At 37.0% G+C, this 71895-nt stretch overlaps 4 protein-coding genes across 9 annotated transcripts in view; 3 read left to right on the top strand and 1 right to left on the bottom strand.

Annotated features, from left to right (window-relative positions):
* The window catches only part of atp1b3a (ATPase Na+/K+ transporting subunit beta 3a), a 14850-nt gene extending 13314 nt beyond the window's left edge, over window positions 1-1536 (bottom strand). The window contains exon 1 of the mRNA XM_048164274.1: window positions 1195-1536. Within this exon, the coding sequence (XP_048020231.1) occupies window positions 1195-1309 (115 nt within the window). The 5' untranslated portion in view covers window positions 1310-1536. The remainder of the gene's footprint in view (window positions 1-1194) is intronic.
* Window positions 1537-20013: 18477 nt separating this feature from the next.
* On the top strand, window positions 20014-24829 carry LOC125251321. Of its 2 annotated transcripts, none has more exons than XM_048164310.1 (6): window positions 20014-20148; window positions 20317-20487; window positions 21141-21404; window positions 23240-23332; window positions 23556-23570; window positions 24199-24829. In XM_048164310.1, exons 1-6 carry the CDS (start codon window positions 20091-20093, stop codon window positions 24306-24308), a joined length of 711 nt encoding a protein of 236 aa, XP_048020267.1. In that variant the 5' UTR covers window positions 20014-20090; the 3' UTR covers window positions 24309-24829. The 2 variants fall into 2 exon arrangements, with proteins under 2 accessions (XP_048020267.1, XP_048020268.1); XM_048164311.1 differs by lacking the exon at window positions 24199-24829 and adding an exon at window positions 23959-24134.
* Window positions 24830-25593: 764 nt separating this feature from the next.
* On the top strand, window positions 25594-50174 carry xrn1 (5'-3' exoribonuclease 1). 4 transcript variants are annotated; one of them, XR_007180744.1, is made up of 43 exons: window positions 25601-25834; window positions 26829-27061; window positions 27587-27684; window positions 27946-28055; window positions 28142-28252; window positions 28354-28439; window positions 28516-28603; window positions 28755-28923; window positions 29014-29081; window positions 30716-30850; window positions 32462-32531; window positions 32778-32883; window positions 32996-33085; window positions 33350-33506; window positions 33590-33709; window positions 33803-33972; window positions 35642-35759; window positions 35869-35964; window positions 36103-36203; window positions 36309-36440; window positions 37209-37371; window positions 37740-37853; window positions 37948-38046; window positions 38193-38308; window positions 41084-41230; window positions 41329-41418; window positions 41532-41667; window positions 41758-41814; window positions 41993-42125; window positions 42206-42275; window positions 43518-43713; window positions 44383-44478; window positions 44566-44658; window positions 44902-44991; window positions 45155-45232; window positions 45774-45905; window positions 45992-46118; window positions 46229-46395; window positions 47240-47353; window positions 47550-47649; window positions 47745-47902; window positions 48714-49095; window positions 49783-50174. XR_007180744.1 is itself a non-coding variant. In XM_048162619.1 (42 exons), exons 1-42 carry the CDS (start codon window positions 25760-25762, stop codon window positions 48990-48992), a joined length of 5085 nt encoding a protein of 1694 aa, XP_048018576.1. In that variant the 5' UTR covers window positions 25600-25759; the 3' UTR covers window positions 48993-50174. The 4 variants fall into 4 exon arrangements, 2 of the variants coding, with proteins under 2 accessions (XP_048018576.1, XP_048018575.1); XM_048162619.1 differs by having other exon boundaries at window positions 25600-25834; window positions 44386-44478; window positions 48714-50174; XM_048162618.1 differs by having other exon boundaries at window positions 48714-50174.
* Window positions 50175-53144: 2970 nt separating this feature from the next.
* The window catches only part of gk5 (glycerol kinase 5), a 19201-nt gene continuing 450 nt past the window's right edge, over window positions 53145-71895 (top strand). The window contains exons 1-17 of one of the 2 annotated variants that reach the window (XM_048162416.1): window positions 53145-53748; window positions 53844-53937; window positions 56777-56852; window positions 56938-57031; window positions 59952-60083; window positions 60169-60244; window positions 61736-61797; window positions 62417-62533; window positions 62993-63066; window positions 63155-63215; window positions 63377-63503; window positions 65173-65277; window positions 65542-65636; window positions 65781-65884; window positions 66650-66709; window positions 66792-66925; window positions 71021-71895. The exon at window positions 71021-71895 is cut by the window's right edge and continues 450 nt beyond it. In XM_048162416.1, coding sequence (XP_048018373.1) covers window positions 53620-53748; window positions 53844-53937; window positions 56777-56852; window positions 56938-57031; window positions 59952-60083; window positions 60169-60244; window positions 61736-61797; window positions 62417-62533; window positions 62993-63066; window positions 63155-63215; window positions 63377-63503; window positions 65173-65277; window positions 65542-65636; window positions 65781-65884; window positions 66650-66709; window positions 66792-66925; window positions 71021-71187 — 1707 coding nt within the window. In that variant the 5' untranslated portion in view covers window positions 53145-53619 and the 3' untranslated portion in view covers window positions 71188-71895. The remainder of the gene's footprint in view (window positions 53749-53843; window positions 53938-56776; window positions 56853-56937; window positions 57032-59951; window positions 60084-60168; window positions 60245-61735; window positions 61798-62416; window positions 62534-62992; window positions 63067-63154; window positions 63216-63376; window positions 63504-65172; window positions 65278-65541; window positions 65637-65780; window positions 65885-66649; window positions 66710-66791; window positions 66926-71020) is intronic. The other variant, XM_048162417.1, reaches the window with a different exon arrangement.

Raw genomic sequence — 71895 nt, 5'->3', positions numbered from 1 at the left:
AAAATAATTAGTCATTTATTTCATATATATTCACTTGTAGTAAAATAACGTTACAGTCCCATTCAGCAGTTGATCTTTTTGCCAGTAAAAATCGAAGGTGTCATTCGAACAGAAGGTTCAGTGAGGCGCGAAAACTGGAAGATTCCCCACAGGCCAGCCGACGTCACAGCACTCAGCAACGCCGCTTTGATGTTACCGAGCGCTCTGACGATGCCATTTAGGTCTATCTTCAAAACGAACAAAAATGAATGGGTTTTTGAATCGGGGTCATTATTTTGACAGACTGAAAGCGTTTAATTCCTCTAGGCTTTTAATCATTTAGACGCGCACTGGTATCGTCAAGATAATCAGTTGAATTGACTAGGCATAATAGGCCTTAGGTCAATAAGGACAAGAGAAGGTTAATGACACTATAGCCATTCTCTCGTTAAGCAGTGAACACAGTATATCAATTATGAGAGTTTCTGACGATCCAGTTATTTTTAAGGACAAAATTATTTATTTATATCAGCGCACAAATAAATAAATATATGTATGTAGATTACAACCATACTGCTAAGCTTATTTTGCCACTGAGCCAGTGTCTAATGATGTTTATTAGCGTCAGCAGTCAGCACACGCTCCTTTTTCATTCAGTGAATTGTGACTGCGAAACATGGGCAATGGTGGTTTCGTTCCATTTTAAAACCTAAAAAATTATATCTTAAAAAATACTGACATTACAGAACTGCTGCCGCTTCTAATTTTTGTAACATTTATATTTGTGACATTTTTTCGAACATAATTTTGTAACAAATATTGATTCAACATGTTTAACGTTAGATCATTGTGGGTTTTACCCGTGAGAATCTGCTACGACCTGAAGACGTTGAGCATTGAGCAACATATTTACACTGTAGATAACTCAAAACGCAGATGATGAGATGAGATGAGATGAGAAGACATTAAAATGCCACTGATGTCATCAGTGAACGAGTTGATGACATTAAGATGTCGGAATGCCTGAGATAACGATCGCTTTGGTCATTTTCAGCGCACACTGGTCTTCATTCGTGACCCTAGGGGGTCTTGGTGTTTTAAGCTTGTAGTTCAACAGTTTATTCCTGTCATAAAATCTGCCTTGATTATTTATGTAAACTGCGCATTTCTTCAAGAGCATGAATGACGCCGTTGGTAGGGTTCGTGTCAACTCACCCCAATTTCTTGCAGTTCGACCGAAGAATTGTCCAGTTCTTGGATTGTAGATCACGTCTTTCCAGCTGCTTTCGGGCTCTTTGCCCTCCACTGGTTTTTCGCTCTTTTTAGACATGCTGTAATTTAGGCGCAGCTGATGGGAAAAGACGCTGTGTGTGTGATGCGACCTGTGTGATGAGGCTGAATTCAGTGGGCTGATGCCCTGATGAAGGAGCGAAGAACCTCTGTCCTGTGACGTCTCCAAATGTGCTGCTATGTTCCTGATTCCAAACTGGTACAACAAACCGGACCGACAGCAGCACGTTATGTTGTGGGGGAGGGAACGAAGGGGCAGCTGTTTTGCGCATGCGTAAACATTGCAACCGTGGAATTGCTACAAATTGATTGAGACTTTTTTTACCGATGATCCTGATGATCATGTATTTGTAATGCATGCTATATCGTATCAGATGGTAATATCATGGTACTGAACGATTAGGCTACCATATTCATATACCATGCTTTTACAAGATATTCATACAAATACTCTTGCCTGCCCTTACGAAAATTAACCATGGTTTTCTCATAGTAAAACCATTGTTATTCCTGGTTACCATGGAATAACTACAAGAACCATTTTTTGTAAGGGTTGTGGTCACAGACAGAACTTGGCTTAAGCCAGGAGTAAGCCTTAAAGGTGCAATATGTAAGAATTTTGCAGTAAAATATCCAAAAACCACTAGGCCAGTGTTATATATTTTGTTTACTTGAGTACTTACAATATCCCAAATGTTTCCAACTATTTGTAAATCGTGAGAAAATTGCAATTTTAACTAAGGCTCCGGGACGTGTGAGGAGTCGCCTGTCTATTGCGTCATTAACCCTCGGTCTGCCTCGGTTTCTGGTTTTATTTTGTAGAAACCATGGAAACACCAAAGAAAGATGCTTTAATATATTTACACGTTTTAATAGACAAGGGAACAACTGTTTTGATATATTTATAGACAGAAAAACTAATTATTGTTATATAGCTCCACACGTTTAGTCTTATTGTTTCAATCTAATTTTCTTGATTTTTTGTGAGTACCATGCTTTACCATGCCTCAAAGAAAACACTATTTTGTGAAGTAGCTAACATAGCACAATCAGATGCAGCTTTATTTTTATTTTAACAGTAATACATAATTTTCTCCATCATACACTATGTTTTAAAATGAATTGCATGCCATTTATTAACACAAGCCATCCAGCATTTAATATGATATTCTAAAATCGATCTATCTTAAGGCTGATTTATACTTCTGCGTCGAGTGTACGCCGTAGCAACGGCGTAGGCTGTGCGTAGCACGCGTAGCCTATATGACGTAGCCTGACGTGCACCTCTTCAAAAATGTAACAACACGTCAATTCTACGTGGACCGCAAGTGCTGTGACTGGTCTGCTAGAACCACTTCCTCGGGTCAAAAAACTGGCGCGGAGCACTCGGAGAAGAGCGAGCACTTTCAACTTCCATATGAATGAAAAAACACTCTGTTTCAGAGGACACATGAAGTCAAACTGCAACAAAAGTCATTACTTATTTGCCGCTTCTCTGACAACATACATGACGAGCTGCTTCTTCTTCGGCTTTTGTTTTGATACTAAACATGACCACGGACACTGCCTCCTAGTGGTCTGCATGCACGTCGACGTGGACAACGACGTAGAAGTATAAATGAAAACAGACGCATTGCCTATGGCGCAGAGGCTCCAGCGTAGGTCCGACGCACAAGTATAAATCAGCCTTTACTGCAGTGTGGAACAAGCGTCTTACAGCAGCCGCCGAGCGAGCGCACAGAGTAACGTTATAACATAATTTTCAACGCTCTCAAATGTATCTAATATAATAAACAGAGCTGCGTTACCTCATACTCATGACCAGAAAAGCGGAAGCGTAAAAGTCCCGCTGCTCGTGAGTGTGTTGCGCAGTCACTCCAGCGACCTCGTTCAGCTCTCACAACACTCGGCACTGCTCTGCTTCATATTACAGTAACGTTAAAAATCGCATCAATGAACATGATTTCTTCCCGACTCCAATCCCTATTCTTTTGCACCAGCTGTGAGGTGAAGACCACATGTCCCAAGATTCCACGCTCAAACTTGGCGTCATCAAGCCACGCCTTTGTTTTGAATAGGCCTCTAGCGGACAGAAATCTTACATATTACACCTTTAATTAAATTAGGACATTTATTCCTGGTTTCACAGACAGGGCTTAAGCCTAGTCCCAGACTAAAATGCATGTTTGAGCTGTCTTAAGTGAAACCTGCATTGATATATCTTAAAATATGTCAATGCCATTGTTTTGTCATAAGATGCACACATTTTTTTCTATGGCACGTTTTTAAAAGCTAAATGTCCTAATTTAACTAACTGTGAAACCAGGCCTTTGGCAAGATAGATAATATTTATGAATATGGTTTATTCCTAATAATAAGTGGGAAAGGTTTAAAAACCAGTGTGCTGAAATCTTTTGTACTTGGTTGATAAGATGATATTCACAAACCTGTAGTAAATCGACCAGAACCTGAAGGTAGTAACAACCCCTTAAACACAGGTAAGAGACAATGAGGTTGGCTAAATCTCTAATGAGAATGAAGGGGAAAAAGGGGAACTGTAAAGAAAAGAACTGCAAAATGAGTGCTATTCCCATCACTTCTCATTTTCTTCTGCTTTCTGAGCACAGCTGAGCTGTAATGAGGCTGTTAATTAGTTATGACCTCAGTACACATGACTTATGTAACACAAAAAGAAGAATTTGTTCAATGGGATGAATTATGAATTCAAAGCTAAAATTCATCAGCTAAAAAGTTTAACATCCTACATTTGTTATTTGAGGTTACTTAAATAAAATCAGCCATTTCAGATCATTCATTTGAATAAATGCTGCTTTTCATTTCTTTTTCTTTCAAATACATGTCACATTTGACTTTTCTCCTTATGTGCTCCTGAAATGTTTGTTAATGTTTGAAAAAGTTTTCTCAGAGCCAATCTTGCCTTATCAAATACTGCCTCTTACTGGTCAATAGTTCAAGAAATGATTTGGGCAAACTGCTACTTGAAATGTCTTACTATTAAGTGCTTTACTCTAATTCTCATGGCTCATATTGGAAGGAAATACCTAAAAAGAACTGGCAATTACTAAAAGAAACCCTGTAGAAGATTTTTTTCACATTAATTGTTTAATTTTATTTTAATCACCCACATGCCATAGCATAAAGAGCATTTGGGGGTAAATCCCAACAGTAAATGTACTCCTTGATAAGGTTGACTTTTGGATTTTTACTTTGTTCATATACAATATACAGGTGCTGGTCATATAATTAGAATATCATCAAAAAGTTCATTTATTTCACTAATTCCATTCTAAAAGTGAAACTTGTATATTATATACATTCATTACACACGGACTGATATATTTCAAATGTTTATTTCTTTTAATTTTGATGATTATAACTGACAACTAAGGAAAATCCCAAATTCAGTTTTCTCAGAAAATTAGAATATTGTGAAAAGGTTCAATATTGAAGACACCTGGTGCCACACTCTAATCAGCTAATTAACTCAAAACACCTGCAAAGGCCTTTAAATGGTCTCTCAGTCTAGTTCTGTAGGCTACACAATCATGGGGAAGACTGCTGACTTGACAGTTGTCCACAAGACGACCATTGACACCTTGCACAAGGAGGGCAAGACACAAAAGGTCATTGCAAAAGAGGCTGGCTGTTCACAGAGCTCTGTGTCCAAGCACATTAATAGAGAGGCAAAGGGAAGGAAAAGATGTGGTAGAAAAAAGTGTACAAGCAATAGGGATATCCGCACCCTGGAGAGGATTGTGAAACAAAACCCATTCAAAAATGTGGGGGAGATTCACAAAGAGTGGACTGCAGCTGGAGTCAGTGCTTCAAGAACCACTACGCACAGACCTATGCAAGATATGGGTTTCAGCTGTCGCATTCCTTGTGTCTAGCCACTCTTGAACAACGGACAGCGTCAGAAGCGTCTCGCCTGGGCTAAAGACAAAAAGGACTGGACTGCTGCTGAGTGGTCCAAAGTTATGTTCTCTGATGAAAGTAAATTTTGCATTTCCTTTGGAAATCAGGGTCCCAGAGTCTGGAGGAAGAGAGGAGAGGCACACAATCCATGTTGCTTGAGGTCCAGTGTAAAGTTTCCACAGTCAGTGATGGTTTGGAGTGCCATGTCATCTGCTGGTGTTGGTCCACTGTGTTTTCTGAGGTGCGATATGCCAGACCCAACAATGCAGAAGAGCTGAAGGCCACTATCAGAGCAACCTGGGCTCTCATAACACCTGAGCAGTGCCACAGACTGATCGACTCCATGCCACGCCGCATTGCTGCAGTAATTCAGGCAAAAGGAGCCCAATTAAGTATTGAGTGCTGTACATGCTCATACTTTTCATGTTCATACTTTTCAGTTGGCCAAGATTTCTAAAAATCCTTTCTTTATATTGGTCTTAAGTAATATTCAAATTTTCTGAGATACTGAATTTGGGATTTTCCTTAGTTTTCAGTTATAATCATCAAAATTAAAAGAAATAAACATTTGAAATATATCAGTCTGTGTGTAATGAATGAATATAATATACAATTTTCACTTTTTGAATGGAATTAGTTAAATAAATCAACTTTTTGATGATATTCAAATTATATGACCAGCACCTGTACATATTCATAATGAGAAGCAGTCAAGTAGCAGAAGTAAGCAGTAGCTGTGTATTCTCTTCATGTCTCATTTGTTTTTAGTGCAGTTGTCATTGCTAAATGCTGTTTTATTTACTCTGTTAAGTCGCATTTGTTCTTGTTTCGCATGGTTTTAGTTTCGGTGTGCTAGCATAGCCCTTTTGTTTAGCTAAATAGTAAGGTGTGTCCTACTGAATTCAATAACACATATTAGGTGGGTATGTAATTGGTTAGTACACCATGGCAGTGGTCGCAGCAGCCCCAGTGTGAAGCCCTCATTGTGTTAATACCAAAGAGTGTAAAGAGCAGTGACTCTACCTTCGCAACTTCAGCGATGACAAGGCACTTGAGTGTTGCTTTTTTCTTTCCTTCCTCTTACAGCTTATTCTTATTCTGTTTGTTCGTGTGACCTGCCTCACTATGTGCTTCCAAATTCCTACTATTACCAATACTTGTAAATCGTGTGTCACACGTTGGAGGCAGTGCAATTCTAACAATCTGTATTTTACCTATGTTCTCTACTGCATTACTTTATTTTCCTATTGGTCTTTGGAATCTGCTGTTAACAAAGCAGACTTCATTACATCTATCGCTACTCATTCAGGTCTCCACCTCGTGACCCTGATTGAGACGTGGATCAAATTTCTCCACTAATTTCACTTTGCCTGGCTGGGATGGGTGGTGGCACTGGTCTGCTTAATTCCAGTGAATGGAAATTTAATCCTTTACCATCTCTGTGTGGCAATAGCTCATTTGAATCGCATGCAATTACTATCACCCACTCCGTTAAAATCCATTTTGTAGTTGTTAATCGTTCCCCAGGTCACTAGGTAACTTCATGGAGGAGTTAGATGTGTTACTCTCATCCTTCTCTGAGGATGGTACTCTTCTGATAGAACTTGGAGACTTCAACATCCATAAGAACCTCTGGCTGCTGACTTCCACACTCTGCTTGCCTTGTTTGACCACAAGCGAGTGTCTAATACAGCTACTCACAAATCAGTTAACCAACTGGACCTCATCTACACACGCTACTTCTCCGTCGATAATACACTGGTTACACCACTGCACACCTCAGACCACTTCCTCATCACTCTTAACCTCAACTGACACAACACACACTCCGCCACAGGTTAGCTTTCAGTGTTGCCTATGCTCACTCTGACCCTCCCGCCTGTCCTCTTTGGTCTCATTCTCACTTCCTCCCCTTAATCAGTTCTCATCACTGGATACTAACAGTGCTACTAAGACTCTTTGCTCCACTGTAATATCTTGCTTAAAAATGTCTGCTCCCTTTCATCCAGACCAGCCTGCGCCACCCCCTCTGCCCCCTGGCTATTCAATGTTTGAGCATCTTTCTAGAGTCAGGGCTACAGAGAGGAAGTGGTGCGAATCAAAAGATACAGACCTTAGTTTGTATCACTCACTCCTCTCTTCCTTATCTGCAAATGTCTCCAATGCTAAAACAACATACTACCACAAAAATGAACAAATTCCCTTAATTCTCACACACTTTTCAAAACCTTCTTTTATCTTCTATGCCTTCTCCCATCCCCCCCTCCAAACTCATCCTTACCAATCATCCTACTACCTGTCCGCTTGATATTTTCCCCACACATCTCCTTCAGGCCATTTCTTTTTCCATTGTACCTGCACTCACACACATAATTAACACTTCTCTTCACACTGTCTGCTGCTTTTGACACAGTTAACCACTAAATCCTCCTGTCAACCCTCATGACAAAGGGCATCTCAGGAACTGTACTCCTGTGGTTCAAGTCTTACCGCTTAGGTAGGTCCTTTAGGTAGGTCCTTCAGGGAGGGGTGAGGTGTCTAAGTCGCAACATCATCCATGATTTCTGCCTGGATAAAGGACCACCATTATCAACTCAACTTTGCAAAGATGGCACTGCTTGTGGTCTCAGGCAACCCAACACTTCATCACAACCTTTCCATTCAACTAGGTTCGTCAACAATAATTCCTTCCAGGACAGCCAGGAACCTTGGAATTGTGATTGATGATCATTTAAGCTTCACAGACCATATTGCTACAACAGCCTCATTCTGTAGATTTGCCTTATACAATATAAGAAAGATTAAACCCTTCCGATCAAAGCATTCTATACAACACCTCGTCCAAGTTACACCTGTCCAGACTGGACTATTGTAATGCTCTCTTGGCAGGCCTTCCAGCATGTACTGTCAAGCCTCTGCAACTGATCCAGAATGCGGCAGCAAGAGTGGTCTTTAACAAACCGAAGAGAGAGCACATCACACCTCTCTTCATCAGTTTGCACTGGCTGCCAATAGCCGCTCTCATCAAATTCAAGGCTCTGATGATTACCTACAAAACAGCCACTGGCTCTGCACCACTATACCTAAACTCACAACTTATGCACCCTCCAGAAGCTTGCATTATGCAAGTGAACAGTACCTTGTGGTGCCATCCCAAATAGGCAAAAAATCACCCTCACTAACCTTTTCCTTGTCTGTGCCCTGCTGGTGGAATGACCTGCATAACTGCGGTGCTGTTTACACACCATTTTCAACTAAAAATGGAAAGCTTTTTATGCGTTTTGGCTGTTCATTTACACGACAACAGTGTTTTGGGGGCCTGAAAACGCAAACGTTTTTGAAAACAATACCGTTATCATCTCCGTGTAAGCAACAAAAACGTGGATATGTGAAAACTGTGACAGCATGCATATGCATTACGTTTAGTCTAATGCGCATATGACGTGATTGCTCTGTAAAAAAAAATGTCTTTCAATACAAAGTGACATCGCCAACTACTGGCCTAGCATGCATAATATAGCATTTTTCGTCATTTTCGTTGATCTGTGCGAACAGGAATTTGACAGCGTTGTCATACAAAGAAAAAACGTTTCCCTTTTTGTTGTTGTGTAAACGTACCCTAAATCCGAGCATCTGAGTCTTCAGCCATTTTCAGAAAAATGCTAGACACATTTTTTTTTTTTAATTTTTGTTGACAAATTTTTTGTCAACACTTGACCAACAATTTTTCTATTTCTATTCTGTTTCTCTCTTTATTTAAAAAAAAAGAAAAACTTGCAGTTTGCTAAAATAACTGGGACTTAACACAGCACTTAAATACTTTTGCACTCTTGTTTATGTGATTTGCTTCTATTGTTCTCATTTGTAAGTAAGCATCTGCTAAATGATTAAATGTAAATATCAGGGGTTCTCAACTCTGGCCCTTGGGATTCACTTTCCTGCAGAGTTTAGCTCCAACCCTAATCAAACACACTTGAACAAGCTAATCAATGTCTTCAGGATTAATAAGCAGATGAGTTTGATCAAGGTTCGAGCTAAACTCTGCTGGAAAGTGGACCTTGAGGGCCAGAGTTGAGAACCCCTATATCATTAAAGCACAACACAAATCAATGCATAATTCAAGGGTAAACACTGAAAAGACAGTATGAAAAACTGCTTCTTATTAACACAGTGCCATTTGCCCTATTTTTAAAGACTTTTCTTAGAGTATACTTTCTGGTAACTGCGCCAATAGTGCAGAAACATGACTTTTCATGACTTATTTAAAATGCCCTTCAACCTTCACTTTCCAATACAGATTTACAAATTGAATAATTATTTTTTAACTACGTGGTTTGTGTTAGTCAGACAGGGTGGTAGGTATTTTAATGATTTACAGGCAATTGTGAAGCAGTTGTGTTCTTGTTAAGGCAAATGCTTTTTTTTTGTTCTTTTTTTTTATTTTTATTTTACAAAAAACAGACAAAATGAGCAAATACTGTACCATATTCAGCATATTCAGTTGTTGGAAAATAAAATAAATATTTTAAAATAATGCAATTTAGCATTTCAGAACTCTGAGAGAAAAAAACAGGATTTGCATTTCATTAAAATGAAAGAATTCAACAAGCTAAAATGGTAGACACGTAATACATAAAGGAGAGATGGGAGAGGGAAGTCTTTCGGTAGAGGAGTGGGAAAGAGTATGCGAGTCACAATGGAAAACTACACATTCTCTGTTCTGGAGAGAGTTTGAGTGGAAGGTTGTTGCTAAAAAAGGTATTTTTTTCCACACCTGCTCAGATCAAGCATTACTTACATAGATCAGTCATATAGAGTGTGGGGTTGACAAGGCAAACCATTTCCACATTTTCTGGAGCTGTATTTTCATAAAAACAAAATTGGTATGAGATACATAAATGTCTTAGCCTGACTTCGTCATACTCATATTCTAGGCAGAATGTGAGTCTGATACTGCTCCATTGCACTTGAATTATGGGGCGTGTCTTAACCGAACCAGTAAAAAAAAAAAAACTCTGCACTCAATTGGATAGACCTACAACCAATCAGAGCAACGCAGTAAGTGACGTATGTTGAACTTGTACTTAAACTTTTGCCGAATCCCGTTGGAAGGACGGCAAACACATCTTTCCCATCGACAAATGCCTTGATTGCGGTTCTTTGTTCGTCTTTTAAAATTAATGCGCTGTCGATTTCTTTTATTACAGACGTGATAGCGGAATCTAAACATCTTACTTCTCCAGCTGCAGTCATCGTTGGTGAAAACCAATTCAACCCAAGCGCTCTTTGATTGGATTGAGTATACCCTATACGATCCGATTTTGTTTAACAGAATAAAATAAAGACAGTCACTATTAAGTGACTTAGGGCAGACATTTTGCAAGAATTTTTGTGTTGGTTATGTGTTCTTTAATATTTTTTGTTTGTTTGTTTGTTTGTTTTTTGCTTTATTATTATTTTCATATAGGGAATGTATAGGATTTATCCATGTCAAATGTATAAAAAATATTTGGTTTAATAAGTGATTTAATACTTTAATGTAATTAATAATATAATTTTTGTGATTATTTAAGTGTTTTATATTGATAATGTCTTTTTTTGATAAATTAACAAAAATACAATTAACATAAGAAAAGAAATATGAATTGGAAATGTGTCATGTTTAAAAACTCATGTTGGGGGCTCAACTAGAATATTTTGTGAAAGGGTTAATTTGGTGTGATTAATTATGGAAAAAAAATAACACATTAAAATCCTTAGCGCTTTTAACGCACTGCGCTCTGGCCCAGACCTGTAAGTCATTGCATGGAGTTTAGTTACGATTATGAACACGATGTAGGGTAATGACTGACTGTGTAATGAAGCTTATTAGAATGCAGTTAAAGTGCCACTAAAATTCAAGATATGGTATGTATGGGTTTTGGTCTTATATTTATATCATAGTTTCGCAATATCACACGAGCAAGAGTGCTCCTTTTTCCAGAATGCACGATTACAAATGTGATGTTGATATTACAACAGTAAACAAGAAGTTAAATTGTGTCACATTTTAGACACAATATTGTCAAAATTGTCTGTTTTTGCTAAATTTCACCAATGAAAATAGTTCCAAACAAAGTTGCAGCAGAACTGCTGTGCGTCTCTTAGAGGTGTATGAATTTGCAGTTTTTAACAAATCAAGTGAGTCATTGATTCAATGACTCGGCAAGTGTGTTTGACTTGAAGCGGTGCTGCACAGACCTGTGTCCCTTTTAATAAAGGCTGCATTTTAGTTGCATTTTTTTTATGCCATTTCCTCACTAACTTCCCTCAGTCTCGTTGACTCGGGTGTACGTCATTGCTTATGTTGCATGAGTGCCCACTACTGGCTGAACCCTTGAAATGTGTTTAAATGGAATGCTCTAAGCCTTTGATCTTCTATTATCGTCTATGGAGCTGATTTATTACAGTTTTTTTAGTTATGAATTTGTTTTATGCACCATTCTATAGGCCTGTATGTTAGAATATATGTATATTTATTAATAATATAAAATATGAAAAAATACACAAACAAAAATGATAATACAATAAACTACAAAAAAACCCAAAAAACAGTCAGTTAAGGTATACAAGTATTAAATGTGTTTAAATGTAAAAAATAATGCCAATATCATACACTAGAGTTGTGTGTGGTGGGGGTAAATTAAGTGCAATCTGCTGTGATGTCACAGTCATGGTGCATTGTGGTCTATGGATATGCCTGAAGTGTACATCATGAGACTTGGGCTGCGTTCCAGTTCGGTTTTTAAATGCCCTTCCCTCGCTAACTTCCCTCGGTCTCGTTGACTCGGATGTACGTCAGCTTACGTTGCACGAGTGCCCACTTCTGGCGGAACCTTTGCAATGAGTTGAACTGGAACGTCCTAAGCCCTTGATCACTTGGAATCCGCAATGGAGCTGATTTATTATTTATTTTTTCCCCTTACAAATTTGTTTAATACAGCATTCTATATGCATATATGTGTGTTTTAAATGTCTAAAAAAATAATTAATATATCATAGAATTGTTTGTGGTAAATTAAACGCGATATGCGGTGACGTCATAATCGTGTTACATTGTGGGGCATGGAGCTGCCTGAAGTGTACATGTGAAGTAGACTCGCTCCCTCGGTTAAAATCGAGGGAGTGAGGGTCTGTCCATGGAAACTTCCCTCGTCCACTTCACGAAGTGAAACGCACTTCAAAATGGCGGCAGGGATTCCTCCGAGGGGAAGTGTTTAGGGAAGTTCGCGAGTGCGTGTCTAAAACTGGAGTGGAACGCAGCCTTGCTCTGTTATGATCACCAGTGAGAGTGCCCTATCAGTCACTAGAGGGCACTCCATCCCGGACTCTCATTTCCACCTGTTACATGGACTACAATTCCCATACACACTCACCGGACTCATTATCCAATGTCATTACACCCAGCTGTATTGTATCATGTCATTAGTGTCTGGCTATTTATATTGAGCTGTTTCTGTCTTTGGTTGTGGTTTGTTGTTTAATGTCATCTCTGTGGGTTACGTTTTTGGATTACCCTTTAAAGGTCCCGTTCTTCGTGATCCCATGTTTCAAACTTTAGTTAGTGTGTAATGTTGTTGTTAGAGTATAAATAAAATCTGTAAAATTTTAAAGCTCAAAGTTCAATGCCAAGCGAGATATTTTATTTAACAGAAGTCGCCTACATCGAACGGCCAGTTTGGACTACATCCCTCTACTTCCTTCTTTAATGACGTCACTAAAAAGTTTTTTGACTAACCTCCACCCACAGGAATACACAAGAGTTTCGTTTGAGTGTGTTTGTCGCCATGTCGTTGAAACGCTGTTATTTTCATCCCGCAGTCCAATCACCGGGTCTGATTCCGGCTCAAATTGATAGGGTAAGATTAAAGACATGTTTACAATACCACTGAGTGTGTGCATCTCCACGTTATGGTAAGAGGCGTGACCTTTCCGGGCACGGTGCGCTCAGAGCTGTCGAATCACAACACAGGAACCGCTGCCACAATCAGAACTCGTTACATATTTCTGAAGGAGGGACTTCATAGAACAAGGAAGTCATCAGCCTGTTTTTATGACAGTGGAAACAGCAGTATACAGATAAGTAAATTATGTGAAAAATACTGTGTTTTTTTTTACACGCGAAACATGAACACGTTATATTGCACACTATAAACACAATCAAAGCTTCAAAAAAACATGAAAAACGGGACCTTTAATAAATCTCTGCTGCACTTGGATCTACCTTTTGTCTTCGTGTTTACCGTGACAGAACGAACCACCATAACTACTAGATCCAGCAGCATGAGCGTTCGGATTCGTCCCCCAGCCTCCGTTGGAGAGCGGATGGCGCTATTTCGGGCAGTGGTGGCGCTGTGTCAGGAGGGGAGAGAGGTAGGATGTTTTGCCCAGTTTTTCTGGACAATGGCAAGAGGGCTGCGCTACAATGATGAGGCACAAAAAGGGATATTCAATGGATGCCTTGATGACCCTCTTCTTCAGTGTGAGTTGGAGGGGCTCCAGACCCTGGATTTTTGGGGCTTTGTCAGCTATCTCTCCCACAGAAGTCATTGGGCAACACATGCTCAGCCAGAGTCCGCTCCAGCTCGTGAATCCGTTCCTGAGGTCACTGAGGAGGTGGGCGCTGAATCTTCGCTTCCCACACGGAAGAAGAGGAAGAGGAGGAGGAAGGCTCCGGCCAGCGAGCCCGCTCCGGCCAGCGAGCCCATTTTGGGTGAGCCACCGCCTCACCCTCATAAGCGGAGAAGGAGGAAAAGGGCTTCCTCCGTCCTACAAGGCCTGGAGACCACTCTAGAGGTTGTTCGTGGGTTCTCAAAGCGTCTTGCCCTGCCGGCCCCACCGAAAGCAGCCCGAGCCCGCTGCCGTCCCGGAGCTGCCCGCTCTTCCCGATATGGCCACGGAGCACCCTTGGTCGGCCCTGCTGCCACCGCCCAGGCCTTCTGCCCTGCCCCCGCTGCCCAGGCCATCTGTCCTGCCGCCATCTCCCAGGCTTTCTGCCCTGCCGCCACCGTCCAAGCCTTCTGCCTTGCCGCCTCTGCCCAGGCTACCTGAACCGTTGAGACCCGCCTGGTCTGTTCCTCCAGCACCGCCCTGGCACTCAGCCAGGAATCCAGACCTGCCAGTGCCCGCCTGGTCAGTTCCTCCAGCGCCACCCTGGCATTCAGCCAGGACTCCAGAACCGCTGGAACCATGTCATGATTACGCTGGGGGTAATGTCATGATCACCAGTGAGAGTGCCCTATCAGCCACTAGAGGGCACTCCATCCCGGACTCTCATTTCCACCTGTTACATGGACTACAATTCCCATACACACTCACCAGACTCATTATCCAATGTCATTACACCCAGCTGTATTGTATCATGTCATTAGTGTCTGTCTTTTTATATTGAGCTGTTTCTGGAAATGCCCCTGGACAGTAGGCTACATTGGTAACATTTTTAAAGTAGAAACTAAATTTCAGCAGTACAATATCTTAACTCTATTAAAGGAGAATGGTGGAGGTTAGTGTTGATTGGTTTTTTGTTTTGTTTTTTCCTTTGGCATGTAAACTACAACTTATAAGACCATCTCTCTCTCTTCTACAACTATTCAAATAAGGGTATGGAAGTAAATTAATGCCAAATGTTTTTGAAATAAAAAGCTTGTTGAATTGCTCTAATTGAAAAAAAAAACTGCATTACATTAGCTGTGCTTGCATTTAGTTGCATTGTATTTTTAAGGCTTGCATTTTTATGGGCTGAAATTCAACATGGCCGTATATTTAAGCTGTGAATATTTCAATTACAAATATTTCACGCAGATTTTCATTATTAAAAATTCAATAATTTATATTCACCTTTCAGATTTCACTTCCAAAATATTCATTCTGTTTAAAAATACAACCTATAAAATTCGACTAGCAATTTTCAGTCCATTTTATTTCGCTTTACAAATTCGCTTCCACAGAGAAAATTCAACATTTCATATCCGGGGAACTGCCGGAAAAGCAGTAGAGTGCCGATGCATGATCTTCATCTGCTGTTAGTCGACTTCACCAGTAGGTGCCGCTGGCGGCTGTTTACCAAGACCAAAGCAACGCTAGTTAGTCATTCATTCATTCATAAAAACGGATTTGCAGAAATGGAGCAAGCGGTAAGTGAATGTGTGATGATTATCAGGGCCAGTATGCATGCAGAAAAGCTGGTAAAGACACAAAAGCTTCATTTATGTTTAAAGGTGCCCTCGAATCAAAAATTGAATTTTCCTTAGCATAGTTGAATAACAAGAGTTCAGTACATGGAAAAGACATGCACTGAGTTTCAAACCCCATTGTTTCCTCCTTCTTATATAAACCTCATTTGTTTAAAATACATCCGGAGAACAGGCGAATCTCAACATAACACCGACTGTTACGTAACAGTCGGGGACTCCGCCCCCAATATTTGCATATGCTCATGATCCAGGCCAGGCGGAACCGCCCAGCGGAATCATCGGAAGTTCTGCAAGCAGAGTGAAGAAACAAGCCAAGCGAGGATAACAGCGAAAATGGCAGATCATGGAAATAAATGTTATGTTCCAGGCTGTGAAGGGGATGTGAAAACTTTTCATAGTCTTCCTCCAGAAAAAAACTGTCAAAAGGCATGGCTGATGTTTATCTATAACCGGATACCGGAACAATTTAACTCAAAGTTGTTAGTTTGCTCTGCCCATTTCACCACGGACAGCTTTTCTAACCTGGGACAATATCAAGCAGGCTTCGCTCAGCGTTTGACACTGAAGAAAGGGGTAATTCCAACTATATTCCCGCAAGCAGTAAGTAGTGCTTTTATCCACATCTTGGCTGTAGAAACTATTTCTGATTAAATGTAAAGTTTCTTAGTGAGCTAACAACATTAACGACCATGCAGTGTTGTCTAGATCTAATGCAAGATGCTAGTACAGTAACAAATAGCAAAGTTTACGTAACTACTATTAACGGTGAGGTTAAAATTTATTACTGTCTTTGTTATATAAATCTATAACATAACCGTAGATACATATGCCAATTCTCTTTTGTCGGATATAATTATAATTTGACCTATATTTAACCAACAACACATTACACCGAAGCTAACTATGTTAGTTTATTTGCTTACAGATAGCTACAGATACTCGATCCTTCTAGCTAACTTTCTACACCGTTCAAACTGAAACGATAGTCATTTGACAAGACATTTAGTCACTTTTTTTCAAATATTTTTATTTTTGAGAACTTGTATGACTTGTATGCGTACACCTGTGGAAAAAGATATTTATAGACGATGTAAGTTTTTGTTACTAATAGCTAAATCGTAATCACACTACGGCAGCTGAGTAGTAAACATGACACTGCTTTTTTGGAATGTCTTCTATGCTTTACTTTGGTTGGCTAAATAAATCAAATTTAAAATCATATCGGTAATGTCAATATATTAGAAACAAATTTTCGTTCGTTGTTTAGAGTTGTTATTGCAAAGTGAAGAAGCTATCATTGTAAAACCATACAGCGACACATTATTACAATTTTTTTTTTTTACAATGCTAAAAACAAAGTTGCAAATACTGACGTTATGAGTTATAGTGTAAAGTTAACGCTATATGCTAGTTCCATTGACGTAACAGTTACGTTTTGCAGGTGCATACTGAAAATAAAGACTAACTTACCACTCAGAAACGTCTATGGCCAATCGCAACAAAATTGGTTGTTCCTCTACATCTGCATCTTCGTCAGAAACAGGCTCAAACATATAAGGTTGAATACCAAAACTCTCCATCGTTCACGCCGTACAGTACAGATTTGTTCGCTATCAGTGTGAGCTACTGGAAGGAGCCGAACAGTGAAACAGCCAATCAGAGCGGAGCACCATATTACTATTCATGAGCCTTCCAAATAAGGCAAAAACAGACCTTTTCATTCTAGGGGCTATTTGTGGGGTTATAAATGGAGCTGTAAAACCATATCTGGACAATTTTCGGCCATAAAAAAGCCACATACCCTCTATGTAGATATCAGGGAACAATTTAAAATGTTTTTTCAAATCACTCAAGGGCACCTTTAAAGAGAATGACTTACAGTCACAAAACCAACAGTGTGAGTTCACGTGTGTGTGTGTGTGTGAGAGAGAGAGAGAGAGAGAGAGTAGGACGCATCACTGTTCAACTTGAGACTTAGATGAACACTTTACAGTTGGTTTTGTGACTGTAAGTTATTCTCTTTAAACACTATTAAAATTAGAAACGTGAATACCGATTTCGTAACTTTAGAGTCGGTCCCTAAATTTGCGAATATCAAACGTTCAGCATCAAAAACGAACTTTATGCCAGTATCTGCTTTCTTGGAGCCTATATAGTATAACCTACATCACAAATGAGGTGCGAGTTTGGTCTTTTATATCACTGTACGAGTCCATTAAGCTGTGTTAAGAGTTTTATATGTCCTGATGACAGGGTAATCCCATGACTTACGAGGGAAACCCTAGTATTACAACACAGCGCCGCAATATAAAGTTAAGGAAACTAAACAACAGAGAGAAATATATGTCTACCTCAGATTTAACATTTGATCTGTACACCAGCTTTGGGCAATAACATTATAATCTCGTTCACTGTAGAGAAAGCTGTAGCCTAGACAGGGAAAGTAACCGTAAAGACACTGAATTAAACATAAATGCAGCTTTTGTGTCTTTATCAGCTTTTCTGCATGCATACTGGCCCTGATAATCATCACACATTCACTTAACGCTTGCTCTATTTCTGTAAATATGTTTTTATGAATGAATGAATGACTTACTCTTCCTAAACAGCCGCTAGCGGCACCTGCTGGTGAAGTCGACTAACAGCAGATGGAGATCATGCACTCTGCTTTTCCTGCAGTTCCCCGGATGTGAAATGTTGAATTTTCTGCCGAATTTGAACCACTGAATTTGTGGAAGCGAATGTGTAAAGCGAAATAAAATGGACTGAAAATTGCTAGTCGAATTTTATAGGTTGTATTTTTAAACAGAATTAATATTTTGGAAGTGAAATCTGAAAGGTGAATATAAATTATTGAATTTTTAATGAAAATCTGTGTGAAATATTTTTAATTGAAATATTCACAGCTTAAATATACAAACATGTTGAATTTCAGCCCATAAAAATGCAAGCCTTAAAAATACAATGTATCTGAATGCAAGCACAGCTAATGTAATGCAGATTTTTTTTTTTCAATTAGTGCAATTCAACAAGCTTTTCATTTCAAAAACATTTGGCATTAATTTACTTCCATAATATGACACCTACTCTTAAACCATTAACCAAAAATATGATCTGCTAAGTCAGTGTTCTTTCACTTATTCTCTCTAAACATTTGTAAATGTTGCAACACTTCTTATTTTACTGTCCTCTCTGAATGTCCTCTCAAATTATTCACTTAATTCTTCATTAGTAAATTGCATTGGATTAAAGTGTCTGCAATCTAAATGTAAACGTATCCCACAAAACAAAAACAAACAAAACTAAGAGCTTAAATGTCAAGAAGTATGTGCTGTAAACTTCCACTGTCCAGAACAAGACTGTAAAACCCCGTTCTTATAAACAACCTTTGAGTTCATGGCTTCTCCAGTATTGTTTGAGTCAAAGCAAAGGAGATTTTTAAGGGAGAAATTGTTTCCAAGTGAACATGTGTTTTGGGAAATCTAGAACTTGCCTGTCAAAGGTCTTAACAGCTTCCTTTTTTTTTTTTTTTGCCATGACATAATACCATATCTCAATGACTGCCATTTCCGTACTTTGTTTAACATGCTTTGTCTATCCTTCAGATAGAACCCTAAACCATCTACTCTCTCTTTTCAGCATAAATCCCTGCCTCTACTTTTGTCTTTTTCCTTATATGGTTGTCTTGGTCCCACTTAAATATGTAACTAATGAAAGTTAAAAATGTCTTCATAAAAATAGTGCAGATAAATTATTAGCCAACAAGTTTCAGAAGAATCGACCATTTTAACATTAATACATTGTTTGTTTTAAAATATTGTGCATTGTTTTCTGCTGTTGATGTGTGGGATTTCACCATTTTCAGTGAGATAAAGCTTTTGCTTTAGTTTCCTAGAGAATACGTGTCTGCTCTCTTCTCTTGGTCTTTGTTTACATACCTCGTCCTGATCTTTTCCAGCACCGCCCTGGTCTTGATAAAAAAAGGTTTTCCTTTATGGTCCATTATTCTTCATATAAGTTAAATAGAAAGTGCAATTAAAAATCAAAATGGTCAATATATTATAGGTCTTTTGCAAATTTTGATATCGTATTTTTTTGGGTGAAGGTCCCTTTAAATCTATAGGCTGTAAATACCGAGAATGTTATATAGCCTACTGTGCGTGTTGTGATCTTATTTTGTTACACGATACATAAAAACATAATTTATAACATTGCAATGCTGGATTCTTACTTACATTTGTAAATACAGTAAAAAAAAAAAGATTAAATGATCTAGTTTCCAAACACTTTGTTGTTTTTATTGGTCGTTAAGGATGGGAAAGTGACTACAAGGTATCTCGAGTACAGATTCAGCATTTTTGTTTTTATAGCTGTTAAATGTCAACTTGAGGTCAGTGTTTGTACGTTATAGACTCTTTCACCCTGGTGTGCCAGTCTCCCTCCTCACAGTCCCTTCTCATGATATCAGCCAATGACAAGCAAGTGCTCTCACTGTCTTGTACATGTTTAAGCCAAATGTACACTCCTCCTGACGGCTTTGCAATTTGCATGTCGGCTTTTTAAACACAGCGCAGTGTAAATAAGAATGATAGAAATAGAAACCGAAAGAAACAAACTGATGCCATCACCGCTAGAGCTTTTTATTACGCAGAAATGCTCTTCATCGTAACCTTCGCTTTTCTTTTAGCTTTATCCTGGGCTCTTCCAAAGGGTATGTCTTTTATCCTGTTACCATCCTCATCATTCCCAACCAAGAATAGATGTTCTGTTGCTCATGTTTTTCTCCGTTATGATTTTTTTTGTTTGTTTTTTTGTTTTTGCTGCATTCATTACTGTATTATTTTCAAGAAATAAAGCCTCATATGTGTTTTATTGTTAGATTTTATAATTCAGTTCGAACGCAAAGTGTTGATAAACGGGACGGTCGTGGAGAGGATCCTTCTTCTTAGTCATCCGCATTTAAAGGGACAGTTCGACAAGCAACCTGTTGTCAGACCCATTCAAGATGAAGTCCTGAAAATGATGGTGGAGAATGATCATGCTACAGCAAGTAAATAATATTAATGCAGTGATTCATGTAGATTATCATTGACCGATATTACTTTTAACGTCCAATACGAGACAGAACCGATTTTGAATTGTTCGGTTTTGTACCAGAGTTTTGACACAATAGCTAAATAATCAGTAGACTAAATTGCATCAATAAAAAGCATAAAGTGCATTATGAATATAATAAAATTATTACATCATAGTGTGAATATTAAACTATATTCACTATTGGCTTTAATCTGTTTTGTTTACTTTGAGTTGACCTTCTCAATTAAAGCTTTGTTTGCATAAATTGGCATACTCATGCTCCAATATAATATAGTATATTATATCTCTATATGTATAAAAATGTATTTTCTTTTTTGTTTTGAGTTACCGTTAATGCTAAATGATGTTGCGCGTCTGTTACTTGAAATGTTACAATATACAGTATTTGAGCTTAAATATGCAAAATTATGCAAACAATACATTAAAATGAGTACATGTATACTGAGTGGTGTAATGCTGTTGTTGGTTGTTATTCTGTAGAGGCCCACCAAATGGTGTCATTTATTAGATTAAGTAAAAATATGTGAATTTCAGTGATAAATATTGGTCTGTCACTAATTGTTATGCAGCCATTCTGTGACAATAAAATTCACCTTTATTTTTCAGTTTTTGGCACATATATACGTTTGAGGGAATGCAAGATGAGAGGTTATCAGGTCCTGCAGCTGTCCGACCGGTTTCAGCTCAATGGGAGAGATTGTCTGACTTTAGATCCAGAAAGTGATTCATGGACGGTGTTGATGCCAGAAGCGCATGATCTAAAGCAGTCTTGGACGCTTGAGGCCGAGCACACGAGTATAGAGAAGGTCCACCTGAAAGAAGAATGTGAGGAATTCATGAAGCAGATGAATGACACCCAGGATCAAGAGGGTAAATACTTATTATGAATATTTGTTAGAATAATTGAATGATACAACTAGCCTACATGAAAGTCGTACTGATTAAAGTACCCCTATTATGCTTTTTCGAATATTACCTTTCATGCAGTGTGTAATATAGCTGTTTGTGAATGTAAAATGTCTGCAAAGTTTTCAAGATCATAGTGCATGACAAATAAAATTATTGTCTCCTAAAAGAAAGAATCGATTCTGAACTGCTGAAACGAGTCAGCAATTCCAGTCTCACTTCCTGTTACATACCTACATAACAACGCAACAAATTTGCATAATACCATACTTCGACCCGCCTTCAAACACTGTAGTTGTAGCAGAGACTGGAAGAGTTTGATTTGTGTTGTCGACTTGTAGAGAAGACTCTGATTTTAGTGCTGTGAATCCACTTTCTATGCACTTCAAAAGGATGAGGACTCACGCTCGAATTGATACAGAAAAACAACGCCATTGTACATATCATTGTGTATCAAGCACTGAGAAAGCCTCCGGAGCTGAAATTCAGATATGGTAATCGTTTCGTTTCCGGCACACACTGTAAGCAGTAGACCAATCACAACAGACTGGGCTGTCTGACCAATCAGAGCAGAGTAGTCTTGGAAAGGAGGGGTTTAGAGAGACTCGATCTGAGAAAGAACCTTTTTCAGACTCTTTGAGAAATGAGGTGATGTGCAATGTATATCATTAGAAAATGAAAACATTGAAATTTCTGTCATTATACTCACCCTCATGTCATCTTCAGAACACAAATTAAGATATTTTGATGAAATCTGAGAGGTTTTTTATCCTCCATGGAAAGCAATGAAATTACCACATTCAAGGTAGTGAAAAGTAGTAAAAACATTGTTAAAATAGTCACCATGACTACAAAGGTTCATCCTTAATATTATGAAGCGACGAGAATAAAGACTTTATTCAATAAATTCTTCTCTCCCCTGTCATTCTCATTTACGTTGCAGCGCTTCCAGGTTCCTGCGTCTGCATCATACGCAAGCATCGTGCTACTCACGTGACCAGAGTCGGCCAATACTGAGCCGGCGTTCAGACGTAAACATGGAAGCTCTGTGAATGACAAGGGAGAGGCGAATTTGTTGAATAAAGTCATTATTTTTGTTTTGTTTTGCGCACAAAAAGTTTTCTTGGTGCCGATAGCCTCATGGGCAGCGTGCCAACATGTAGCACCAATGCGCTTCGGGCAGCCTGAGTTGGAGTCCTGGCTCGTGGTCCTTTCCCGATCCCGCCCCCCTCTCTCTCTCCCACTTCGCGTCCTGTCTAATCACTGTCCAATCATAATAAAGGCAAAAATGCCAAAAATAAATCTTAAAAAAAAAAAAAAAAAGTTTTCTCGTTGCTTCATAACATTAAGGTTGAACCGCTGTAGTCACGTTGACTATTTTAACGATGTTTTTACTACTTTTCTGGACCTTGAATGTGGTAATTTCGTTGCTTTCAATGGAGGATAAAAAAACCCTCAGATTTCATCAAAATATCTTAATTTGTGTTCCGAAGATGAACGAAGGTCTCATTGGTTTGGACGCGATATGAGGGGGAGTAATTAATGACAGAAATTTCATTTTTGGGTGAACTAACACTTTAATATTGAAAATGATCCCATGATGGGAACCTCTATATATGGAGCACCTGACAGACCCCTTGAAGGAACAATTTTTTTCTTTTTTCTTTTTTTTTTTTTTCAGTTTTTTACAGTACACTTTTGTGGGTATCTACCTTTTACATTTTATAAATATAATATAATATAGTTTTAGATGATATGATAATTAACTAAGAATATGGAGTTTATTTAATGTTTTTCAGGGCTTGGTGTGTTAAGAGTGATGGCTCCAGTTCTGGCCACTTTTCTCTTCTTTGGATTTGTCTTTATAAGCTACCTTATCTTCAAACGACATGGTAAGCATACTGCTGGAATCATGTGCTGTGTCACATGTCTACCTGTGAATAAACACCACTGCAAACCAGTAAAATCACTACCAATGATTTTAAATGGATAAATAATGAAATGAAATGATCAAAATGAGCATGAAATAATATTTTGTTTGTTTGGTGTCAGTTACATGTAACAAGGATTCATGCTCCTTTCTTTGCCTTGTTTTTCCACTTTTGTTTGATGCAGGTCAACAGCCAGGAGGTGAGATGTTTCACATTGTTTACCAAATGCTTAATTGCTGCAATATAAAGGCTGACAGAAGATTAAATATTGACATTGTTATAGCTGTCCCTGTGGATTGGACGGCACTCAGTGAACTAATGTTCCCAGACACCTTAGTTAATAAGAAGTGAATTTCACTAAATACTAATAGTACAAATTAGCATGAACATGGTTTAGAAAATAGTGAATATTCATTTATTTAATTCAGATTGATTTAAGGTTGTATATTTAGCTTAGCTTGTGAAACTTTTGTCAGATAACACAAATATGTGCTTTATGCGATAACATCTAAATTAATGTTTTATTTGAGAAATCATTTAATATCAACCTTACTTAAGGTTACTCTGACAAAATGTTTTTCTTGTAGGTCTCACAGAAGGTAGATACAATCCATAAGCAATAAACTGACTACACCTAAATAAACCAAAAATAGGAAGTCTTTGAAGTCTAATATCTGAAAAGATATTGCGTACACACATACCTTAAAAGATCAACACAGACAGACAAGCCCAGGTGGATATGCAAGATACATACATACCAGACAGGTGCATCTACATGCTTTTATGCTGTTGTTTATCAGATGTGTAACTTCATGGCTTCCCTGTAGGTGTTTTAGGCTCAATAATCCACTATCCAGCCCATCATTTTGATGTGCCATTGGACGGACAGAGCCACGGGGACATCTCTCAAGTTCCAGTGCTGAAGGGACATTATTAGCAATCACCTAGCCTGCCTGACCACATTATTGAAAAGATAGTCAACTCTTTCTCCTGATTGCACTGATTTGAAAGTTCAGTAATAAATTTGTTCTAATTTATATATCCAGTGTTTGAAAGGAAAGGTCTTTAATTAAAATGATCTTGAAAGCTTAGTTATTCAAGTTATTTTGATGATATTATATGTACATTTTGTTACAAAATGTTCTTAACAACAATGCAACTAATTGATATGCTACCCTTTACTATATAACACAATCTGATTAAATGTCAGGTAGACATATTTACTTTTTTTTAACATTTGTTTAAAATTTTGTGCTTTTTTCATTTTCCCTGAATATGTAAAACAACTGATATCCGATAACCGATTTTGTTGTATCTGACACCAGCTGTAATTTTATTGAAATTCATGCAAAAAGATCAAACCCAGCAAAAAACCAAATCAAACTTATTTATCTCATGATAAATTTACTGTACTTTTTATTTTATGTAATAAAGATGGAATAAGTTTAGTTCATGTAACTAAAGTGTTGTGTGTGTGTGTGTGTGTGTGTGTGTGTGTGTATGTATGTATATCTATCTATATATATATATATATATATATATTATAATGAATATATTACAATATTGATTAGATAATATATTAAAATATATTGTAATTTCTTTTGAGAAATAAGAAAATAGATGTTAAAAAAAAAGTATTTATATATTAGTTAATGCATATAAATAACAGTATTCATGCGAAAAAGCATTACACATGCATTTGGTTTGTATGCCTTTCACCTTTTGACTGTGATTCGCAGCAGACAGAAATAACTACGCCAACTTAATTCATCATGTTAGAACATGCAGAAGGACGAATGGATATCAACTGCATATGTTTAATGATTTGCAGGGGTCTTTAATGCTTCTAGTTCATATAAGTGTCATAGTAAGCACTAAATGATTAGTTACATTTACAGAATGTGCTGGTGAATTACACCTATCATTGGTCAAGAGAGAGACGGAATGTTGTCGTGTCAAATGGCCTCTTTTTTTCTCACATTGCATCACAGCCCTAGTGGTAGATTTTGTTTCTACCGGAAGGGTGTGCTGATCGTAAAGTCCTTGGGTATTTTCTTACAGTTATCAAAATTAGTCATCTCTAGCTGTATAATTTTAATGTACTTGTACATTTTCAGATATATATATATATATATATATATATATTGTGCTAGTTCCATGAGGTTTATCTAATTTAATATTATGTTTCTATTGTTTAATGAGGATAGGAACGGTGTTACAAGATGTTACATCATGCGAGTTTCCACACGGACGTTTTTATTGGCTGGACAGTAACAGCTCATACAGAAACAAAACCGACTAGCAACATCCCTCTATGAAATTCTGCGCACATTTGCTTCTGTATAGGTTTTCTTTTCATTGTTGTTATTTAAAGAGTTACACGAGAAGATGGGAGTGCCTAAATTTTATCGATGGATATCGGAGCGGTATCCATGTCTAAGTGAAGTTGTCAAGGAACATCAGGTGAGCTAGTTTGGCTAAATATAACAGGCCGCATAGAAATCATTTACTGCTCTTTGAACAGAATATCAAACCTTTCCTTTTAACAAACACAAAAACAGTAGTTTTACTGTCCCGCCACCATAAATATGTTATGTATAGAGGAAATTTTATCTTTTTGTTATACTGACATTATTTGTATTATGTACACTATAATGGTTGTGTCTCAAAACCTAATGAGCATTCTAACTAGACAGCATTTTTAAGCATCCTAAGCGCTTTCGAACGATCTACAAATGCTAAATAACCAGCCAGCTGTGAGGACTAGCAGGTGAAGGTGATTCAAGTATCTAACGTTAGTCTGCCACATTTCTGACTGTTAATCGGAACGCGCCCTTAAAAACCCAAATTTGCTCCCTAGTTTGGCAGCTCAAAAGGTTTCGAAACACAACCTGTATTCTGCTAGTTACTAACAGCATTTGTTTGTAATTTAATGCATTAATAATTTGCATTTAATGTGGTTAACTTAATAAAATGATAACTGATTTGGGCACTTGTGACTCTTTGGAGACTGTGTTATTTATACTATACTATATACTATTCAGTGTTATTTATACTATTATAGTATTTATTTATTTAATTAGCATTTTTGTTTTATTTTGTAAGTTTATATATATAGCTTTAACTACTTAGGTTAATTCAACTTAGGTTTTTCATCTACTATTTATATTGTATTTCAATTAACAAAAACAATTTTTAATTTATTTTTTTAGTTTTAGATTAACACTTGTGTTTATACTAAACACTGACATCTATCTATCTATATCTATCTATCTATCTATCTATCTATCTATATATCTACACACACACAGTGATACAAGTCTCAAAAGTTGCTTTTATGTATTTGTCTTTTTCTTTTTTTTTTACTTTACACTTTTACAAAATTACATTATTGTTCATGACATTAGTCATGTTTTGTCAAATTTACACCAGCCTCATGTTCTCTCCCCCATCACAGATCCCAGAGTTTGACAACCTATATTTAGATATGAATGGCATCATCCACCAGTGTTCCCACCCCAATGATGAGGACGTACACTTCCGTATTTCTGAAGAAAAGATATTTGCTGATATTTTTCACTACCTGGAGGTGCTCTTTCGCATAATTAAGCCCAGGAAAGTGTTCTTCATGGCTGTCGATGGAGTCGCACCAAGGGCCAAGATGAACCAGCAGCGTGGGAGAAGATTCAGGTATAGCAAAGACCCATACACAGCATGTTTGTACATTTGAGTTTAGACTGAAATATGGAAGGCTGCTTTTAGGATTTTTTTATTTGACGTTTTCTGACATATATTAATATAAAAGTTTTTTTTGTCAAATTCTTTTAATATGCTTTTTTATTTTTTTTTATTTTGCATTGCTTTTTACATAGATTGATACTACTGTACAACTAACAACCTGTATTACTGCGGAACACCACATAGATTGGCATTCAAAAATTTGAAATCAGTTAAAAAAATCATAAAAAAAGAAATTAATATACATTTTATTCAGCAAGGAGGCATTAAATTGATCATAAGCAGAGCATGTGACACTCCACTCAATATTCCACTCTATGCCAGTGCGCTCACGGTTTCCACAAAAATATTTAAGCAAAACAACAGATTTCAACATTTATAATAATAAGAAATGTTTCTTGAGCACTGAATCGGCATGAAAATGAATATGTGTGAAAATAATAATATGAAAATGTAATAACTTTCTTTGTTTTAAAGGTCAGCGAAAGAAGCCGAGGAGAAAATCAAGAAGGCCTTGGAAAAGGGTGAAGTTTTGCCCACAGAGGCCAGATTTGACTCTAACTGCATCACTCCTGGTTCGTGTGCATCTTTATTGCTCTCATGCTGCTTTATTATAGATATCTTTATGGCTCTCATGCTAGTGATGTTATATACCATTATTTGTCTGAACCTTAAAAGGATAAAATCAAGCAGATTAAGATCTAAATTTTGTGTTTGGTTGGGTTTGAAATCCCAAATTGGATTGCTTGATCTGTTTTTTTGTTATGGGAGGTTCTCTGGTGGACCCTGATCTATAATGTTCTGATAGATGTGTTTCTCTTTCTTGACCACTGTAGGAACGGATTTCATGGCCAGGCTACAGGAACAGCTTAAATATTTTGTTCACAATAAACTGTCCACAGACAAATCATGGCAGGGAGTGAACGTGTATTTGTCTGGTCATGAGGTGAGTTACAAGACTTCAGATCTTTGTGTCGTGTGTGTGTGTGTGTGTGTTTCTGTGAAGATTTTTTGATTACCATTTCATCACAGACCCCTGGTGAAGGAGAGCACAAGATCATGGAGTTCATTCGCTCTGAGAGCTCCAAACCGGGTCATAACCTAAACACAAGACACTGCCTTTATGGTCTGGATGCTGACCTGGTGAGTACACTGGTGTATGATAAAGAGAATTTAGTCATGATCATACTGATTTTGTTTGTATTGATTTTAAGCTGTCTTTTTCCTCCTTTTTTTTTTTGTAGATAATGCTTGGCTTGACTAGCCATGAGCCTCATTTTTCTCTCCTCAGAGAGGAGGTACGCTTCGGAGGCAAAAAGTCACAAAAGAGGTGAGTGTGGCATTTTCATTGTGTCAAGATTAAAAGTTTATTGTGTCCCATTATAATGAGTTTTTCCGGTCTGTAGGATAACAGCTCCTGAGGAGACGACATTTCACCTGCTCCATCTCTCCCTTATGAGGGAATACATTGACTATGAGTTTTCAGAGCTCAGGGTGAGAACTCGTATAGCACAATTCATGTCAAAACAAAGCTAAATGAATATGACAAGTCATACTGCCTCAGTTGCAAGATGTCAAGTGTAATATGCAGTCAAAATGACCTGCGCTGAGTCATTTTATGTATGTATGTATGTATTTCCATCAGAATAAGATCTCGTTTGAGTATGACCTAGAGCGGATCATAGATGACTGGGTTCTGATGGGTTTCCTGGTGGGGAATGACTTCATCCCTCATCTTCCTCACCTGCACATCAATCATGATGCATTGCCGCTGCTCTATCGAACTTACATCAGCGTGCTGCCCAGTCTGGGGGGTGAGTCAGTCCACCAGCCGATCACAGCGCATGTGACTTTGTGATGGTACTGTAATACTGAAATAGTGCTGATCACTGTCGTCTCATCAGGCTACCTGAATGAAAATGGTCATCTCAACCTTGCCCACTTTGAGAAGTACCTCGAGAAGTTGTCAGATGTGAGTGTCTGGTATTTCTTCCATAAAAAGTGTCAGTGCATTTTCAGTAATACACAACCAGTATTATTTTCACAGTGCAAGAAAGACAAGTATGATTACTGTACTGTACTATATGATACTACACTGTATTGTGCTCTTCTGTAATATGCTATAATAGGGCTGGGTGACATATCAAATATTCACAATACACTATTGTTCAGTTGTTTGGTGTGTAATATATGCCATACAAATGCATGTAAGTGAACAACAGGGTTTAATATTTTTCACGTTTGTTCATTTAGTTTTAAACGGTATGAAAAACATGGCTTGCTAATTTTCTGATGGAAATCTGATGGCTCAGTGAGGCCTCCATAGGGAGCAATGTACAATTCCTCTCTCAAGATTCATAAAGGTACTAAAAACATATTTAAATCAGTTCATGTGAGTACAGTGGTTCAATATTAATACTATAAAGCGACGAGATTATTTTTGGAGCGCCAAAAAAAACTAAATAACGACTTATGTAGTGATGGCCGATTTCAAAACATGAAGCATGAAACATGACTTCATGAAGCATCGGAGCACAAATGAATCAGTGTATCGAATCTGCTGTTCCGATGCTTCATGAAGCAGTGTTTTGAAATCGGCCATCACTAAATAAGTCATTATTTTGTTTTTTTTGGCGCACCAAAAATATTCTCGTCGCTTTATAATATTAATATTGAACCACTGAACTCACATGAACCGATTTAAATATATTTTTAGTACATTAATGGATCTTGAGAGAGGAAGTGTCATTGCTCCCTATGAAGGCCTCACGGAGCTATCGGATTTCAACTAAAATATCTTAATTTGTGTTCTGAAGATTAACGAAGGTCTTACAGGTGTGGAACGGCATGAGGGTGAGTAATAAATGACAGAATTTTCATTTTTGGGTTAACTAACCCTTTAATTACTTACACTCATATCGTTCCAAACCTGTAAGACCTTTGTTCATCTTTGGAACACAAATTAAGATATTTTTGATAAAATCCGAGAGGCTTTTTTTTAATCTCCCATAGAAAGCAACGTAATTACCGTTGTTAAAGTAGTCAATGTGACTACAGTGAACGAAACAAAAATAATGTCTTTATTCAACAATTTCCTCTCTACCCTGTCATTCTCCAATGCAGTTTACGTTGAAGACACATTGCAGAGCTTTGTGTTCTACGTCAGAACGCCGACTCTGTATTGGCCGGCTCCTGCGTTAGCATCACACGTATGCATCGTGCTGCTCATGTAAACAGCGTTGGCAAATACAGAACCGGCATTTGGACGTAAACACGGAAGCGTTGCACTGCTTCAACTGTGTAGGAGACTGACAGGGTAGAGAAGAAATTGTTGAATAAAGTCGTTATTTTGTTTTGTTTTTTGCGCACAAAAAGTATTCTTGTCACTTCATAACATTAAGGTTGAACCACTGTAGTCACGTTGACTATTTTAACAGTGCCTTTACTTCTTCTCTGGACCTTGAATGTATTAATTTCATTGCTTTCTATGGGAGATAAAAATTTAGGTCAGTTGAATCACAAGTAGATGAGGCAGACACTTACACTTACATGAAATCCACCCCTTCAGCTCTTACTCCATGTCATCATCCTCTTCTCTGTTCTCAGTTTGATCGCGAGCACTTCAGTGAGGTGTTTGTGGATCTGAAGTGGTTTGAGAGTAAGGTGGGGAACAAATACCTGAATGAAGCAGCTGGGCTGGCAGCCGAGGAGGCTGATGTCAAAGACTTGAAGAAGAGTAAGGTGAATATCAGCAGTATGTAGTCAGATGGATGACACACCCAAACACACTGTATGAGGTGGTTTTTATTCCTCTCGTATGTTCTTGTACACATTTAAAATCATGACAAACAATGAGCCTGTCCTTCTTTTAGAACCATGGTGTTTTAAAGTAAACATGCATGCAGTAGAATAATGTGCTGCTGCCATTGTCTAATTTGAGTCATATGCCACTGTTTCTGCTTTCACCACTTTTGTCTCTTCATGAATGGGGCTTTAATGAATGAGCATCTTTGTCTTGGCTTGTGCAATAGCAGTGCTGACTGCTCTTTTCTTGTTTGTGTAGTTCTCTAGCTGATCCTTCATAATCTTTTTAAAGAAAAAAAATTGGTAACATTTACAAAAAGGTTCTAATTTTTAAGTACATTAGTTACCATAAAAAATACTTACAAAGCATTTAGTAATATTAGTTAATCATAATTTTAACGAGCACTAATAAATATCTGCTCATATTTAATGGAGCTAACATGAACTATCAATGTATCAAGTATTTTTATTACTTTACATTAACTTCATTAACCTTACAATTACATTAATTTCAAAGGTTAATAAATACAATAACAAATGTATTGCTCATTGTAAGTTAATGTTAGTAAATGCTTGTTAATATTATAAATGTTAATGTAATAAATAAAATAACTGTTAAATAATGAGACCCCATTGTAAAATATTACCAAATATATAGGCCTAAATTTATTATTTGTTCATGCATGGCTTACTTTGTCGTTGCTGCAAATCGATGTGCTTTTATTAGATTTTTTTTCTGTGCAGTTTACAAAAAAGAACTAGTGATGCACTGAAATTTTGGCAATGAAAATATTAAAATTAAATTGTTTTTAAATAGTTTTGGAGGGGTAATTGACCAAATCATTGACCGAAACAGTGCAGTTTAACAGTGCTTCTCCATTGACGTGTTTTGTCTGTGTCAGTATCTATTTTGTGCAAAACCTAGATAAGTTACAACAGGTAAACATGTCAGTGACCAGAAATTTTAAAGGGATAGTTCACCCCAAAATGAAAATTCTGTCATTTACTCACCCTCAAGTAGTTCCAAACCTGTATAAATTTTTTCGTTCTGCTGAACACAAAGGAAGATATTTGGACGAATGTCAGTAAAAAAAACTGATCTTACCCCCACATTGACTACTATAGTATATTTTTTTTCTGCTATGGTAGTAAATGGGGGGTGAGACCACCTTTTTTGGGTGAACTATCCCTTTAAATACTGAAACGTAATTTTCTTTGTCTTTGGCTAAATGAAAAATTTAATTTTGGCTTTAGTGTTTTGGTAAAAAATTCATTTTAGTGCTTGACTAAAGATCTTTTTATAGGGGAAAAAAAAAAAAAAATATATATATATATATATATATATATATATATATATATATGCGCACGCACGCATGCATGCATATTGAGTGTTATGAAGCCATATCATAGCACAAACAAAATACAGCTTCCATGTGAAAATTCTCTTTTTGTGTGTTTCACACAAGAAAGTGAGTCATACAGGTTTGAACAATACATTGAACTGAATAATAAGAGTCATTTTTGAGTGTTCCCTTTACTTTTTTTTAGTCTTCAGATGACTCTCTCTGTCTGTCCGCTCTTGATGGAGTCAGAGAATCTCACAGCGCTCAAGGAAGAGGTACACAAACCGAAACCCTAAGTTCATTGGCTAGCACTTCATTTTATAGTCCTGTGTATGGACTTAATATAATACCCTAAACCCAAACTTAAATCTTAAAAAATAATTACCTCATGTTACTCAGTACTTTCTTGTGTAAGTACTCTGCAAGTGCATATACTGTAAAATGAAGTGCAAGCAGACATTTAATTTTTTTTAAAGCATTCAGCTTCTAAATAAGGCTTAATATTTCCCGCAATGCACTAGAAGGCGCAGAGGAGGATGGTGAGGATGATGACATGTTTGAAACAGAGTTTCGACAGTATAAGCGCACCTACTACATGACCAAGATGGATGTTGAAGTCGTCTCAGAGTGAGTGTCCATTCATTTCAAATTTGGAAAGGATGGAAGATGCATGATTTCTCTGTGCATCTGAGAATGAACAGTTCTGAAAAGTCTGATTTTCTCTGTGTTAATCTTGCAGTGAGTTTTTGGCCAATCAGGCTAAGTGTTACGTGGAGGGGATCCAGTGGATCTTGCATTACTACTACCATGGAGTTCAGTCCTGGAGCTGGTGAGCTAAGAGAGAGTGAAAAAAATTTAATTGCTATAGTGTTATAAATGACCCAAACTCAGAGCAGATTTTGATTAAGGTTTGATTAGGGCACATGAATTTAAAAAAAAATATGTGCATGGATAAATCATTAAAATTAACACTGCAATATTCCATAAAAAATAAGAATGGTCAACTTTTATTTCATGGTAACTTTAATTCAGTTGGGTTGGTTTTGATTTGTTGGCTTTAAAGGGAAGTTGTAATCCTCTTGTATCACTACAGGTATTATCCGTACCACTACGCCCCCTTCCTCTCTGATGTGAGAAACATCTCTAGTCTCAAATTGACCTTTGATCTGGCCAAACCCTTCATGCCATTCGAGCAGCTCTTGGGCGTCCTGCCATCAGCCAGCAAAGACCTTCTTCCACAGTGTTACCAGGTGACGCTCGCACTTCACATCCTTGTCACGCTGAATGTTTGTCAGAAACTCACTGTCATTCACTGACTGTCTGTCCTTCACAGCATCTGATGACCTCACTGAGCTCACCCATTGTTGAGTATTACCCACAAGACTTCAAAACAGACCTGAACGGCAAACAGCAGGAGTGGGAAGCCGTGGTGCTCATCCCGTTTATCGACGAGGTGCTTTAAACCTCTGCATTCACTGTGTATCTTGCCATAACATCTGCCCTATTAGTGCACTTTCATGATATGTATGTCTGCCTTTGCATTCAGAAATGCTTGTTAGCTGCTATGGAGCCCTACACTCATAAACTGACTCCATCGGAGAAGGCCAGGAACAGACATACTGAGTGTGCGGTCTACTGCTTTGATAAAGAGCTGGACTATGCCTACAGCTCCTCCCTCCCCGAACTCTTCCCCAACATCGTTCACTGTCATGTCAGGTATGTCCTGCCGCCCGGTCTCATGTTGAATCTGCATGCTGAGGTACATTTCACCCGTTCACATTTTAACATGTAATCACACTTTTGTATTTGCACTTTACACTTGACACTTTAAAGTTATAAATTCTAATAATTATTTGTTATTATTTATTATTGTTTTTAATAATAAGCTGTGTGATGTCACACTTTTTTACACTCAATACTTTACAGTTTACATACATTTTAAATTTTGTATTAGGGCTGGACGATTATGGCCTAAAATCAAAACCTCGATTAATTGAACATTTTACCTAGATTACGATTAATGAACGATTATTTTATTTCTGATTTTTTTTTTTTTTTTTGCCCTCATAGTTCACTGACAAGGTTTACACTGTAAATAGCCTATGATTGACTATTAAGGTGGGATATTTTTTTTCCTGTTGAAAGAGTGATCTGACATCATAGCTCACTATCAGCAGTTATTTTATCTATGGTTCGTAAAATTTCTTACAGATTTCTGCTCGTTGTAAATCAGATAAAGATAAATTAGCACATTACCAGTAGTGATTGCGTTTGTGAATTAGTCATACCGTCTCTCTATTAATTGTGAAGCTGTGGGTTGTAAATAGTTCCTTCAAAAGTAGAAAAAAATAGATGCTATAACTTTTGAGTTTCTAAGTTATTTTAGTGATAAATCACAGGACAGCGCTGACAACAAGTTTCTGCGTTCCTCTGTGTGCGCGCGATCTTCACGTTTTGCGCAGCTGTTTGTATGAGTGTTCGTGCCACATGCAGCTGCGCGAGCGCGGCATAGATATATGTATATATCTATGCGAGCGCGGTAGATCGATATAATAATACACATCCGATCGTCTAATCGCTTGAATGTCCAAACCATAAAACAAATACAACTGACAAAGTTTAGTCAAGACGCAAGGCTCACCGCTCACCGCTCGCGCGCCATCACTATGTGTTGAACCGGCGTTCACCTCCGTGTTTTGCTTTTATGCCACTGACTGGACTGGGCGGAGTCACGTGGCTACACACGCAGTTATGTTTTTAAGGGGGAAGTTATTAACAGGATTAAAAAACCGAAATAACCGACATGGGAAAATTACGTCGGTTAGAGGTTCTGAATTTTTGTTTCGATTAATCGTCCAGCCCTATTTTGTATTCAAATTTACATTTGAAACTTAAGAATTTATCTATTAATTCGAATTCATTTCTATTATTTATCTATTGATTATTTTTGATGATAAAATTATGCATTCATTTTAATATGGTGTCACACTTGTATTTACATTTACACTTTCCAATTAACAGATACATTTTAATGTTATTTATTATTACTGATCATATTAATAATAAATTGCGTTCATTTTAATGGTCACACTATTGTATGTACATTTACTCTTTTAACTTTCAAATTAACATATAAATTCTAATTATTTCTAATTATTTTGTTAATAATAATACCTCATGCTTTTATTGTGGTGTTTACACTTTTAATAATTGTAATACAAACAATAAAATTATTATTATTATTATTATTATTAATACATGCATTACTATGATTTTTACTAGTTAAGACATCCCCTTCAGATCAATTCACTCTGAACAATGTCGACACTTATCGTACTTATTTGTTATCTTTTGGAAGTCACATCCACTGTGTTTGTGTTTTTAGGCAAACACCAATCCCAATGGATGCATGGCGTGTATCACTGGATCACGTTGGCCGCAGGATTGACAGAGGAGCGCTTTATTTCTGTGGCTTCCCCACGTTACAGCATATCCGTCATAAAGTAAACAATCTTCACCCCCTCTGTCTGCAGAGAACTGCTTACTATCCCAATAAGTTGATTGTCAGATCAGCACAGGATTAATGCAGATTTCCTGCTGTATTCCTCACAGTTTTATAAGAAGAAAAGTGGAGTATTGGTGTTTCAACAAAGCAGCAGAGGAGAGAACATGATTCTGGAGATTTTAGCCTCCCAGGAGGTGGAGCAGGTGGGCAGTTTGTCCCCTCAGGCATCAAGTCTTGATTTTGTTTAATTTTAATGCCTTACATATGACTGTCTGAACTACATTTTAAAGTTATGTTATTTTATGGTAATGTGTTAATATGTGTGTTTCTCATTATTGCAGGTGGAAGATGTTGCAGCGCTGGTTCTTGGAAAGTCTTTGTTTGTGAACTGGCCCCATTTGATGGAAGCTCGAGTTATAGCTGTTTCAGATGGAGAAACAAAGTAAGTTTGTTTGTTGTATTGATATTTCAAGATTATTTTATGTCAGATAAAGCTCACTCAAACTCTGTCTTTTAGTGTGTTAAGAGTGTCCCTCTTGCTCTGTAGGTTTTTTTTAGAAGAACCCTCAGGATCACAGGTGTTGTATCTGGACAACACTCCACCGCCTACTAAAGTGACCCATCTGACTGATAAAGAGCAGAAGGAGTGGGTCAAAGAAGTGCAAGGCCTCTCAGAGCAGTATGCTGCCTTTTTTATTCACATTATTTGTCATTTGTAACAAGTTTATCAACAAGAATATTGCGTCAGTAATGAAGCTGATTCATTCACTGACCATCTGATGTACATACTGGACACAGAAATGGCAATTGCCAAATCGCAAACGATTAGCTGGCTGCTACGTGACTTCCAGGTTTTCATCAGTCTACACAGAAACAAAGTATGGTACTGGAGAAGTTCTGTACTAACCAGTGGATTTGTACAATTAAATTCGATTTGAGGCATCAGATCTTTGAAAGATACACAGTTTTTAGTTTGAGCATTTTAGTAGCAAGTAAACTAGACATCCATGCAGAAATGTACATCCTGTTTTTATTGTTTTGAGTTGTACCAAATAATTAATACCTATTTTTGTACCGAATATAAAACCAAATTTAGTTGTACTAAATAATTAGTATATTAATAATAATTAAGTTTAGTTTAGGCATGCATTCTGATCTTAGTCTCAATTTTTTCTAAAGCACTGTTGATGGAGGCCAGAGGCCAGTGTCATTGATGGTTGCTGTGGTTCTGCACACAGTCTCTTCCTGTCTAACTGGGTGCTTTTTGTTCAGAAAAAGCTATAAAGTAGACCACAATTTTTAGGTCTTAGTCTTAATATAAGCTCTGAATGTTCAGAGTTTTAGAAACATTTGCATTTTTTTTTTTTTTTTTATTCTGTCAGGTTGAATGTGTATGTATTTTTGTTTCAGTGTCCATATGTAAAATATCATTGTGTCTGGGTTGTAGCTTCAGCAGACGAAAAGGCATTGTGATCAATGAGACAGATGTGGTAGTTTACGTCCAGCTGCTGACAGGCAGGAAGTATGTCATTGGTCAGAACGGATCGGTCCATTTGGAGAAGCAGTTTGCCAAACAGGTTCTGCCCTTTCCATACCAGACCATTGTGAAGGTAAATATTCACACCAGCACAAAAATGTAGTCAAAAGTTTGGAATAATTAATATTTTTTAAAAATGTTTTTGAAAGCCTTTATTCATTTGATTTAAAACAAACAAACAATAAAAACAGTAATATTGTGGAATATTATACAATTTTTCAGCAAATTATTCAGTTACCATGTCAGAAATAAGTCACATTTTAAAATAGTTTTTAGTGTATTTTTGATTAAATAAATGCAGCATTGGTGACTATAAGAGCCTTCTTTCAAGACATTATATTTTCCACATTTATTTATTTCTATATATATATTATATCAAAAATATCTCATGACCTCATATCTGTCTTGATGTTTTGAGTATGGCCTTTTTTTGCACTTCAGGATATCAAAACCTTTGATTCGTCATTGGCGCGCTTCAAGACACTGGAGGAGCTGTTTCCTCCAGGAACTGCTGTCTTTATGGTTGGAAACCCATATTACGGTGCAATGGGTGATGTAAGTACAGTTGTTTTTGTTTTGTTTTTTGTGCTCTCTGGACTATCTCCAGTAGTTAAATGCCAGTTATGAAGGATGTTTTCTTTTCGCTTAGGTGCAAGATTCTAGTGATGTCATCAGTGAGGGACGAGTCAGAGTAGTCTTCTCTGTACCATGTGAACCTCAACTTGATGCCTTAATACAGAACCAACATGTAAGTCTTGAGTCTGTAAAGATTACCCACTGTCCTCTATACTCTGTGACTGAATCGTGTTTTATATTTTTAACATTATATTTGGTCAAGGTTTTCGTACTGCTTTTAGTTTCAGATTTGATCAATAGTCTTTTGTTCTCATTCAGAAATACTCGGTGAAGTACTGTCCCGGGTATGTGCTCGCCTCTCGCCTTGGTATCACCAGCTACCTCGTCTCAAGGTTCTCCGGTAGCATCTTCATCGGAAGAGGATCCAAAAAAAAGTCAGTGGAATTCAGGTTTTGAACGAAACAGTGCATACTTCATAGTTTATATTTATTTTATTTATTTCATAATTTCAATTTACTCCCTATACATTGTTTTTAAAAAGTATCCAGATCTTTAAAGGTGCCCAAGAACGTTCTTTCACAAGATGTAATATAAGTCTAAGGTGTCTCCTGAATGTGTCTGTGAAGTTTCAGCTCAAAATACCCCATAGATTTTTTTTAATTAATTTTTTTAACTGCCTATTTTGGGGCATCATTAACAATGCACTGATTTACACTCGGCGCCGCCCCCTTAAATCACGTGCTCCCTGCCACACGAGCTGTCGACTATATTACAGCGCATTTACAAAGTTCACACAGCTAATATAACCCTCAAATGGATCTTTACAAGATGTTCGTCATTCATGCATGCATGCATGCTTCGAATTATGTGAGTAAAGTATTTATTTGGATGTTAAAGTTTTATTCTGAGTGAATTTGAGGCTGTGCTCCGTGGCTAACGGCTATTGCTACACTGTTGGAGAGATTTATAAAGAATGAAGTTGTGTTTATGAATTATACAGACTGCAAGTGTTTAAAAAATGAAAATAGCGACGGCTCTTGTCTCCGTGAATACAGTAAGAAACGATGGTAACTTTAACCTCATTTAACAGTACATTAGCAACATGCTAACGAAACTTTTAGAAAGACAATTTACAAATATCAGTAAAAATATCATGCTATCATGGATTATGTCAGTTATTATTGCTCCATCTGCCATTTTTCGCTGTTGTTCTTGCTTACCTAGTCTGATGATTCGGCTGTGTGCAGCTCCAGACGTTAACTGGCTGCCCTTGTCTAATGCCTTTTATAATGTTGGGAACATCATGGGCTGGCATTATGCAAATATTGGGGCGTACACCCCAACTGTTACGTAACAGTCGGTGTTATGTTGAGATTCGCCTGTTCTTCGGAGGTCGTTTAAACAAATGAGATTTATATAAGAAGGAGGAAACAATGGGGTTTGAGACTCACTGTATGTCTTTTCCATGTACTGAACTCTTGTTATTTAACTATGCCGAGGTAAATTCAATTTTTGAATCAAGGGCACTTTTAACCAATTATAGATCCTAGGTTTACATTTAATTTCTGAATTATTTTCATTTAAAAGCATTATATTTGTCAATCTCAACAGCAATTTTATTTCAATGAATCTAGGATTAGTTATCCATCTAAAATGTTAATAAATTTGACACACACACATGCACGCATACATATAATTTTGGGTATTTAATTGTACTCTCATATTCCCTATTATAACTAGGAATGATTTTAGTTCTAGAAACTCATTTTGGAGGAACTAAATTAGCTCCTACTTTAAAGTAGGGTCTAAACCAGCACTGTAGGAACTACCAGTAATGTTAGTGTTGATTCGCCGAAATGCACGCAAAACACCGGCACCTGCCATTTTTTTTTAAAAAGCCATGTACACACACAGATTATGGCCTATATATTTACTACACAAACTAACTCTACAGACATGGAAAACAATTATAGATGGACCTCTTGAGTTATAGAAAAAAATCCTACCCAACTTTGAGGGGACCAAGCGAAACATGATTGTATTTCTGCTCAGCTAGTGACATTAGACATCAACCACACGGCAAACGCTAAAGTTTTTTCATATACTGTCTTCTTTCTGTTGTATAACAGTTCTATCTAATAACATAGATATTAGACAGGCTGTTAAACAAATCATAAACTAATGAAGACGGAGAATGTGAGTGCTGCAGGCTCTGGCGTTCTCAGTGCCGTCAAAACAAAAGTCACGACAACAAGAGCAGCTTATGTCACTTCATAGTTCCTACTGGTAGTGCAAATGCAACCAGGAAAATGGCCCTGGGGGAACCACCCTGGTGTCTAGTTCCTAGAACTACCAGGTGCGAAAGCCCCTTTTTAAGATGACCTTTACCATCATCCAACGCTCACTTAAAGTTTGCGCTTGGTAATTTAATAATGGTGTTAAATGTAATCTTTAGCAAATCTCAAAATGAATATCCTTTGCATCTAAAATTATTTTAGTTTTTAGTGTTTGACATTTAGTTATTTAGACAAAATAGTATAGTATTTTAATATCGGTTATCGGCCAATATTATAAGTGTTTTTTTTTGTTTTTTTTAAATATATTGGTATTGGTTGATTTTAGATATTTAATTGTACAGCTCATTTCCCCTGTTTTTACATTTAGATGATCTTTGCCATCATCTAACACTCACTTAAAGTTAATCTTTAAAAACACTAATGATTTAATGACACTGTTAAATGTAATCTTTAGCAGATCTCAAAATGAATATCAATTATCATACTCTATATCAGTGTTTCCCAACCACGTTCCTGGAGGCCCACCAACACTGCACATTTTGCATGTCTCCTCAATTAAACACACCTGATTAGGGTTATCAGCTCATTAGTAGTGACTCAAAGATCTAAAATGGGTGTGTCAGACAAAGGAGACATGCAAAATGTGCAGTGTTGGTGTGCCTCCAGGAATGTGGTTGGGAAACACTGCTCTATATAGCAATGTATGTATCATTTACAAGGATTTTAGTTTTTAGTGTTTGATTTTTATTTAGACACGATAGTATACAATTACAATATTGGTCATTTATCAGTTATCGATCACAATTTTAATATTGGTTCATCTGCAGAATTTTATTTTAATTCATTAACAAACTATACAGTACAGTTTTGACTAAAAATGAATGGCTTTTGAATTAATTTGGCTCTTTTCAGTCCTCATGGAGAGCAGAAAGTCAATGTGGGCCTTAATCTCAAGTTCAACAAGAAGAATGAGGAAGTTCCTGGCTATACCAAGAGAACAGAGAAGGAGTGGCTCTATTCTGCTGCTGTAGAGGAACTCTTGGCTGAATACTTAGAAAGGTGTGTATGTGTATTTGAGGTTGTGCGTGCGTGTGTCTGTGGTTGCCCCTTTTTTTGTGCGGATATTTCAACATTTTTTTTTTGTCTTTGTTTCTTAGATTTTCAGAGGTGTTTGACTATGTAGCACGAAACAGCCACGATGATGTCTTTTATGAAGATGACATCTGGCCTGGAGAGGATGAGAATGGGTGTGTTTTTAATCAGTTTTAGACAAGCAGTAGAACATACATTTTCAGTATGCCAGACTTGGTAGTGATGATAGCAGTGACTGTTTATTATTTGTAATTCTTTGAATGAAAAGGGCTGAAAAGATCCAGGAGATACAGGGCTGGTTGAAAACCCATCCGGTCAGCTCTACCTCCAGAGCGTCATGTGATCTGCAGATCCTGGATGCCGGCATTGTTGAGAAGATTGAGGAGGAGCTGGAGAAAACAAAGGTGAGCATCACATACACACCTCTAGAACCTCAACAATCGCAGTTGTTGTTCCTGTCCTTATGTTGATGTGTTGATTTCTCTGGTTGACAGGCAAAGAAGATGAACAAGAAAGTGCGGGTCACTGTGAAGCCCCACCTGCTTTTTAGGGTATGTGTGTCACTGTATATAATGTCTGTATACGTGTATGATGTATGTGAAGTATATGAGACACATGTCATTAAAATATAGGTTATAGTATTTATAACTAGCTGTATATAATAACAATAGAACTCTATGGAATGTCCACATTTTAGATACATAAGTAAACGTGTGTGTGTTTGTGCAGCCTCTGGAGCAGCAGTTCGGTGTCATTCCAGATCCTGATGCAGAGTATCATCTGTTTGACCGTGTGGTCAATGTGAGAGAGAGCTTCTCCGTTCCACTTGGCCTTCGAGGAACTGTCATTGGTATCAAAGGAGGTAAAAGCCAACACAAACTATTTGGCATCCTTCTGCATTTCGTTTTTGTTCTTAATTCTTTCTTTTTCCTGGTCCATCAGCTGAACGTGAGGCTGAGGTTCTATATGAAGTGCTGTTTGATGAGGAGTTTGCTGGAGGACTCACTGTCAGGTACAGAAGTTTTTGCTTGGAATGGAAAATGTAAATGTTGAAATATTCTCCAGAAAATGCATACACACACTCTACTGTTTAAAAGTTTGGGGAGTATTGTTAGTTTGCTAAAAAGTGACAGTAAAGACAAATAGTGTTACAAAAGATTTTAAATAAACGCTTTTCTTTTAAACTTTCTATCTTCAAAGAATCATGAAAAACATGTATCACGGTTTCCACAAGAAATATTAAAGGGGACATATCATATCAAGTGTTATGATTGGGTCCCCGGTGTATCTACCAACCCAGAAAATGTGGAAAAAGGACAACCCAGTAACTTTGTTTTGGCTCAGTTGCATTTAAAGGGGGGCACAAAAACGGCATATTTTTGCTCACACAAAAAATGGGGGCAAATTTGACAAGCTATAATAAATGATCTGTGGGGTATTTTGAGATGAAACTTCAGACACATTCTGGGGACACCAGAGACTTATAATACATCTTGTGAAAAGGGGAGTAATGGGTCCCCTTTAAGCAGCATAACTGCCTGAGACCAGAGAAGACTGGAGCAATGGTTGCAGAAAATTGTACTGAAGTAATTGTGATTGTACTGAATCAAAAGGCAGCCATCTTTGAAACGCCTCTCTGGCAGCAACATCAAATCAAATTCTCCAAAGTTGTTCATCAAGCTTACAAATAAATGTCATATTTGAAATCGCCAATGAAATCTGACAGCTGTCTCATAAACTTTTTCTAAACGTGCAAATCATGACAAAAAACAGCATTTTTCAGGCTGGACCAGCTAATGTGCATGTGCAGTCATAAGTGCGCATCTCAGAACACTGACTGTTTCTATAGCAACCGGAGCTTTTAATAGCAGCCGCATTGACACACTGACTACCAATAGACCTTATTCCCAGCATCGCCATCTTTGATTTCTAACAGGAATGAAAGCGAGGTTGTGAGGGATAGACCTACATCTCTTCAGTGGGTTGTACTGTTATTTAATGAGTTTTTTGGATTTTTCTGCTAACAAAACACTGCAAAAATATCTTTCCAAAAAATTTCACTAGACAACATGAGCTCTAGAAAATTCTAAGTGACCTAAAAGCTTTATACAGAATTTTATTGGCTCTTTTATTTAGAAGGCGGGACTTATTCCGCAATATTGCGTGTTGAACTTTCTCCCATTCATAGTAATAGGAGTTCTCCGTCTTTTGAACATCTAAAGATTTTGACTGAATGCGTGTGCTCTGTGTGCAGGTGCTCTCCTGGGCGTGGCTATCGACTGCCCCCCAGTGCCTTAATCAACCTGAGCCATGGCAGCAGGAAGGAGCAGGGCACACACAAACTCACTGCCATCGTCAAACCCCAGCCCTCGTCCTCATCTCATCTCACACACAAGAGCCAGCTGGGTGGCCTTAATCACTCGCCACGCTCACCGTTTATACCTACGCAGGTAATGGCCACACATTCATCCCTCATAAGCAGGCCCTTGTTGAATCTCTGCTAGCTGATAGGCCACTCCAGACTAACTCATAGATTTTTAATGGGTGAAGATCTTCCTTTATGCTTGTTGTTCCAGAGTCCAATATCTCTTAAGCATGGCTTTGTGATGGTTTTAACTCCTCTAGGTCTTAATATTATGGTGTAATTATTAGGGCTGGGCGATATATCGCATGCGATTGTCACGCGCATTTCGTCAGTAAAGCCGGTTCCCTGATTACAGCGAAATCGCCATCACCTGCTTTCAAATGGAGCGGCATTTAATAGACAGAACCGTAGATCACTGACAAGCTACGCAATATCGCGTTCATTATCGCAGATGAATCGCCTTCGATAATTAACGCGATATTGCGTAGCTTGTCAGTGAACTACGGCTCTGTCTATTAAATGCCGCTCCATTTGAAAGCAGGTGATGGCGATTTAGCGGTAATCAGGGAACCGTCTTTACTGACGAAATGCGCGTGATAATCGAATGCGATATATCGCCCAGCCCTAGTAATTATATTAAAGTCATTTGAAAGTAGAAGTAGGAAGTGCCAAACAGGTTTCTCTTCAATAATGCAAAGAGAAGTATGTTGTTCAAGTGAGGATAGTCTGACGGTGTTGAATTTCCTATTGACAGCAGCAGAATGGCCGACAAAGTTTCAATCTCAGGACTGACACTCAGGGCAACAGAAACTCTCCTCACAAAGCCCTAAACCAGAAAAACCAACACAAGGTATGAAGGGTGTGAGGTTAATAAAGCTTTCTGCTCTGGAGATTGTCCGTAATGCACTAAAACACCTTTGCATGTGTGTTCCTGTAGGGCTCTAGCAATGAGAAGGAGTTCAGTAATGTATGGCAGTCTCTTCAGAGTTCAGGAATGCCCCAGAAACCACCAGCTCACTGGCAAAATAATGTAAGTACTCTCTCTTACTCTGTGTGCTTGTTTGTTATCAGTGTTGTTATCATTAACTAAAACTAAAAATATTAAATGTACATTAATTGAAATAAATTTACAGAAATAAAATAGAATATAGAAAAAGGTAAACATGTTTTTTTTCAGTTAGTTGTGAAGGCTAAAGTAGTATAGCAATGACACTAAAATAGCATTGTTTGTTATATATGGTGTATGACGTTTACCTGGTGTTATTTCTGACAGGATGGGAAAAGCTGTGGACCGATGCCACTTCAGCACCAGCTGGAGGGACAAAATAAACAGAGCCAAGGCAACGACCCTTCCAACAAACTTGTATGTTTTCATATTTCATACACCACCGCAGCTGTCAAGAACCATCATCTGATCACTGTCACTAGTTATACAATATAATGATCTTTTACACTTATACATGATCTTTTATTGTAATGTCAGGTTTTCTTACTAATTGCTTAATAAGTGTTTATTGATTTTGCAGGCCTCGGGTGGCAATATTAGACTCCTGAAGAGAAATGAGGATCTGAATACGGCTCTCGGACAGGGGCCTTCAAATAAGGTACCGTCATCTGTGGTTTGTGTGTAGAATGTTGAAGGGATGGTTTACTCATCTTCATGTCATTCCAGACCTGTATGACTGTGGTTTTCTGTCAATGGGTCCAAAATACTTCAAAATATCATCTTCTGTGTTTAGCAGAAGAAAATTCATACAGATTTGGGATGACATGAGCACCTTGTATTCTGGGTTGAAAAACAGACCTAACTTATTATAAATCAAAAAGCCACCAAGACCCACCCTCAACCCCGTTATCCATTCTTAGCTGCCCATTCAGCTCATTTCTAAATAAAACCGACTGCTTGACTGAAGATTACTCCGAGTCAAGAGGACGTGCCAGTCTACAATACACAACCATCTAAAATAAATGCATATTCCTCTTTCACACTATTTGACCAGCAATGATTACCCTTCTGCATACCAGTTGTGCCATGCTGGCCTAATCTTGCAGACTGTGATATGAATATGAAGAATCACTTTAAAATGCATTTCTGTATATTTTATTAGTTATGATAAATGATGTAATTTATTTATTTGCTTATAGGCATCTACAGAGTTTGAGGAGCTTATAGCCAATCTAAAGATCTCCAAGGATCCTGAGCCTGCCCAGCACCATCTGCCTAAAGAACCCAAGAACCAATCCGGAGAGCCTCTTTCCCCACAGTCCTTTGCCATGGTGCGTAGTCCATGTTTCTTCACACACAAGAGTGAAAAAATATTTATTTAATATCTTAAATTTTTGGTATTTTTTTCTTTGAGCAGAAGGGAACTCTGGTATTGAAAGAAATGTTGAAGATTGACAGCTCTGGAACAAGCTCTGCCCCTGATTCCACTTCAGCAAACCCCAACACCCAACTGCAGAGCAAGAGACGCTCCAGCAAAAAACTAGGTACTGCATGTGTCCAATCAGAACTAGAATCAATCTCTAAGACTAGAAGCTTAATTCTTACACCTTGAGATATGCACAGTGAATAATTGAGGGTGTTGTCTGTCCCTCAGCTGCTCGGATAAACACTCCCCAGGCTGACGCCCCAGCTCCAACTGCTCCTCCTCCTCCTCTGGCTGGACAGCCTCCCCTCCTGCCCAGCATGGCCACTGAACTCGGGCGGATATGCATGGGGCTTGGAATGGGACCACCAGAGTTTGCCTTCCTCCGTAACAGACAGGTTGGTCCATCTTATAAACTCCCATGTGTCTAATCTTGAGTATTGTGTTTTTTAGTTGTACAGGGATTCATGAACTGAGGTTAAAGTTAAATCAAGATTTAGATAGAAATATGAAATATAGATGGAATTTATAAAGGGTGCAGTTTTCAGAGGCACGATGGAAGACAATGGATCTGATTCACTAAGAATTGTGTGGATTATTTGTATTTATACACACATGAGAATCAGTCTAAAGGTCTGTTAACACCAAGACGAATGTTCAATGTAATATTTTAATTTGAATGAACGACCATTAATGCATCTGTTCAGACTTGCATTTGCATGCCATCAGTGCAACATTTTTTTTTAATATATATTTTCATGTTGAGGTGTTCTGATATCTTTTCTATTGCACTGTGAATAAAACTGGCCAACCAATAAAAGTCATACTTTTAGTCATATGCCCAGAGAAAACTATAACTTGGTGCTCACACATATTTTACTAAGTGATGGCTGTTTGAAAACATTTAAATACTGTTTCTGTGTGTCTCCTTTTTTTTTTGTGACATTTTGAACAATGAACACAATTAAAAAAGCAGTTATGACAAATACCAGTTATAGCAAATTAAATACAAACATGAGAATATTAAGAATATCAGAATACGTGATCTTTGCGTACATGTGGTTTCAGTTGCTACTTTTGTAAATTTTGAATTAATTTTTGCTTAAAAGTTATCAATGAATCATGATTTGTTTTGTGAAAACATTCATACGTAGACTTCATGCACAAATTTGTCCATATGCAAGATTAGTGATCCTTCTCACTCATATTTCCATCTCATTTGCTCTTTTTCTTGTTCTATAGAGTCTGACAGTATGTCAGGTGAAGTTGTCTAATGGTCTGCTGGTTCACGGTCCTCAGTGTCAGTCTGAAACTGAAGCCAAAGAGAAAGCTGCTCTCTTTGCCCTTCAACGATTGGTAACTGTCACTAAAAAATTGTCAAAATTGTATTAGCTCATCAAAACATTGTAGAATTCAATATATGATAGTACTACATGTCTTTTTTCATGGTATGATCAAGTATGTGCTTCATGAGAAGGTGCCTTATGGAATACAGCATTAGTGCTTATTGGTCTTTGTTCATTGCTGAATGAAATCTTCTGGTCTTCTGCAGAACTCGTTGGGTTCTTTCCCACTGCCTCCTCCCATATTCCCTGGAGTCCAGCAGATGAGGCCTCTTGCTCCTCACCCCTCCATGTTTGGTCAGCCAGCAGGTCTGAGTCATTGCATTGTTGGTTTTCTGTTAAATCCTGTTCCTCCAATGCAGATGTACTTGCATTTACACTGTTCTGATGTATTATTTTCACAGGTGGTCTTCTGATCCCCCCACAAGGGTTTGGACCTCTTCACTGGGGCATGCAGTTTCCCCACCAAGGGCAGCCGTTCTATGGAGGTACTTTTCCTGGAGCACGAGCCCCTGCGCCATCAGCTGCCAGTGGATCCCACAACCAGTTTGTTCCCCTCCAGGTGAGGAGGACTTAATAGATTTTTCGATGCATATCGATTTTGAATACTTGAAACTGTTTCAATACTCATTCAATACTCAGTATACAGATACCAGCTGCACATTATCCTCTCTCAGACATCAAGTTGTCACATCACAAAATGCATTTTAATGAAATATACAGTCGGTTGCACTGCTTGTTACAGAGTGAAGTGGGACGCTGTAAACATTTACACGCATGTAAATATTTTTCAATCTATTGTATTGAAGTTAGATATTCCAGTCTCATGACCAGACTACACTGATCTTTATTCTGCCAGCTAAAAATGTCTATACCTGCACCTGATCTTTTTCCACCTAATCAAAGTCATGTGGTTTGACAAAAAAAATCATGTGGTGCAACCAACATGCAAAGAAAAAAAAACATAAAACAGGAAATATGACATTCACGTGTGTCAATGTCAAGTCTTTAAAAATATCAAGTCATTTTATCTCTTTATGACAAGTCAGGGTTCAGGTTGTAAAATGTCATGTGGTGCAACTACCGAAAAACAATTATATTTATTATTCTGAATTATTCTGTGTTTGTAAAAAGTTCCTATTTACTATATTTAAAAGTGTTTTAGATGTATTCACGTTGTTGTTATGAAAATGTTTACATCACTTGATATTTTAAAGCTGTTAAATTTAAGCTTTTCTTGAGATTGATATAAATGTTTTTCATAATCATATGAAACCAACATGACCAAAGAGTGTCATGGACACACTTATTTGCCATTGACCCTTTTACCCTAATATACCACTGGAGCTGTAACATGCCATTTGTGTCTTTAGGTGACCAAGAAGCGAGTTTCAGGCAGAACCAAGAACCAAGGGGCAAAGCAAGCGTCAGGCAGCTCAGTCAATTCTAGTCAGGCTCTGGGCAGTGGACAGGCTGCTTCGGCCCCATCAGCCCCGAAGACCCCCCCACCAATCAGCACCCATGAGCTAGCAGATAAAACCACACCCAAGACACCCAGGCAGAACGCCAATCCTCACACGCCTGGCTCGGCCTCCAAGCGGAAACACAGGAAACTGGCAGTCAACTTCGAAGCTGCTAAAGTGACGGACTGAAATCATTTACACACACTGTCCATGTGTCTCTGTCACAGTTAATGGAGAATGAGTGATATGAAACCAGACATTTCATAGCAAAAAACAAGATGCAGTCTTCATGGTGAGACCATTTTTTTTGTCATTGGCACCGAATTAGTTTTGTATTTGTTTTAGTTGGCATGTTTTGAGTGGAGGTAATGGTGGAAAACATTTTATTGGTGTGGATTAACTGCACCAAAATGATCATAAAATCATGAAAGGGGTTTTACGTTTACCTCAGCTTTTTTCTTTCTTTTTCTTTTCATATTTTGACCCAATTTCAGATCTTTAAGCTTTTATCATGTTCACTGGTTACTTTCTGATGCTGGATTTTAATATTCAAAGTGCAATAATTCGTTTTGTAAGCAGGACTTTATGCACAAGGAAGGAATAAAATGTGGCACAATTGCTGCAATACACCATCTGTACTGATATTTAATTTCTTTTTCCTATATCGCACCGTTGTGCTGTCCAGCATGGAAGGATAGATAATGTTATCTTCTTTCGGTGTAACTCAGAAAGCAGTAAAACTATCTGACCGAACCCTTGGATCTAGTTTCAGAGGTTCAAAATGAGCCTAAGCTAAAGATTAGTTGGAAGCACTAAAACAGGTGTTAAAACTAGCCCATTATGTTCACCCAGCCAGGGAGCACACTGATATAAACCAATTTAATCTCTGTGGATTATTGTGTGTGTACATAGACTAAATGTCGTCAGGCAGGGGATGCAAATAATTGCCTTTCTAATAAGATGTTGCTTGTCTTTTCAGATGGATGTGGACTTTTCAAATTGGTTTTATTTTTGTATTAGCCTACCTTTATTTCCAGGGGAGATGTTTAAGTTCTATGATTTTTAAAATGAATTGTGTATTTAGATCTATGGATTTTATATGCACATTTTACAAATTGATAATAACAATTGTAATATTTCTCTTTGGAACTTTGCTGGCACCCTTTTGTTTTCATCTTCTCTGCATATTTGTATCCTATCATATCTCTTTTGTCCAAATTTTAAAATGTTGAAAGTATGTAAGTAAACCCTTTTATTTTTAATGACATTTGAGTTGTTTATTTAATGACTTCAAAATGAGTGCACCTCCTAACAGGGTGGTGTGCTGTAAATAGACATTTTGTTATCATAATAAACATTTTGCTATCATAATGCCTTTGTTGTGATTATGGTTTCTCAGTTGAATTTTTTTTTTTTTTTTTTTTTTTTTTTTTTTTATGCTTATGTTTCTTTAAATTTCAACACTTATACAGTTAGAAAGCTAACAAGTAAAAATAATTGCTTTCTTTGGCATGAAAAGTTAACAATTTCAAGCAGCTTGTTAGAGAGAGAAAAACAACACTGCAGCTTCATGTTTGATGAGTGATTGTAACTTGTGTCTCAAATGTTAGTCTTTTCCAGTAATGTTAATCACTGTCTTTATTTTGCTCCAAAAAAAAAAAAACAACAAACAAAAAAAACATTACTTTTCATAAAATGTAACCAAGTACCCCATTTTTGGGGTAACGCAATATTGTAATGCATTACTTTTACTTTTAAAAGCAATTTTCCCCAACACTGACTTTGTTCCCCAAACAGGACTTGTACCTTGTTCTCCGGGAAATTAATTAAATTTGGCTTGGACCCTCATCATTTCATCTTGTGTATGTGGAATTTTCCCAAATAGCCTAATATTAGTAATGCATACATCTATATATATACAGGTGCTGGTCATATAATTAGAATATCATCAAAAAGTTGATTTATTTCACTAATTCCATTCAAAAAGTGAAACTTGTATATTATATACATTCATTACACACAGACTGATATATTTCAAATGTTTATTTCTTTTAATTATGATGATTATAACTGACAACTAAGGAAAATCCCAAATTCATTATCTCAGAAAATTAGAATATTGTGAAAAGGTTCAATATTGAAGACACCTGGTGCCACACTCTAATCAGCTAATTAACTCAAAACACCTGCAAAGGCCTTTAAATGGTCTCTCAGTCTAGTTCTGTAGGCTACACAATCATGGGGAAGACTGCTGACTTGACAGTTGTGAAAAAGCCGACCATTGACACCTTGCACAAGGAGGGCAAGACACAAAAGGTCATTGCAAAAGAGGCTGGCTGTTCACAGAGCTCTGTGTCCAAGCACATTAACAGAGAGGCGAAGGGAAGGAAAAGATGTGGTAGAAAAAAGTGTACAAGCAATAGGGATAACCGCACCCTGGAGAGGATTGTGAAACAAAACCCATTCAAAAATGTAGGGGAGATTCACAAAGAGTGGACTGCAGCTGGAGTCAGTGCTTCAAGAACCACTACGCACAGATGTATGCAAGACGTGGGTTTCAGCTGTCGCATTCCTTGTGTCAAGCCACTCTTGAACAGGTAGCGTCAGAAGCGTCTCGCCTGGGCTAAAAACAAAAAGGACTGGACTGCTGCTGAGTGGTCCAAAGTTATGTTCTCTGATGAAAGTACATTTTTTGCATTTCCTTTGGAAATCAGGGTCCCAGAGTCTGGAGGAAGAGAGAAGAGGCACACAATCACGTTGCTTGAGGTCCAGTGTAAAGTTTCCACAGTCAGTGATGGTTTGGGGTGCCATGTCATCTGCTGGTGTTGGTCCACTGTGTTTTCTGAGGTCCAAGGTCAACGCAGCCGTATACTAGGAAGTTTTAGAGCACTTCATGCTTCCTGCTGCTGACCAACTTTATGGAGATGCAGATTTCATTTTCCAACAGGACTTGGCACCTGCACACAGTGCCAAAGCTACCAGTGCCTGGTTTAAGGACCATGGTATCCCTGTTCTTAATTGGCCAGCAAACTCGCCTGACCTTAACCCCACAGAAAATCTATGGGGTACTGTGAAGAGGAAGATGCGATTATGCCAGACCCAACAATGCAGAAGAGCTGAAGGCCACTATCAGAGCAACCTGGGCTCTCATAACACCTGAGCAGTGCCACAGACTGATCGACTCCATGCCACGCCGCATTGCTGCAGTAATTCAGGCAAAAGGAGCCCCAACTAAGTATTGAGTGCTGTACATGCTCATACTTCTCATGTTCATACTTTTCAGTTGGCCAAGATTTCTAAAAATCCTTTCTTTATATTGGTCTTAAGTAATATTCTAATTTTCTGAGATACTGAATTTGGGATTTTCCTTAGTTGTCAGTTACAATCATCAAAATTAAAAGAAATAAATATTTGAAATATATCAGTCTGTGTGTAATGAATGAATATAATATGCAAGTTTCACTTTTTGAATGGAATTAGTGAAATAAATCAACTTTTTGATGATATTCTAATTATATGACCAGCAGCACCTGTATATATCAGACATCTTGAATATGTTTTCCTTCTAATAAAAATTACATATTATTCACCCAAAATATCTGTCTGCATACACAAAAAACATATGGTGAGTTCGGAACCGCATACTAGTATACCACTCGTACTACCTTTATTACATTTTTCTGTGGTGGAAATAGTAGTAGTAGTATGCTGTCTGCCCCCTTTTTCAGTGGCACTGGTTCCGGAAGTATTTTTTCCATTCGTTTTGCCATAGGGATTTTAAAAAAGTCTTTGTTAAAGAGTTATAAGCAATGAACCAAGCCAATTAGGAAGTGAATTACAACACTACAAACTTCAAAAAGTTTTTTAAAATCAGACAAAAAGACAAAGGTACAACAAGACTGCACCAATTTATTATAAAGCATAAATAAACAGAACAGTGAAGGAAAGTCTAGGTCTAATTCTAGTTGGGAAATAATAATTTTTGAACTGTTTGCTAATTTGCATTAAAACTATGCACACGTGGGCTACTTTTAGGCTATTTGTACGCCGAAGTGTCGAAAACATAAAAGTGTCTCGTCACTCTCAGTTAAAAATTACATCATGAAACATGTAAATGCATATTTTCAGTTCAAAACGGCCATATTTGAGGGAAAAAAAGGCAAGTAGTTTGCATCACATTGTATTTTCACAGAATACTCCAATATTTAGTCTGAACAGCTCTATTAACATATTTCCGGGTTTTCGCAGCGCGCGCACATGACGTCATCACAGAGCTCAGAAACCATTTTGTCTCGTGATAATTGTGCTCTGTCTCTTTAAGAACTCTCCACACCTATCGACTGATATGTGACGTACTGATTTCTACAATCGTACTTAATCGACCGCCCGCTGTTGTCTTTACAGAGGATGACGCGTGTATCTCTAGTTTTGTTAACTTTTATCATCCATTACGGTAAATAACAGAATGTTTTAGACTCAAAAGGCAACTGTAGATATTTCATTTGCCGATTTAAAATAGGGCGCGAGACCAGAGTTTAGGAAAGTTGGGGGACACATACATGCTTTCGATTATTGTTTGTCCATTGAAAATACAGCTTCAAATCAATGAAGTAAAAAAAAAATCAGTCGGCTTTCTTAACGGGATAAATATCTAACGTTACACGGCGTTCAAGTCTTTGAAGGAATGAAACGCAAATGTCTAGAGAGCAAAACTGAAAACTGTATCATTTGACTAGAAGTTCGGATCCTCTTTGACCTGCTCACAGCCATGGTGACTCACATATCTTAGCGGCTTTCTGAATAAGCGCATTGTGCAATGGGGACTCAGAGAAACGGGTTCTGCAAACGAGAGAGTTTCATTCTCTCTGTTGATGTGGGAACAACTTCCATAAGGTGCCATGTGTACGATAAGAGTGCCAACATCAGGGGGTCCTGCTCCTCGAAGGTAAATGACAGCCGGTTGACAGGAATGAATGACTTGACAGGATTGTGCCAGTGCCTTCCAGTGTGTGAAATCTGACAGCAGCTTCTTCGTTACAGGTGTCCCTTCTGTATCCTCAGCCTGGATGGGTCGAGATTGACCCTGAGGAACTGTGGAAAGGGTTTATCACTGTAGTCAAAGGAGCGGTTCAAGGTCAGGCTTTTTTATTCTGCCTCTAATATCACACAAGCATGCAGCGCCCCCCAAAACTATTAGGACTCTTTTTAACATGTATAAATGGCATCAAGTCTAGTGGCATGCATGCAAACAAATCATGCTAACTAAATGCAAACATTAGATTTTTTACAACTGTATAATATTACATATTCAGTATCAAACTTTTTTTCTAATATTTGAGTATTTTTGCTGGTGTTGCAAGATTAATCAAGCACAACATGTTTGCAATGTCTTCTGCATGTACAATTTTTTTTAAACCTTATTATATACAATCATCACCAATAATGCATGTTTAATGCTCTAATTAGAAACTTTTGTTATGAGAAAAACTAGTAAAAGTAAAACTAATGAACAACATATTTATTTTATAATTACATCCTGGACCAGCGTAAACAGTCTTATTATTATACATGTGTAATATGGAAATCGTTATATGAAAATAAAAATATTGTAGCATTTAAAACAACTGTGTCGGAGTTGTAGATCATCACTCTCACATGCTGCTATTTCTGAATTTATTTTCAAGATGAGCAAAAAACATATGGCAGTATGGCAAGGGAATCTAAAATGAATTATTCCAATATACCAGATGTTTGCTATGAGGATGTGTTTATGTACACTTCGGGGCACTGTAATTTATTTTGATGTCCAATCTGATATATCAGTGCTTCTCAACAAGATGGTACTCTGCAAACTTCAAGGAGGGCTTCAATAAGTATTAAAATCATTTTAATTTAGTTATATAACATAATCTCAATTCACATGCAAAAAAAGCTGTCAATAAACTGACATATGTTTGAGTTTATTTATATTTATTGCAACAGAAGAACCAGAGGTATATATCAGCTTAAAGGGTTAGTTCACCCAAAAATGAAAATTCTGTCATCAGTCACTCACCTTCATGTTGTTCCAAACACGTAAGACTTTTGTTCATCTTCGAAACACAAATGAAGATATTTCAATGAAATCTGAGCGATTTCTGTCCCTCCATTGACAGTCTACGCAACTACCACTTTGATGCTTCAAAAAATTCATAAAGAGATTGTAAAACTATTTTTTTTTTAAGAGACTCGGTCACTTTATATTTGACAAACATATTGAATTTAAGCTTATTTATTATTGTAGTTATATGGGTGCTCAGTTTTTCTTATTGTTGAATACATTTGACCCAAATCTCATGATATAAAAGATAAAACACTATGCACAGGATATTTAAAACAGTATATTTGCTTCAACTAGAGGACAAATACCTGCCTAAGGCTACGACTGTTCTTTAAATAAAAAAACATTAGCCTTTGTAGTCATAGTGTTTCTTGTGTAAAGAAATCGCTGTACCTACTCACATCAGCTCTTTAATTTCCTTTGCATTGCAAACACGCAGCACTTTTAAATGCTTTTCTTTGGTTAAAGGTGCCCTAGATTGTTTTTTTACAAGATGTAATATAAGTCCTAGGTGTCCCCTGAATGTGTCTGTGAAGTTTCAGCTCAAAATACCCCATAGATTTTTTTTAATAAATTTTTTTAACTGCCTATTTTGGGGCATCATTAACTATGCACTGATTTTTTTCAGCGCGCCGCCCCTTTAAGAGATGCACTCCCTCTGCCCCACGAGCTCTCGACTATATATACATCGCATAATCAAAGTTCACACAGCTAATATAACCCTCAAATGGATCTTTACAAGATGTTCGTCATGCATGCTGTATGCATGCTTCGAATTATGTGAGTAAAGTATTTATTTAGATGGTTACGTTTGATTCTGTGTGAGTTTGAGGCTGTGCTCCGTGGCTAAAGCTAACATTACACACTGTTGGAGAGATTTATAAAGAATGAAGTTGTTTATGCATTATACAGACTGCACGTGTTTAAAAATGAAAATAGCGACGGCTCTCTCGTCTCCGTGAATACAGTAAGAAACGATGGTAACTTTAACCACATTTAACAGTACATTAGCAACATGCTAATGAAACATTTAGAAAGACAATTTACAAATATCACTAAAAATATCATGATATCATGGATCATGTCAGTTATTATTGCTCCATCTGCCATTTTTCGCTGTTGTTCTTGCTTGCTTACCTTGTCTGTGCACAGATCCAGCCGTTAATACTGCCTTTCCTTGTCTAATGCGTCGAATGGGCTGGCATTATGCAAATATTGGGGTCATACATATTAATGATCCCGACTGTTACGTAACAGTCAGTGTTATGTTGAGATCCGAGTGTTTTCCGGAAGTCTTTTAAACTAATGCGATTTACATAAGAAGGAGGAAACAATAGGGTTTGAAACTCAATGTATGTCTTTTCCATGTACTGAACTCTTGTTATTTAACTATGCCGAGGTAAATTCAAATTCTGATTCTAGGGCACCTTTAAATATTTGTAAAACCCACATAACAGACATAAAGGATGGCTAATAGCATTAATTTAAAAAAAAGAAAAAAATGAGACGAATTATAGGGTTACAAGGTTTCCGCCTGACATTGACGATATCTTATTTGTAGTATTTATTTTTTATTTTTTGGAATTTGGTAATTTTCCACATCACACCTGACAACCTGCAGTGGTTGGATAACAATGCCATAGACTGTCAATGGAGGAAAACTCTCAAATTTGATTTAAAATATCTTCATTTGTGTCTCAAATATGAACTAAAACTTTAAATAGGAGGCCTTTGAATATTGTCTTGTACAAAGGGTGCCTTGTTGTCAAAAAGGTTTAGAACCTCTGTGGTAAATGTTGTTGGTCCATGAGTTTTAAGGTCTGATGAAGGTTATAATAGTGACAAGAACCTCTTCGTTCTCTCTATGATTTAGACTCAGGTTTACAGATGTGCCAAATGGAAGGTCTTGGCATCTCAACCCAGAGGGCAACATTCATGACCTGGGACAGGTTAGTATATGTTAAATTCTGTGATTTCTCCAGAGAGAGCACAGTGGACCAACAGAGGTGACTTGTTTTATATTATTATCTCCAGAAACACAGGAAAACCATTTCATAATTTCATCACCTGGCAGGACTTGAGGGCAGTCGAGTTGGCGAGATCCTGGAACGGGTCCTGCACTATGAAGGTGAGGCTTTTGTGGATCATGTCATCACCTTGTCGACATATTTGTTCAGTTTAGACTCTCCTTGAGCCAATCACTGAAACAGATCAATGAACATAATCCAAATGATCCTGGATCAACATTGACAATTCATACATTATTATTACCATTTATTATTATTATTATTATTATTATTAATATTAATACTTTTATCCAGCAAGGACACAATAAATTTATAAAAATTGACAGTAAAGATTTCAGATAAATGCTGTTCTTTTGAACTTTCTATTCATCATATAATCCTGAAAAAAGTTTTCACAGGAATAAATTACATTTATATATAAAAAAAAAAAAATATATATATATATATATATATATATATATATACATACAGTCCAGTCCAGTCCAAAAGTTTGGAACCACTAAGATTTTTAATGTTTTTAAAAGAAGTTTCGTCTGCTCACCAAGGCTACATTTATTTAATTAAAAATACAGTAAAAAAACAGTAATATTGTGAAATATTATTAAAATTTAAAATAACTGTTTTCTATTTGAATATATTTCACAAAGTAATTTATTCCTGTGATGCAAAGCTGAATTTTCAGCATCATTACTCCAGTCTTCAGTGTCACATGATCCTTCAGAAATCATTCTAATATGCTGATCTGCTGCTCAAGAAACATTTAATGTGTACAATGGTACAAAATATTTGTGTACAATATTTTTTTTCAGGATTATTTGATGAATAGAAAGTTCAAAAGAACAGTGTTTATCTGAAATCTAATCTTTTGTAACATTATAAATGTCTTTACTGCCACTTTTGATTGATTTAATGCATCCTTGCTGAATAAAAGTATTCATTTCTTTAATTTCTTTTCAAAAAAATAAAAATAAAAATTCTTACTGACCCCAAACTTTTGAACGGTAGTGTATAATGCTACAGAAGCTTTGTATTTCAGATAAATGCTGTTCTTTTGTACTTTCTATTCATCAAGGAATCCTGAAAAAAAAAGTACACAACTGTTTTCAACATTGAAAATAATCATAAATGTTTATTGAGCAGCAAATCAGCATATTAGAATGATTTCTGAAGGATCATGTGACACTGAAGACTGGAGTAACGATGCTGAAAATTCAGCTTTGCATCACAGGAATAAATTACTTTGTCAAATATATTTAAATAGTACACAGTTATTTTAAATTGTAATAATATTTCACAATATTACCGTTTTTTACTGTATTTTTAATTAAATAAATGTAGCCTTGGTGAGCAGACGAATCTTCTTTTAAAAACATTAAAAATCTTAGTGGTTCCAAACTTTTGGACTGTACTGTATATATATATATGTATATGTATATGTGTGTCTGTGTAAAAGTTATTTTAAATTGTAATAATATTTGAAACAAAATTGTTCTATTAATGCTTATACAAAATTTTATGCAAAACAAAACAGAAACAGAAGCTGTTGGTACATTTTTAGTAGTTGGTACAGTTAATGCTAATAATCTCCAAATGGCTAAACAATTGCCTGTATAATTTAATAACAGTTAATACATATCACTGTACATCAGTTTATTACTGCAAACAAAGTGCGTATTGTTTGGACTGTGACAGTTCGTAGTGTTTCTCATTCATTGTGTACATCAATGAATGAGTGTTTCATTCCAAGTCCTGTAAGCTAAATAAGCAATACAGCAGTGAAACAAGAACCTCTACGACTTCTCAAAGATTGATTGCTGATATTTTTGTGCAATGTGCTGACAGTGAGAGGAAAATAGTTTCATTATCTTATCAGGGCAGAGGTCAGGCTGGAAGGTGGTGGTGAGCTTCTGTTTTACTTTTAAGTTCTTCTAAGGGTGTTTTTTTGTCATAACAACTGTACTGTCCACATATGGAGCGTTTAAACGCCTTTAAATAGCTTGAATGTAACTCTACACCTTTGCTTCATTTAGTATACACGGAACCATGAATATGCTAATTATCCCTGCCTCCATTCACTCACACCAGCTCAGAGATCCATTCGGTTAGCTTACTGAGGTAAACGCTCTTTACAACGTCGATCATATAATGGTAATTAATATGATTAGCCTTTTGCTTGAATACGTTATCAAACAGCTAATAATGTGTTGCTAATGTTACACAAACCATGTTCCCGTTCACCATCAAGGCAGACAGCTGCCTTCTGAAAATCAGCATCCTTACAAAGGCTTTGAACAACTCAGAACGTCAGTGGAGAAAGGCATATAGTTCATCGTAACATCTTACACCTGCTATATTGCTAAATATACCTGATTTTTCATATTAACAGAAAAATATACTGGGATAACCTGGCTTCTCTTGAGACTCCCCTGCTTCAGAGCTGTCATAGTTAATGATATGCTAAAGCCCGCCGGCATGTTGACGTTATTGGTTACAACATGTTTGTGACACAAGAAACACCAGCGATTTCAAACTGTGTTTTTGAAACTGTCTTTAGATCACTAAAGATTTTAAAGAGAAAATAGTCTGCAATGGTCCTGACTTATGAATTTGCACATGGTTTGTCTTAAAGCATATTAAAAACACCACATAGACATATAAACAACATTTAAAAACTTGAGAATTTTCTGATTTAAAATAATATTTAAAGTTGGCATGAAATGAAAGTTGCGATCTTCTATTACCTTTTGTGAGTGACGTATATCCGAGTGAAACGGCTTCTTGAACAAGAAAAAATTTAGGGTGGGACTTGATTTTGTCCATCAGGAATTGGACTGTTATGGTTTGCTATTGCTGTGATCTCATGTGAGTGACAGGTTGTCCCGCCCTCACGCTCAAAAACCTGTCATCAGAGAAGAGAGGTGATGTCATTGCAAGCAATTTTCGGTAAAAAGTAAGGTTTGTCAATTTTGATTTCATCATGAGTTTAATAGCATATTTATTTGCATGTATGTGTTATTACAGACTGTACATGGGGTGATGAAGATGTTGCACTTCCTCACCAGACAGAAGCGGTTCCTTGCAGCCAGTTTGGTAGTTTTTACTACCCAACATGTGTCACTACGTCTTGTCTGGGCCTTGAACAATATCCCTCAGGTAAACCAGGACTACTTCAAATATGGCATTCAGTATTTGTCTTATCTAGGACAGGTACTTTTAACCTACCCTTCTCTTTCCTCAGTTGCGGGAGGCAGTCGAAGACGGGTCCTGTTATTTTGGGACCATAGACACCTGGCTGCTGTACAAACTCACTAAAGGTGGCTGTTTCATTATGAAAAAACTCATAAATTGATGGATCCTATTGTCTAGAATTCATCTGAACAGTGTAAATCTGATCTCAGAGTGCATAGTACTCTGGATGGATCCCTTTGACTATGTTCACACTGTCAGTCCAAATCCGATTATTTGTTCATTGGAATCTGATCTAAATGATGGACTGTCCAAACTATGTATCGCAACTATTCAGATCCGATATGTGTGTTCTGTGGTGCTCTTTTATTTTTCAGAATATCTGCATTGGTTTCTATTGCAATGGTCTCAAAATTCAAAGCAACCTGCTCTTCGCAACAACTTTTAGCATGTTTCCTACAACAATGTCTGTAGTGTTTACGTTTTACTTGCCATGAGAACAGCGAAATCAGATCAGAGCAGTCAGACTGAAACCGATTTCAAATGTGATTTGAATAGTATTACAAACCACATATGAATGTAGCTTGAAACGGATTTGTAAAAATCGTGTTTCATGTGATTTTTTTTTTTTTTTTTTTTTTTTTTTTTTTTTTTTTTAAATGTCATTTAAACTAAATATCATCGGATTCCAGTCAGATATGCACAAAAATCGGATTTGGACTGACAGTCTGAACAAGGCTTTTGAGAGCTTGCAGAAATAAAAGGAGTTAAAATCATGCGACAGATATGATCTCTTACATTACTGACTAACACTATTTTTAGAAAGCAGATTCCCCACATTCCTTGGAAAAGGTGAATGTCACACCAGTGTTTATGAGTAGATAATAATATGCAGTCACATCTGCAGTGATGATTATCATTTTACATTACTTATTATTTTCCAACTTGGCACATTATTGATAAGGATGACCAGGAGCCATGCAGTGTGAGATTGTTTCAGGCTATTTGGTTGTATTTTGCATCCACTGATCACATACACTACAGATCAAAAGTTTGGGGTCGGTAATATTTTTAAATTTTTTTTTTTTTTTTTTTTGCGTGTATTTGATGTAAAAACAGTGATATTGTGAAATATTATTACAATTTAAAATAACCATGTTCTGTTTTAATATATTTTAAAATGTAATTCATTTCTGTGATGGTAAAGCTGAATTTTCATCGTCGTTACTCTAGTCTTCAGGGTCACGTGATCCTTCAGAAAATATTCTAATATGCTGATTTGCTGCTCAAGAAACATTTCTTATTGATATCAATCTTGAAAATAGCTGTGCTGCGTAGTAGTTTTGTGGAAACCGTAATACTTTTTTTTCAGGATTCTTTGATGGATAGAAAGAAATAGAAAGAAATTTCTTACTGACCCTAAACTTTTGAATGGTACACATGCAAATTAAGTTGGTAAAAACAGCTCTGGCTATAAATAGCTTTAGCAGGTCAGTGAAACTGCTGAAGGAGGTGAGTACAAATCTGAACTTCTTGAAGACCAGGAAAAATTCCCATATTGTAGAGCTCAGCTCAGCACATCTTTTAAAGTTCTGTTATGTTTTATTGTTTGTTTGCAGGCCTGGTTCATGCTACAGATTACTCTAACGCCAGTGCAACAGCAATATTTGATTCCTATCAGGTCAGTTACAGCTGTCCGATTACAATATTTGTGTAATTGTTGTTATCTGATCATTACCTTTGGATTGTGGACTTGAGTACAAACACATGTGCCTTGAGAAATAGACAAATAGACAGTTAAAGATATAGTTCACCCAAAAATGGTCATTCTGTCATCATTTACTCATGTTGTTCCAAACCTGTATAACTTTCTATCTTACATGGAACAGAAAAAGAACTATTATCGTTAATAAACGGTTGCTTTGTTTGAGAACCCAGATAAAATTTAAATCATTTAAAATTTTAACTTCCCCTCGATCATAGAAAATAACAAAATAATAATAACATGGTTTTCTTCATTATCAAAATATATTAACTTGTTCCACATTTGTAATGACTTTCCTGACTCTGTCTTTTTCAACCTTTCCCATACAACCTTCTGGGTAGATTCTGCCATGTTATTTTAATTTTACTGTATTTTTGGTCAAACAAATGCAGCATTGGTGAGTGTTAACAGGCTTTGTGTTCAGAGGAGGAGGCGGGAATCTGCGAATGTTGAACATAAACATTATATTCATAAAAATAAACAAACAACAAAACGGATGACTGCCGCATAAATTAATCAACAACATAAACTCCAGGCCTGGTTCTTTCTTGACTTCCACTATCATCACTCCTTTTATCCTTCTGGAGCTCCTCCGTGTTACTCGAGACCTCGCTCCGTTCCCACGGCTCTTGGCCCTGCCCTGCTTGCCACAGTGAGCAAAACTTTTTTTTTTTTTTTTAAAAGTGGAACGTTTGGCAAACAAAACGAAAAATCTTAGAACGTTTGGCTAGCAAAACCATTTTCAATCAGTTTTTGTTTAATTTTGTTTTGCTCGTTTTTTTTCTTTTGTTTGAAAATAATTCATTTGCAAATCTTTACTAATTTGCAAACACATCACATTTTTTTCTTGTGAAACAACTGTTTGCAAAAGTTTTCATCCAAATTATTGTTTGTGAAGTAAATGTTTAAACATAAAGGACATAGTCAACAGTGGATGAATGTAAGCTGAATTGTCATTTTTTTTTTGGGTGAATTATCCTTTTAGGGCTGCCCATGTGTATCTGTGTTTTTCATATTTTGTCCATATAGTGTCTTAGAACGTGTTTCTGTTAGTGGTGCTTGTTCATAGGATGCTCTCTGTGCTCATAGTGTGTGTTTGTGTGATCGTCAGATGTGCTGGAGTGGATTTATTTGCTCACTTCTCTCTATACCTCTCTCCATCCTTCCCAGGGTGCAGAACACAAGGTACTCACCCTGTATTGCTCCAACATTTCCAGAATACTTTTTAGTGCATTCTTGACGAAATTAATTAACGCTCCTTTCTTGTATTTAGTCATAATTTTGGATCATGTGATCCATCCATATTCGGGGTACCCATCCCAATCATGTCTGTTGTGAGTATATCTGTTGTCATGCATTTTTACATGATTTGTTTATTAAGACAATACACATTAAAAAACATTTCTGTGAATATGCCAGTTTTCTTTTTCTTTTTTTTTTAAATGACATGCGCTTGATTGTGTTTGTTGCCACAACACTACTTGTCATGTCACAGATGGCGGATCAACAAGCGGCCATGTTTGGAGAATGCTGTTTTGACACTGGAGATGTGAAAATTACTATGGGCACAGGGACCTTCATGGACATCAATACAGGAAACAAACCACACACGTCTGTAGCCGGTATGACATTCCAGTGCTGATCTTATCTTGACTAATACGCTCACAATATTCAGCTGTAAAAGAACTACTAATAACAATCCACTATAACTACCACTACTAAACCAACTACGTAGTAGCACACAATCTTAGACCTCATGAAAACAAAATTGAAGTTTTGTTATTTGAAGTGTACACTACCATTCAAATTGAAAATAATTACTGACTTATTGTTCAGCAAGGATGCATTAAAGGTGCCCTCGAATGAAAAATTGAATTTATCTTGGCATAGTTAAATAACAAGAGTTCAGTACATGGAAATGACATACAGTGAGTCTCAAACTCCATTGTTTCCTCCTTATATAAATCTCATTTGTTTAAAAGACCTCAGAAGAACAGGCGAATCTCAACATAACACCGACTGTTATGTAACAGTCGGGGTGTACGCCCCCAATATTTGCATATGCCAGCCCACGTTTCCAACATTATAAAAGGCATTAGACAAGGGCAGCCAGTATTAACGTCTGGATGTGCACAACCAAATCATCAGACTAGGTAAGCAAGCAAGAACAATAGCGAAAAATGGCAGATGGAGCAATAATAACTGACATGATCCATGATAACATGATATTTTTAGTGATATTTGTAAACTGTCTTTCTAAATGTTTCGTTAGCATGTTGCTAATGTACTGTTAAATGTGGTTAAAGTTACCATCGTTTCTTACTGTATTCACGGAGACAAGAGCCGTCGCTATTTTCATTTTTTAAACACTTGCAGTCTGTATAATGCATGAACACAACTTAATTCTTTATAAATCTCTCCAACAGTGTAGCATTAGCCGTTAGCCACGGAGCACTATCAAACTCATTCAAAATCAGAAGTAAACAATATAACAGTATACAATACTCACATAATCCGACGCATGCATGCTGCATGCATGACGAACACTTTGTAAAGACCCATTTTGAGGGTTATATTAGCTGTGTAAACTTTAAGGCACTGTTCAAGGCAAGCGCGAGCTCTGTGGGTGTGGAGCACGAGATTTAAAGGGGCCGCAGCATAAAATCGGCGCGTTTATAATGATGCCAAAAAATAGGCAGTTAAAAAAATTAATAAAAAAAAATCTATGGGGTATTTTGAGCTGAAACTTCAGACACATTCAGGAGACACCTTAGACTTATATTACATCTTTTAAAAACATAATCTAGGGCACCTTTAAATTGATCATAAGTTAGCATAAAGATGACTCAAAGAATCCTGAAAAAAATATATCATGGTTTCCACAAAAATATTAAACTTTTTTTCAACATTGATAATAATAAAAAATATTTCTTGAGCAGCAAATTAGAATATTAGAATGATTTCTAAAGGATCATGTGACACTGAAGACTGGAGTAATGATGCTGAAAATTCGGCTGTGCATCACAGGAATAAAATACATTTCAAAATAAATTAAAAAATAGACAAGTTATTTTAAATTGTAATAATATTTCACAATATTACTCATTTTACTATACTCTTGATATAAAAAGTAGCCTTGGTGAGCATAAGAGACGACTTTCAGAAACATTAAAAAAAAACTTGTGACTCATGATGGATCTGTGTGATCCGTTAGAAAAGAACCACTGATGTGTCCATTTGTTGGTCCCTCTCTCCTTTTCATATGGTCTGTATCATGTGTTTTCTGAATAGGCCTTTATCCGCTGGTGGGCTGGAAGATCGGTGCTGATATTGTGTATCTGGCTGAAGGCAGTGCTGCTGGAACAGGTTCTGCGATAAAATGGGCACAGGATCTAGGTAAGGAAGACTTTAAGTAATAAGCATTTACTTGCAAAATATCAAGCCCACACATATCCCTTAATTTCAATATGTATTTTTCACTACATAATGGAGTTGAGTGTGTATCTACAATCTACCCTGGTTCTTTTTGTATTTATGAGAAATATATTTAACTTGAATAAAATTTGGAAAAAAAAAAGCTGAAGATCTCTTGGTGACCAAGTTATTTTGTTGTTGTAATTCTATTATTGTAGAGTAACTTCTTTGCTGATTGTCTTACAGAGCTCTTTTCTGATGTGAAAGAGACAGAAACCATAGCTAATAGCGTGGAAGACTCAGACGGCGTGTATTTTGTGCCTTCTTTCAGTGGCTTACAGGTGTGTTTATGTGTGTCTGTGATATTTGACCTCATAGACTTTCATTGTTGCCTATACAGGCTGGTCTTTTGTATGTATGTGTCTACATGGTTTCTAAGTCGTGGTTCATCTCGTGGATTTGTTATGTTTGTTTTTGTGCCACAGGCCCCTCTGAATGATCCTAAAGCTTGTGCCTCTTTCATGGGCTTAAAACCTTCCACAACCAAGAGACACCTGGTCCGAGCCATTCTGGAGTCTATAGCGTTCAGGTGAGCTGAGCAAAGCTGCTTGCAAGATCTGACTGTATTGTCAAAAGATCTCTCAATGATCAAAGAATATGATCTGTTAAAGCTATGAGAAGACAGAAGGGACTGATTGTGTCAAGGTCAGAAATTAACCAGTGCTTAGGAAAAAATGGACAAATATTGCCCCTTAATAAAAACAAAAGTTAATTTCTATTATTAACTTTTAGTATATGATCAACTACACTGAAAGACTGTGCTAGCCAAATCAGTCAGTATGTGCTCATATACATAGTGGTGGATTGCTTCAAATCATCTGTTATTATTCCTGTTCTGATAAACCTAAGATAGCCTACTAAAATGATTAACTAAACTCTGTGGAAATGAAAATATTTGAGTTAAACAAGTCACTGCAGGACAGTGTAAATAGACTTTGTCCTCAACCATATGCTTTTAGGATTTAGCTTGATATTTAACACTGTTTTCCCAGATTTATTAAGTCTGCATGAAACGGAAGTTGCGATAGGCTAACTGTCACATATAGCCTGAACTTTCAGTTAAACCAAACTTTGCTTACTTGAGGTATGCAGGTTCCAAAACCTGCTCTGGAGCAGGTTTATGTTCAAAGAATAAGCTGCTATGACTACTTGCATACCCTGAAATTTACCTATAGGTAATGACCACCGTTTTAATACTAGTGCATCTTTAGTCATTACCTGCATATGTGGTTCATGCATTTCTCATACCAAGTACACATTAGCAAATAACAGCACTTCTGATTCTTATTTTCAGGAACAAGCAGCTCTTTGATGTCATGCTTAGGGAAACGCGTATTCCCATTACTAAAATCAGGTAAGGTTTTCACCCCATTTCTCTGTCTTGTGACAAACTAATCTACCTGTCTGAACTTTCGTGTATTTCTACACATTTATAGGGCAGATGGAGGTGTATGCACAAATGATTTCATCATGCAGCTGACTGCTGATCTGTTGGGCCGCAAGATAGCACGTCCAAGTCACTTTGAAATGTCCTGTCTTGGAGCTGCTTTTGTAGCGGGACTAGGAACAGGTAAGGAAAAAAACACATTATAATGCAATAAATAAACTGATTCCTAATTTAGGCTTAATCCGATTCTATCTACTCTATAAACCCTATAAAGCCTTCTGTATCATATTTGATATGCACATTTCTAAAACCTCTAAAATCCACATGATCAAGTCGTTGCTGAAAAACCAGTTGTACACAATCTACTAGGGGTGTAACAATACCCTCATGTCACGATTCGATGCATATTGAACTCAGGATACGATATTATTGCGATACTCCAAGACATAGTAAAGGGTTAACAAAAAAATGTACTGTTGATTTAAAATGTTAAATTTGGTATTACATTTGGAGTGGAAATTAATAAGCTTGGACCTGGTGCTGGTAACCCAATATACAGGACAAAGGTGACACCAGAATAAAAATATTCATGATTCTGACACTGAAAAACAGATTTATTTTAGACAAATATGTTAGCACTCTGTCACTAACTAGATATATTTAATAATGTAGGCCACTTTTTACTGAAACAGAAGTTATCAGGACCCACAAATATTCCCCCATTGCATTACTATACATTATATTCAACATTATATATAGTAGTTTAATGTAGTCTAAAAAAAAATTCTCACACAGTAATTTTCATTTTGGGTGAACTATACAAAATACATATTGGCACTATCCATGATACATGTTTTTGCATTTTTGTATTGTGATATATTGTGACACAACATATTGTTACACCCCTACAATCTACTACATGTTGTCTGTCTTCTGAATGATAGTTCATACTTTTTTAGCAAGGAAAAGGCCTTTTAATATAATTGTGAAAATAGCTTTGATTATAACTTTTACTAGATGCTGTTTGGGTCATACAAGTCTTACACATGGTTATTTATTAAAAGGTGAAGAACCACCATCATGCCTTCCATGACAAACTACAATGACTATTAAACATATTTTACTGGAATGTAATGTTTTTAATGTAAATAGACAACGGTTTTATTGCGAGATGTTAAACTGATGTATTTAAGAAAGTATCACCTGAATGTATTTTAGAATTTTTATCTTGTATTAATATAAAATGTCTTATATAGTTTTTTGTTAATTGTATGAATTTTGTTGTTTATTCTTTTTTTGCAATGAAAATAGCCTTGTTGTTGACATGGCGTAAATAAATAAATACAGTGGTGCTCAGAATTATTGGCACCCTTTGAATTCATAAAATGAGTAAAAATCTAACCTTTCATTGAAGGAAAAGAATTGAAAGTGGGGGGAAAATCACATTATGAAATAAATGTTTTTCTCCAAAACATGTTGGCATAATTATTGGCACCCCTAGAATTTTTTATGGGTAAAATATCTCTGAAGTATATTCCCAGTCATATTTACATTTTTTTTTAGCACACCAGGGTGATCATGAACATGAAATTGTCCAGCCATGACTTCCTGTTCCACAGGAGTATAAACATGAGAAAACACAGAGGCCAAATTCCCTTAATCATTCATCACAATGAGTAAAACCAAAGAATGTAGTTATGATGTGCAGCAAAAGATTGCTGAGCTTCACAATATAGAAAGTAGCTGTAAGAAAATAGCTAAAGCATTGAAAATCCCCATTTCCACTATCAGGGCAATAATTAAGAAGTTCCAATTAACTAAAGATGTTACAAATCTGCCTGGAAGCGGACGTGTGTCTAAACAGTCCTAATGCGTGGTGAGGAGGAAAGTTTTAGTGGACAAAGACTCTCCAAGGATCACAGTTGGAGAATTGTAGAGATTAGTTGAGTCTTGATTCTCAGAAAGCGATTAAAAAAAATCAAACAACACCTACATCCCTACAAGTTGTTCAGGAGGTTTTCAAGAAAAATCCTCTGCTCTCATCCAGAAACAATCTCCAGTATATTAAGTTGTCAGACATGATTGGAACTTCAAATGGGACCAGCTTCTATGGTCAGATGAAACAAAAAAAAAGAGCTTTTTGGCAGCAAACCCACCAGATGGGTTTGGTGCACACATGGATAAAAAGTACCCCATGCCCACGGTTAAATATACTGCTGGATCTTTAATGTTGTGGGCCTATTTTTCTGCTGGAAGTCCTTGTTCAGATAAATGGTATCATGGATTCTATCAAATATCAACAGATAAAAAATCAAAACCTGACCGCTTCTGCTAGAAATCCTATAATGAGCCATGGTTGGATCTTCCATCAGGACAATGATCCAAAACAAACATCAAAACCAACACAAAAATGTGTCACTGAGCACAAAATGAAGCTTCTGCCATGACCATCCCAGTCCCCTGACCTGAACCCTAAAGAAAATGAGTGGAGTGAACTGAAGAGAAGAAGCACCAACATGGAGCTGGGAATCTGAAGGTTCTGGAGAGATTCTGTATGAAGGAATGGCCTCTGATCTCTTGTCAGGTGTTCTCCAAAATCATCAGGCATTATAGAAGAAGAGTCAGAGCTGTTATCTTGGCAAAAGCAGGTTGCAAAAACTATTGAATAAAAGGGTGCCAATAATTGTGGCCAACGTGTTTTGGATCTAAACATTTATTTCATAATGTGACTCCCCCCCCCACTTTCAATTCTTTTTCTTCAATGAAAGGTTAGATTTTTGCTAAGTTTATGAATTAAAGATCAAAAGGATAAACAATGCAGATTTATTTTTACAGCCATCTTTGATCATATTTACCAAGGGTGCCAATAATTCTGAGCACCACTGTAGATCATAAAACTAAGCATTTGAAATATCCTGTAAGGCTGGAAGCTTACGCTACTATTTTGAACCAATAATCGGAAACAAAAAGCAGTTGAAGGATGACGTGCATGATTTAGTTATTTATCTGACTCCAATATAATTAATCTGACTCCATTAAAGTTGTTGTTATTTTTTACCTCTTATTCATTAAAGGTAAAAGTCTTTCTTTGAATTGATAGGACAACGTTGGATTTAACCTGAACGTTTAGATGATGAAAGTTACAATCAATTTAGCTTTCAACATTATCAGTTACAAAAGGAAAGATTCTTAAAACCTTTAAAGCAGGCAAAGTTATTTATTAAGTTACATGTTTAAATATACAGACAGTAGAATGGAACAACATACTGTATAGAAAACTTAGTTGTAACGAATAATGCACTGCTGTGCAGAAGAGGCCGTAAAAGCCTTTCTTGTATTAAGAGGTTACGCACCGGTGTGCGGGAGCGGCAGGGTTAAAGCCTTTCTCCCCGAACATCAGTTACCTTTCCTTCTTATACCCTGAGCAAAGCATTGTTATACATGAGTGGAATACCAACACCAAAACCAACTGACAGGAAACCACAAGATATGGCAAATGGGTGGTGATCAAGAGAGGGAGAAGTACATTAGCATACTCTCCTCAATACATGTTTAAGAAATACCTAGATTGTACATTAGGATACTTCAATGTCTCCAATAATTACACTACCATTCAGTTCAGTTTATAAGCTGTCAGATGAGACCAAACATGACATAGTTAGTTAGAAAACACTAGTAGATAAATAGCATGTAGTTGAAAGCATATATGCCATGTGAAGCAAATGGTACAGATGAGGTGTGTTGAGGTGTAAACGACTCTGTCTCTCCAAACAGAACCATCCTGTGCCTGGAGTGTCCCAACAGTCCTCAATCAGCATATTGATGAATCCCTCGCACTAGATAGGCATTAGCATACTGTGATGATAAAGGCCATTGTGCCATGTTTAATTCACATGTATACCTTTTTAAAGGGATTTCTGAAGTACTAGGGCAAAAAAGAGTTCTACCCATATTTGCTCAGCCCTACAATCCTAAGATATTTTATTGGGCGATATAGAGTGGCAACTGATATTTTAACTAGTCTGCTATACTGTTATAAAGATCTTATTGATTTACAATACATGCTATCAGAATATTTTTGCTCAGTTTGGGCCTCTGAATAAAATTGAGTTTTTTTTTTCTCCTCTTATTTCATACTATATGAAGCCTGATGTATCAAATATGATACTCGACAATTTTATCTAATAAACTGTAAGATTTAAGAAAAACTGGACTGTTTTTTCATATGTCAGGCTTTACAGAGTTAATCTACCCATTTTATTCTAAATTGTCCTTTAGGCTACTGGAGAAGCCAAGAGGATCTGAAGAAGCTTTTGACCACTGACCAACATTTCCTTCCCAGAAGGAGTAAAGCAGAAGGGGACAAGGGAGGCCAATACAGAGCTGTCCTGCAGAGCTGGGAGAGAGCTCTTCAGCGATCCATGCACTGGTACAGCCAGCCCTGATTTACCACAAGTTTATTCTGTAAACAGGTGTGGGGTGATTCTCTTTCTCACTGAGAAAAACACTTGAACAGTATGATTTCCTATCTGCATTTGGAAACTTGCAGATCAATGGTTTATGAGTATAGTTTATGTGTCTTGCCTAAATCACAAGGAGTTTTACAGATATATAACTTGTTTGTGCAAATCTTAGTCACTCAGTTGTGAATCCAGTAGTGTTATGATGATGATGAGGTGTCAGGCTGCTGCACAATTCCTACTTTAGAATAAGACAGATGTATAATTATGATTTTGCTAATCAATACTTCAGCCATCAGGCACTGAAAATCAATCAGTGCCTTTATCCGACTACTGTTTTTTTTTAAATAAAAATGAACAAATTAATTTATTTAACTGTGCCTTAATGAGGAGCTTTGGTATGAGAGATCCTCAGTGAGGTAACCTAGTTACTCGTCTCCTAAATTATGACATCTCACCCTGAGAGGAGTATTTTAATTATAAGTATGTTGTTTACGTAGACGGGATGGGATTAAGTGAAACTTACTGTTCTTTCTCACCTTTATTACCACACATTGTTCATCCATTAATAGTGTATTGCAATGAATACAACCATTAATTGGTGATATTGTCATTTTCATGTAATTTTAGTTGATATTTTCTAATTGCACATATAGTCCTGATGTTATATAGGTTATTTTTTATATTAAATGT

This window comes from Megalobrama amblycephala, linkage group LG17 (genome assembly GCF_018812025.1).
Source record: "Megalobrama amblycephala isolate DHTTF-2021 linkage group LG17, ASM1881202v1, whole genome shotgun sequence".
NCBI classification, from domain to species: Eukaryota; Metazoa; Chordata; class Actinopteri; order Cypriniformes; family Xenocyprididae; genus Megalobrama; species Megalobrama amblycephala.
Note: the sequence above shows the minus strand (reverse complement) of the source record. Positions and strands in the feature narration are given on the sequence as shown.

Bases quoted from the DNA above. Each gene is read 5' to 3' on its own strand.
- LOC125251321 (XM_048164310.1), top strand. From the start codon at position 20,091: ATGCTCTTCATCGTAACCTTCGCTTTTCTTTTAGCTTTATCCTGGGCT. The intron at 20,149-20,316 runs GTATGTCTTTTA...TTTTATTGTTAG, and splicing joins ATCCTGGGCTCTTCCAAAGG to ATTTTATAATTCAGTTCGAA. The intron at 21,405-23,239 runs GTAAATACTTAT...AATGTTTTTCAG, and splicing joins TGACACCCAGGATCAAGAGG to GGCTTGGTGTGTTAAGAGTG.
- xrn1 (XM_048162618.1), top strand. From the start codon at position 25,760: ATGGGAGTGCCTAAATTTTATCGATGGATATCGGAGCGGTATCCATGT. The intron at 41,419-41,531 runs GTGTGTTTTTAA...TTGAATGAAAAG, and splicing joins CCTGGAGAGGATGAGAATGG to GGCTGAAAAGATCCAGGAGA. The intron at 41,668-41,757 runs GTGAGCATCACA...TCTGGTTGACAG, and splicing joins AGGAGCTGGAGAAAACAAAG to GCAAAGAAGATGAACAAGAA.